The following is a 72,089-nucleotide window of genomic DNA, read 5'->3' as shown; positions in this document are numbered from 1 at the left end:
TCCCTTGTTCATCAATGAACTAAGTGATCTGGATCAACTGACATTGCCTCAGAAGAGACAGGATTCTGGAAAGTTCATAATACCTTGTACCATAGGCACCATGATCTTTAAGGCTCTGTGTGATCTTGGTTCAGGAATAAACCTCATGCTCCTCTCTGTAATAGAGAACCTGGGAATCTATGGGGTGCAAGCTGCTAAAATCTCATTAGAGATGGCAGACAATTCGAGAAAACAGGCTTATGGACAAGTAGAGGACGTGTTAGTAAAGGTTGAAGGCCTTTACATCCCTGCTGACTTCATAGTCCTGGATACTAGAAAGGAAGAGGATGAATCCATCAACCTAGGAAGACCTTTCCTAACCACAGCAAGAGCTGTGATTGATGTGGACAGAGGAGAATTGATCCTTCAATTGAATGAGGACAACCTTGTGTTTACAACTCAAGGATCTCTCTCTGCATCCATGGAGAGGAAGCAGAAGAAGCTTCTCTCAAAGCAGAGTCAAACAAAGCCCCCACAGTCAAACTCTAAGTTTGGTGTTGGGAGGCCACAACCAAAATCTAAGTTTGGTGTTGAACTCCCATATCCAAACTCTAAGTTTGGTGTTGGGGAGTTTCAACAATGCTCTGAACATCTGTGAGGCTCCATGAGAGCCCACTGTCAAGCTATTGATATTAAAGAAGCGCTTGTTGGGAGGCAACCCAATTTTTATTTATCTAACTATATTTTTCTTAGTTATATGTCTTTATAGGTTCATGATCATGTGGAGTCACAAAATAAACAAAAAAATTAAAAACGGAATCAAAAATAGCAGAAGAAAAATCACACCCTGGAGGAGCATCTGTCTGGCGTTCAACGCCAGAACAAAGCATGGTTCTGGCGCTGAACGCCCAAAATGGGCAGCATCTGGGCGCTGAACGCCAGAACAAGCATGGTTCTAGCGTTCAACACCAGAAATGGCCAACAAATGGGCGTTGAACGCCCAAAATGGGCACCAACCTGGCGCTGAACGCCCAGAGTTGTGTGCAAGGGCATTTTACATGCCTAATGTTGTGCAAGGTTGTAAATCCTTGAACACCTCAGGATCTGTGGACTCGACAGGATCATCTCAGGATCTGTGGACCCCACAGGATCATCTCAGGATCTGTGGACCCCACAGGATCCCCACCTACCTCCACTCACTTCTTCTCACCCCTCTTTCACACAATCTCATAAACACTCTTCCCCAAAACTCTTCACCAATCACCTCAATCTCTCTTCCCCATCACCTCTTCACCACTCAAATCCATCCACTCTTCCCCATAAACCTACCTCATAAACTCCACCTACCTTCAAAATTCAAAACCAATTTCCCACCCAAACCCACCCTAAATGGCCGAACCTTAACCCCCACTCCCTTCCCTATATAAAGCCCTCCATTCTTCTTCAAATTCACATAACACAACCCCCTATACCCTTCTTGGCCGAAACACAACACCTTCCCTCTTTCCTCTATATCTTCTTCTTCTTCCTCTATTCTTTCTTTTATTGCTCGAGGGCGAGCAATATTCTAAGTTTGGTGTGGTAAAAGCATAAGCTTTTTGTTTTTCCATTACCATTGATGGCACCTAAGACCGGAGAATCCTCTAAGAAAGGAAAAGGGAAGACAAAAGCTTCCACCTCCGAGTCATGGGAGATGGAAAGGTTCATCTCCAAAGCCCATCAAGACCACATCTATGATGTTGTAGCCAAGAAAAAGGTGATCCCCGAGGTCCCTTTCAAACTCAAAAGAAATGAGTATCCGGAGATCCGACATGAAATTCAAAGAAGAGGCTGGGAAGTTCTAACAAACCCCATCCAACAAGTCGGCATCCAAATGGTTCAAGAGTTCTATGCCAATGCATGGATCACCAAGAACCATGATCAAAGTAAGAACCCGGATCCAAAGAACTATGTTACAATGGTTCGGGGGAAATACTTAGATTTTAGTCCGGAAAATGTGAGGTTGGCGTTTAACTTGCCTATGATGCAAGGAGATGAACGCCCCTACACTAGAAGGGTCAAATTTAATCAAAGGTTGGACCAAGTCCTTATGGACATATGTGTGGAAGGAGCTCAATGGAAGAATGACACCAAAGGCAAGCCGGTTCAACTAAGAAGATTGGACCTCAAGCTTGTGGCTAGAGGATGGTTGGAGTTCATTCAATGCTCAATCATTCCCACTAGCAACCGATCTGAAGTTACTGTGGATCGGGCCATCATGATTCATAGCATCATGATTGGAGAGGAAATAGAAGTTCATGAAGTCATCTCTAATGAACTCTACAAAATAGCCGAAAAGTCATCCCCCATGGCAAGGCTAACTTTTCCTCATCTTATCTGCCATCTATGTTACTCAGCTGGAGCTTTCATAGAAGGAGACATTCCTATCAAGGAAGAGAAGCCCATTACTAAGAAAAAAATGGAGCAAGCAAGAGAGCCCATTCATGGAGCTCAAGAGGCGCAAGAAGCTCATCACCATGAGATCCCGGAGATGCCTCAAATGCAATTTCCTCCACAAAACTATTGGGAGCAAATCAACACCTCCCTAGGAGAATTAAGTGCCAACATGGGACAATTAAGGGTGAAACATCAAGAGCACTCCATCATGCTCCATGAAATAAGAGAAGATCAAAAAGCAATGAGGGAGGAGCAACAAAGACAAGGAAGAGACATAGAAGAGCTCAAGGACATCATTGGTTCCTCAAGAAGGAAACGCCACCATCACTAAGGTGGATTCATTCCTTGTTCTTATTTCTTCTGTTTTTTGTTTTCTATGTTATGTGCTTATCTATGTTTGTGTCTTCACTACATGATCATTAGTAGTTAGTAACTTTGTCTTAAAGTTATGAATGTCCTATGAATCCATCACCTCTCTTAAATGAAAAACTGTTTTAATTCAAAAGAACAAGAAGTACATGAGTTTCGAATTCATCCTTGAACTTAGCTTAATTATATTGATGTGGTGACAATGCTTCTTGTTTTCTGAATGAATGCTTGAACAGTGCATATATCTTTTGAAGTTGTTGTTTAAGAATGTTAAATATGTTGGCTCTTGAAAGAATGATGACTAGGAGACATGTTATTTGATAATCTGAAAAATCATAAAAATGATTCTTGAAGCAAGAAAAAGCAGCAAAGAACAAAGCTTGCAGAAAAGAAAAGGCGAAAAAAAATAGAAAAAAAAGAAAAAGCAAGCATAAAAAGCCAAAGCTCTTAAAACCAAGAGGCAAGAGCAAAAAGCCAATAACCCTTAAAACCAAAAGGCAATGGCAAATAAAAAGGATCCCAAGGCTTTGAGCATCAGTGGATAGGAGGGCCTAAAGGAAGAAAATCTTGGTCTAAGCGGCTAAACCAAGCTGTCCCTAACCATGTACTTGTGGCGTGTAGGTGTCAAGTGAAAACTTGAGACTGAGCGATTAAAGTCAAGGTCCAAAGCAAAAAGATAAAAGAGTGTGCTTAAGAAACCTAGACACCTCTAATTGGGGACTTTAGCAAAGCTGAGTCACAATCTGAAAAGGTTCACCCAATTATGTGTCTGTGGCATTTATGTATCCGGTGGTAATACTGGAAAACAAAGTGCTTAGAGCCACGGCCAAGAATCATAAAACAGCTGTGTTCAAGAATCATCATACTGAACTAGGAGAATCAATAACACTATCTAAACTCTGAGTTCCTATAGATGCCAATCATTCTGAACCTCAATGGATAAAGTGAGATGCCAAAACTATTCAAGAGGCAAAAAGCTATAAGTCCCGCTCATTTGATTGGAGCTATGTTTCATTGATAGTTTGGAATTTATAGTATATTCTCTTCTTTTTATCCTATTTGATTTTCAGTTGCTTGGGGACAAGCAACAATTTAAGTTTGGTGTTGTGATGAGCGGATAATTTATACACTTTTTGGCATTGTTTTTAGTATGTTTTTAGTAGAATCTAGTTACTTTTAGGTATGTTTTCATTAGTTTTTATGTTAAATTCACATTTCTGGACTTTACTATTAGTTTGTGTGTTTTTCTGTGATTTCAGATATTTTCTGGCTGAAATTGAGGGACTTGAGCAAAAATCAGATTCAGAGGTTGAAGAAGGACTGCTGATGCTGTTGGATTCTGACCTCCCTGCACTCAAAGTAGATTTTCTGGAGCTACAGAACTCAAAATGGCGCGCTTCTAATTGCGTTGGAAAGTAGACATCCAGGGCTTTCCAGAAATATATAATAGTCCATACTTTGGCCAAAAATAAATGACGCAAACTGGCGTTCAACTCCAGCTCTCTGCCCAATTCTGGCGTCCAGCGCCAGAAAAGGATCCAAAACCAGAGTTGAACGCCCAAACTGGCACAAATACTGGCGTTCAACTCCAAGAAGGACCTCTACACGTGCATCACTCAAGCTCAGCCCAAGCACACACCAAGTGGGCCCCGGAAGTGGATTTATGCATCAATTACTTATTTCTGTAAACCCTAGTGACTAGTTTATTATAAATAGGACCTTTTACTATTGTATTAGACATCTTTGGACGCCTAGTTCTTAGATCAGAGGGGCTGGCCATCTCGGCCATGCCTGGACTTTTCACTTATGTAATTTTAACGGTAGAGTTTCTACACTCCATAGATTAAGGTGTAGAGCTCTGCTGTTCCTCAAAGATTAATGCAAAGTACTACTGTTTTCTATTCAATTCATCTTATTTCGCTTCTAAGATATTCATTCGCACTCCAACCTGAATCTGATGAACGTGACAATCATCATCATTCCCTATGAACGCGTGCCTGACAACCACTTCCGTTCTACATTAGATTGAATGAGTATCTCTTAGATCTCTTAACCAGAATCTTCGTGGTGTAAGCTAGAATGATGGTGGCATTCAAGAGAATCCGGAAAGTCTAAACCTTGTCTGTGGTATTCCGAGTAGGATTCAATGATTGAATGACTGTGACGAGCTTCAAACTCGCGATTGCCGGGCGTAGTGACAGACGCAAAAGGATAGTAAATCCTATTCCAGCATAATCGAGAACCGACAGATGAATAGCCGTGCCGTGACAGGGTGCGTTGACCATTTTCACTGAGAGGATAAGGTGAAGCCATTGACAAGGGTGATGCCTCCAGATGATTAGCCGTGCCGTGACAGGGCATTTGGATCATTTTCCCGAGAGAAGACCGAAAGTAGCCATTGACAATGGTGATGTATCACATAAAGCCAGCCATGGAAAGGAGTAAGACTGATTGGATGAAGATAGCAGAAAAGCAGAGGTTCAGAGGAACGAAAGCATCTCTATTCGCTTATCTGAAATTCTCACCAATGATTTACATAAGTATTTCTATCCCTATTTTATTAATTATTTTCGAAAACCCCATTACTATTTTATATCTGCCTGACTGAGATTTACAAGGTGACCATAGCTTACTTCATACCAACAATCTCCGTGGGATTCGACCCTTCATCACGTAAGGTATTACTTGGACGACCCAGTGCACTTGCTGGTTAGTTGTGCGAAGTTGTGAACCATGGTATTGGCATCATGTTTTTTTTTTGCGCCATTACCAGGGAAAGAAAGAGCGATGAAATTTACATAATTAAAGTGTGATCACAATTTCTGCGCACCACTTACCTGCTCAGGAGCCTATCAAACACCTCATGGATTTTCAGACAGCCTATTCTACTGTTAGGCGTCATGGTGCAGATGAAACTTCTATTCTACTAACCGCCTTCCCGTTTTCTCTTGAGGGAAAGGCGAGGGAGTGGTACTACTCCCAACCTGAAGCGATTGTTACTAACTGGGACACGCTCAGGGGAGAATTCTTGGAAAAATACTTTCCAGCTGAAGTTACGGATAGACTAAGGAAGGAGATCCCTTGCATTATTCAAGGCGAATCAGAGACTCTTTATGAGTATTGGGAGCGCTTTAAGAATCTTATGGACGCATGCCCCCATCACATGATTGACAAGTTGGTATTGATCAGCTACTTCACTCAAGGCATGAAGCCTCGGGATAAAACCACATTGGATGGTGCAAGTAATGGTTCCCTGAAAAAGTACAAGACCGCAGATGAAGCGTGGCAACTGATCAGCGACCTAGTTGAGTCCACTCGGAATCACAGGCATAGGAACAACCACCCCAAGGCTGTTGCAGAGGTTTCCTCTAGTAGTGAGACTACTGCCTTCACACAGGCTATATGTGAGATGACCAACCTACTGAAGCAGATACAGCTAAATCAACAACAACCTCAGCCTCCCTCACCACAACAAAGTCAACAGTTGGTTCCTCAAAGAGTATGCAGAATATGTGCTGATTACACTCATTACACTGATGATTGTCCACAGCTCCAACAAGAAGACAACACCTTGGCAGCTACTCATAATTTCTATGACCACCCGAATCAAGGATACAATCAACAAGGCAGCAATTACAACCAAGGTGGAAATCACAATCAAGGTTGGCAAGACAACTCCAACCAGGGGTGGAGAGATAATTCCAACTAAGGATGGAGGGACAACTACAACAGAGGAGGCAGAGACAACAATGAAAATCAGAGGTGGAACAACAACAACAGACAGCAAAACCAAAACCAGCCTTACAGAGCACCTTACCAAAGGCAGTCCCAAGCGCCTCAGAACAACCAACAGCAGGTCCCTCAAATCACTTACCCATCTTCCTCTCCCAATGATGAGTTGCTTCACTCTCTTGCACAAAGACAAACGACCATGGAAAACCCACTTACTGGTCTGACTTCTGCTATACAAGCTCTCGTCTCTCATATGGGATCGTCAAGCACCTCCAACACTCAACCTTCAAGCTCCAGTACAATTCCTTCTCAACCTATATCCAACCCCAAAGGTGGCATCAATGCCATTACTTTGAGGTCCGGAACCACACTGCAAGAGAGGAATCATAAGGAGCTAAGCTCAAAGGAAAACATACAAGTTGAAGGCGTTGTGGAGGCAGAAGATGCTGAAGAAGAGGATGTAGTACAAGACTTGGTTGAAGAAGAAACAGCTCAACCAAGGAATGGAGCACCAAGAGACACAGGAGCTGCAAGTGGCACCATTCCTATCCCATTTCTACACCTTGCTAGGAAGTCCAGAAAGCAGATGGAACTAGACCCTAGAATGATAGAAATGTTCAAAAAGGTTGAGGTAACCATTCCACTTTTTTATGCCATTTAGCAGGTACCTAAATATGCTAAATTTCTAAAGGATTTGTACATGCATAAAGATAAATTACAGAATTTAGAAACTATTCCTCTAGGTAGTTCCATTTCTGCATTGGTGGGTGATATACCAGAAAAATGTAGTGACCTAGGTCCATGCATGGTTACTATTACTATAGATGGTGTGAAATTTCCTGACTGTATTTGTGATTTAGGAGCGTGTGTTAGTATAATCCCATTGTCTGTATATGATGCTTTGAGGCTCCCTCCCTTAAAAAGGTCGGCAGCTCGTTTTGTTTTAGCAGATAAAAGCATTATCTCTGTGGTTGGAATTGCTGAGGACGTGCTGGTGAGCATTAAGGGGCTCACATTTTCTATTGACTTCTATATTTTGGAAATTCCCCCTAATGACTCAGGAAGACCATCATCCATCCTGCTTGGAAGGCCATTCCTGAAGACTTCAAAATTCAAGCTGGATGCCTTCTCACGAACTTACTCTTTTGAGATAGATGGCAGAGCAGTGAGCTTCAATCTGGATGAAGCTATGAAGCATCCTCCTGAAGATCATTCCATCTTCCAGTGCGACATCATTGATGAGATGGTAGCTGCAGTTCACCGGGAGAAAGTAAAAGAGAGGCACATGGAGCATGATGCAAGTGTGGGGACACCCCCCTGGACAAGATGAAGACAAGTTACAACCATCACTGACTCTAGATGATCAAGTGCCTAGCCATGAGCAGAAATTAGAATTAAAGTCCCTTCCACCCCACCTCAAGTATGCTTACCTTGAGGATAATCAGAAGCTCCCAGTTATCATTGCAAAGGAACTCACATCCCAACAAGAAGAGCAGTTGCTTACTGTGCTGAGAAGACACAAGAAAGCAATTGGGTAGAGCTTGGTGGATATAGTAGGCATCAGCCCTCAAGTTTGCAAGCACAGAATATTTTAGAAGAGGGAGCAAGGCCTGTTCGCCAACCCCAAAGAAGACTGAATCCTACCATCTTAGAAGTTGTCAAGAAAGAAGTGACCAGGCTACTTGAAGCAGACATCATCTATCTCATCTCAGATAGTGAATGGGTCAGTCCAGTACAAGTGGTGCCCAAGAATTCTGGAGTCACAACAGTAAAGAATGAGCATGGAGAGCTCCTAACAACTAGAGTGCAGAACTCTTGGAGAGTTTGCATTGATTACAGGCGTCTCAACCAAGCTACTCGCAAGGATCATTACCCCTTGCTATTTGAGATTATGTGTGATGCTTCCAACCATGCAGTAGGAGCGGCGCTGGCTCAGCGCGAAGTTAAGGATCCTTTCGTAATTGCTTATGCCTCCAAAACCTTAGACGCTGCTCAGTCAAATTACACTACCACTGAAAAAGAGCTTCTGGCTATTTTTTTGCTCTGGATAAATTCCGAGCCTATTTAATTGGTACTAAAATGGTAGTGTACTTGGATCATGCAGCTCTAAAATATTTATTAGCTAAAAAAGAGTCCAAACCAAGGTTAATACGTTGGATACTGTTGCTACAAGAATTTAATTTAGAAATTAAGGATAGGAGTGGTAACCAGAATTTAGTGGCAGACCACTTGAGTCGCCTTGAGCACATTAAGACTGACTCCACTCCTATCAATGATGCTTTAACATTTGATAGCTTGCACATAGTATCTGAAGTAGTTCCTTGGAATGCACATGTAGCTAATTATCTAGTTAGACATACTTTCCCTCCTAATTTTACTAAGCATCAAAGAGACAAGCTGAAAAGCGAGTCTAAATATTATATATGAGATAACCCATATTTATGGAGGTGTGGTGCTGACCAGGTAATTAGAAGGTATGTGTCCCAATCAGAATTCCAGTCCATTTTAGAGGCCTACCACTCCTCTGAGAGTGGTGGACATTTTGGCCCTCAAATAACAGCTAGAAAAATTTTAGACTGTGGATTCTGGTGGCCCACTCTTTTTAAGGATACTGTTGCCTTCTGTAAATTTTGTCCTCCATGCCAGAGGTTTGATAATATATCCAAGAGGGATGAGATGCCCCAACAGATTATGCTATTCTGTAAAATTTTTTATGTTTGGGGCATTGACTTCATGGGTCCATTCTCAAACTCTGGTGGTTTCTTATATATACTGTTAGCTGTAGATTATGTTTCTAAATGTGTGGAAGCAATTCCTACCCGCACTGATGATGCTAACACTGTTGTCTTTTTTGTTAGAAATCATATTATATGTCATTTTGGATCACCACGAGCAATCGTGAGTGATCAAGGCACTCACTTTTGTAACAGAAGATTAGCAGGTTTACTGAAGAAACATGGGATTGTTCACAAAGTGGCAACAGCTTACCATTCCCAGACCAATGGGCAAGCAGAGGTGTCTAACAGAGAAATAAAGTACATTCTGAAGAAGATAGTAAAGCCTCATAGGAAGGACTGGAGCACCAGACTTGTTGATGCGCTCTGGGCGTATCGGACAGCGTACAAGACACCCATTGGGATGAGTCCCTTCCGCTTAGTGTATGGAAAGGCTTGCTACCTTCCAGTAGAGGTGGAACACAAGGCTTTCTGGGCTGTAAGGGAGTGCAACATGGGATTTGAGAAAGCTGGCGCTGAAAGGAAGCTGCAACTAGCAAAACTAGAGACCCTTCGACTCGAAGCATATGACAACTCCAGATTATACAAAGAGAAAGTGAAGGATGTGCATGACAAGCATATCAAGAGAAGAGAGTTCATACCTGGAGATCTGGTTCTCCTTTACAACTCCAGGCTGAGACTCATGCCAGGAAAGCTGAGATCCAGATGGGAAGATCCCTACAGAGTGGAGAAAGCAGAGCCATATGGAGTCTTCCACCTGCATCATCCTTCAAGTTTCAATTGCATCAAGGTCAATGGACATCTCTTAAAGCTTTATCATGATGAGAAGATAAAGGAACACAAAGAGCTAGAGGTCTTACTCTTGGAAGATCCACCAACAGAAGCAGATTGAGCTTGTGAACCGTCCAACTTAAGGACGTTAAAGCAAAGTGTTGGGTGGGAGACAATCCACCATGGTATGATCATTCTTTTCTCTCTTCTTAATTTCAGTTAGTGACTCTTTTCATGATTTCTACATATAGTCTGCATCTACATCTGTATTCTGCAAAAAAAAGGGGGGGGAGAATGTGGCAGAAAGTTGCGTGGAAGCCATGCAGCAAGTGTGCCAATCGCACAAGTATCACCACGCGCACGCGTGCGCGTCATTTGAATATTTGGCACCTCACGCGTACGCGTCAATGACACGCACGCGTGACCTTGGAAAATCGACATAAAAAGGTGTCAGGCCGAAAGATGTGATGGCCTGGGGCGGGAACTGTGCCCAAGGCACTAAGTCACTCATGCGTACGCGTCCCTGACGCATGCGCGTCATTTTCAAATTCTGCACACTCACGCGTACGCGTCAATGATGCGCATGCGTCGTATACCATTTTGGCACACACCCCAAGACGAACAGAGAGTTGTGCGCACGCAAGGCTGCCTTCACGCAAGTAGCACAAACACGGTCACACGTACGCGTGACCGACGCCTATGCGTCGCCTCCCCATTTGCACGACCCACGCGTACGCGTGGAGTACGCGTGCGCGTCACTCGCGCAACACCATCAGATCCCTGCGCCGCCACTTTTCTTATCTTTTCTTTTCCAATCCTAATTTCTTTCTTCTTTCTTCCTTCTTCTTTCTTTCTCTTCTTTCTTCTTTATTCTACATCCTTTTTCTCCTTCTTCTTTCTTTACACTTTTCTTCTTCTTTCCCCTTCCATCATATTTTCTTCACCTCACCTCCTCCATTACATCTCTTTGTCACCTTCTTCTCAAGGTTTTTTCTTTCTATTTTCTTTCTTCTCTTCTTGTTATTTATTTATTTTTGCATTATTTTACTTGGTGTTAGAAATCTAATTGGGTGATTATTTTCTTTCATAATTTCTTGTGGATTATTAAGGAGTTATTTGACAATTATCACTAATTATATTTGGGTTGCTTTCATGTTCAAATTTAATACTTTCAATAACATATTTACTATGCATACTAAGTGTTTGTGGAAAAGCCCGTATGACATTGTGCATTTTAATTATTCTATCCTTCTACTCTAATGCCTGTTTTTCACAAAATCCTTTCAATATATTATTAATTGAATGTAATTGTCAATACAAACGTGATTGTTAGTTTGTTACGAGTGATAATACATTTTAGCTATTGATGCTTGATCTATGCTACTCATGCCTTTGCCGGCATGCTAATAAACATCTTGCATCTACTTGCCATAATATGCACTTGCTATATTTCCATTGATGAACTGATCACATGTAGTCGAGACCATGTGTTAACGACATCCTTCTTTACCTTGGCATTAATTATCACTTGTAATGTCCTCCTCCTTGCTTTAACCCTTGGCTTTACATGTTACTTTCCTTTTCCCTTTTCAGGATGGCCACAAAGAAGGGTAAAGAAAAAGCTGCTCCCAAACTACAGGCAAGAAGAGGAACAAAAAGAGCACCAGCTGCGGAACCATCCTCAACATCAGTCAAGTCATCCACAAAGCGAGTCAAGAGGATCATCAAGGTCGATGAAACAGAGAAAGCCTTTCCAGCAAGGGACACTGCGCGGTTCACTAACCGCTACTGTGAGTAGATGTTCCCCATCCTGGCTAAGCGGAGCTGCAACAATGAGCACCTACTCATCCTCCCTACACACATTGTTGAGTTTGTTGAGCCCCGCATTGAGCGCAGACAATAGGGATTCTTACGGAGACAGCCATGGCAGGTTAACCTTTCATGAGTAGTTAAATTCTACTCCAATTTTCACATGCCAACCCTGCAGTTTGTCTATGTCTGTCAGAACCAAGTCCCTATTTTCGAAGAGGCTATTCAGCGAGCCTTAGATCTCCCCCCTGCCCCAAAAGGATTGGACGCATACCAAGAAGCCTCTTTCAAATGCCAGACATACCAATTTGACTGGGACGCCGTCCTCAGAGTTATAGCACAACCTGGCAGCAGATGGATCTATAGATACCATCGATCCCGACCTAAGGGCATATTGGTTTCAGTACTTACCCTGGAGGCTCGAGTGTGGGCACAGATTATGTCCCACTACGTCTTTTCGAGCACTCACGAGTCCTCCTTCACTGCAGATATGGTTGTGCTCCTCTGGTGTATCCTTATAGACTAGCCTCTCAACTTACCAAGACACCTCCGGCACGCCATGGGACACGTCTAGATTGCGGGCAACCTACCCTTTCCCGCCTTAGTTTCAGATCTAGTCTCGGTAGCCGGAGTCTCCTATAGAGCTGGGGACACCAAGACCACACTTCCGCGGGATGATCAGATTGTCCCCAACGGGAATTACATCAAACCTCCAGCAGCCACTATCAGTCGGACCGTAGACCCGGCCGGAGATACTCCTTCTCCTTCCGCATCACAAGCACCTTCAACAAATCAGCTTCTCCTACAGATACTTCAGAAGTTGGACCGGTTAGACCAGCAGGCAAAGCGAATGGAGCACCATAACAAGCACTGATTTACAAACCTCAAGGAGCTGATTGTTGGCAACCACCCACCTGATGAAGAACCAGACACCCCGGACTCCACCTCATCTACCATCACCGGGAGCCATGACGACCCCAACGCTGGAGATGCTGTTACAAGCCCCCCTTTGTTCCTAACTGATGGCACCAAGGACGGTGCCAAGCTTTAAGTGTGGGGAGGTCGGTTAATACCTGACTTCCGGAGGTAATCTCTCTCTCTCTCTCTTAACACAAACATTTTAGTTTTTCTTTTGTTAGATAGAATAGATTCCATGATAATAATTGTTTGCATGTATGTTTGCTTGGTTAAAGTTATAAAATTCTTTTCAAGACTTTATTTTATAATATTTCACTAATTTAAATTAAAACGTTTTTGTTAACCTTGTTTGAAGATTGTAAACTGGAAAATGAATTATAGCTAAGAACACACAACCCAGTGAGATTTTTTAGCCTAACTGTATGGTTACATAATCTAACCATGGTATTTTATTCTTGTGTGTTTTCTTCTCTATGACTGCAATCTATATTTTGTTCCATTCTATATGTCCAATGTTTAATGTATTTATATGCATGCATATGATTGAGGCCATCACTTGTCATTAACTCACTTATCCCAAATAGCCTACCCTTTCAATTACCTTTGTTAGCCACCTTGAGCTTTTTAATCCCCATTTGTTCTATATTTTACCACATCACTAGCCTTAAGCATAAAAACAAGTAATCACCCCAATTGAATCTTTGGTTAGCTTAAGATAGAGATTGCGTATCAACTAAGTGTGGGAAAACTGTAGGAACATGGGTTAATAGAGAATGTGTTATGATAAAATATTAGAAATTTGGGTACCTACTCATGTGAGACCAGAAAAATAAAAAAAAAATATGTTATGTCTATTAAAAAAAACCCCAAAAATATTCAATAAATAAATAAGGGGAAAAAATTACCCCAATGTTAAGTTAATGAAAGATCAATGCATATGTGATAAAATTAAAAAAAAAAGTTGATGCATGAGTATGAGATGCAAAAATAGAAATTTTGGGTAGCTAGGCATGATTTAAAAAAGTATATAGAGTGTATGTATAGGTGAGAGCTTAGGTTAGTCAAGGATTCAATTTATAGCTCACTTAGCCATATATATACCCTCACCTTTACCTTAGCCCCATTACAACCTTGAAAAGACCTCATGATGTTTGAATTGGTACATTAAATACTTGTTGATTAGTTAGGTGAAGAACAAAGTTTAGAAAGCATGACTAGAGAAGACTAGAGTGGACTACCCTATACACTTGAGATATTAGAGTGTACATACACTACCAGTGAGAGTTCAATGCTTAATTCTATGTTCCCTGCTTTCATGAGCTGTCTACTTACAAGTCTATTTTTCCTTACTGTATGATTTTAATTAGTGATATCTGATTTATGTTTGTCTTGAAGAACTTATTTACTTTTAACCAAGTAGACAGAATCATCTTAGCATATAGTTGCATTCATAGATTGCATTTCATGAGTCTTACTTTTCCCCATTTATTCTTTATATCTCCTTGAGCTTAGCATGAGGACATGCTAATGTTTAAGTGTGGGAAGTTTGATAAACCACTATTTTATGGTTTATCGTGTACTCAATTGAGTGGTTTCATCAAGTCTTTGCACACTTATTCATACGAATTACATGGTTTAACAATTCCTTCCTAGTTTTGTTTTATGGTCGAAAAACTTGCTTCCTAAGCCTTTAATTTGTGTATTTTAATCCTTCTTTATACCATTCGATGTCGTGATCTGTGTGTTCAGTGTTTTCAGGCCTTATAGGGCAGGAATGGCTTAGAGGATGGAGAAGGAGCTCGCAAAAATGGAAGGAGCACAAGAAATAAAGGAGATAACCAGTGAGCATCGACGTGCACGCATGGATCACGCGTGCGCATGATTTGAAAATCTGCACAGTGACACGCGCGCGTACCTGACACGTGTGCGTGGATTGGAGTTTTGCACGACGACGCTTGCACGTGCCTGATGCGCACGCGTGAAACGCGAAGATGATCAGCGACGCGTACATGTGACTGACGCGTACGCGTGACATGCGCGATCTGCAGAAATCACAGAAAATGCTGGGGTGATTTTGGGCCGAGTTTGGACCCAGTTTTCGGCCCAGAAACACATACTAGAGCCAGGGGACATGCAGAGACTCAACACACATTCTCATTAGCATAGTTTTAGTTTTAGATTTAGATCTTAGAGAAAAATTACTCTTCCTCTAGGTTTTCTACACATTCATAATTTTATAGTTTATGCTTTTGCTTTGGATATTGAGAAGAGTCATTACCTCCGTTGAAGTTGCTATTATTCTAGTTTGTTTTCTTATTCCCTTACTCTTCTATATCCTTAATCTTTTTTCAGAGTTACAATTGGATTATTTTTAGAATTTATTAATGCAAAGGATTACTTTTACTTTTAATTAATTTTCAGTTATTATTTATCATGTCTTCCTTTTATTCCCTTTTTAATTCTGTGCAAGTAATTTTTATGTCAATAGAGTAGACTCCCAACTTAATCTGGGGGTTGATTAAATGGAGACCCTAGAGTTGGAATGCTCAAGTGATTAGTTAAATTGGAAGTTGTTGGCTAATTCTCTATTTACTAACGATAGACCTTCCCAAAGGAGAGGACTAGGATTTGCAAATAAGAGTTAGCTCAATCACTTGACTTTCCTTTATTTAGTAAGTGTTAACTAAGTGAAAACAACACCCTCTCAATACTACACTTGAGAGAATTCCAACAAGGACAGAACTTCCAATTAATCATTCCCCCAGTCAAGGCTTTTTATTTTGAATATATAAATCTCTTCTAATTTTCATTGCGTTAATTTATAATTATTTATTTTCTGTTATTCAACTCTCAAAATTTCTCGAAAAACTCCTGATTAATAAGATAGCACCCTTTTGTCAACTCGTTGGGAGACGACTTGGGATTCATACTCCCAGTATTTTTATTCTAATTCTGTGATAACCTTTCTAAATTGATAAGCGGATTTTTTCTGGTTAAGAACTATACTCGCAATGTATTCCTTATATTGATTTCTTAATTGGCCGATTTCTATCTCCATCAATACTCTTACTCATTCCAGAGCCTAAAAACTAGTTTTCAGACCTTAAATAGGGGTTATAGAGGTGAAAAAGCAAATTGGATAGGAAAAAAAGTTAGAATCAATATTTTCTTGAAAAACATGACAGTCATGCGTATGCACAAGTCCCTTTTTGGCGCATACGTGCAAAACGCACACAAATGTCATTCAATTCTGTCATGCAAGTTGTGCGTACGCATGGGTCATGCGTACACATGATTTTTCTTTTGTGCATACACGTGGTATGCGCACACACCATTTCACTTCTGTAACACCCCTCATGTTTACGCATGGGTTGTGCGTACACATGACCCCAACTTTATGTAACTTTTGCAAAATTCAATTTTTTTTTTAACCTCTAAATTTAAACCTCTATAACTCTTTGTGAATTTATTCATTTTTCCTAAATTTTAGATGGTTTTAAAGGTCTTTTTATTACCTTTAATTTAAGGTAAATATCACTCAATTCCGAACTCTGAGCACCAAGTTATGGCCTATCGAAGTTGATTGAAAACCACAATTTACTAATTCTCTGCATAATGCTCATTTACCAATTTTCTCAATTTATTCCATCCTAATACAAAACTACCGATTTCAATTTATTCCCTAGCCATTTAAAATCTAATCAACCAACTGAATCCGTCAATGGCCTCACTTCGATTCAATTTATCATTTCCTAAATTTTTAATCCAAATCAATACCAACAATACACTTATTCAATCAAATCTCACCAATTTCACAAAAAATCACAACATGACAGTTGTGCAACTTACCATAGCTTACCTCATAAGGGATACCTCACCCTATCACGGCCTTCAGTCCAATTCCACACTAATCAATATAATAACAATAATATCACAACATTCATTTCCAATTCCACTCATACATTCATAAACTACTCACTAAGCACACAATTTACATAATCATGCTAAATCACATCTCATCATTAACACACAAGATTCAACACTAACCTAGGGCAATTAACCTAGATTTTCACATAGTGTTACACAGTGCTTATCCGAAATTAAGACACATACCTTAATGACGGTGGTTTTCTGACACTTGGATTTTTGCTCCGGATGGACCCAAGCCACAATCGACACTGCCGAGCCTCAATCGAGTGCTCTAAAAGCAATCCTAACTCCAAATTCTGTAACAACTCAAATCAGGCAATCCAACTTGCACCAAAATCATCGAGCAACTCTATCCAAATCTAATTAAACCAATGTTACATATTTTTCAAGCTAGGACTTCATACATAATTAGGGAAATAAAGGGATTAGGCTTTCTTACCATAGCCCACTGAATTTGGTGATAGAAATCACCAAGAATACAAGCTAGAGAACTCATATAACATCAAAATCACAAAAAATCCTCAATACCCAAACTCAAAATACGAAATAAGATTTGAATGAGAAACTGGAGCTGGAATTTTGAGTTACTTTACAAACTAATCAATAATTAAAAAGGAAGAGATAAACTTCACGTGGCCACAAATAGTGCGGCAATCGGAGCTCCGTAACAAAAGTTATGGTGATTTGAAGGTGATGAAGTTAGGGTTTGTTCCTCCCCTTTGTCTCTTCTCTTCTCCACAAGCTCTCTCTCAAAATGAGGGATTTTGGGTGCTGAAATGTTAAGTTATGAGTTTGTATATGTGTGGCCTTGGGCCTAACATGGACCTGTTTTGTGATTTTTGATCCGTTGGCCCTATCTTGGGCCAAAACCTTTAAGATAAGTGATCAGACTTTTGTTTTAAATATTTTTAATGCCAGTACACATTTTTTCCGCAATTAGTTATATTTTTGCACTCAATTTTATTTTCTGAATTAAATTTTCACTGGCATTTCTCCAAATTATAAATTTCTAATTTTCTAATAATCTTTGCTTATAATTAATTTATTAATTAATTATTCAGCATTTATCGGGGTTTTACATTTTTCACATCACTTACATGTCGGGTCTAGTTGGATCCGCTGAGGTTGTTTGCCAGCATTCTGCCTTAGCCTATTTCCATTCCCAATAGTAGAGCGTGCAGGATCATTCTTAGCTTGCTCTTTCCCATGAAAAGGTATCCTAGATGCCTTGAAATTCACCCTCTGGTGAGCCACATACCAATTAAAACTATTAAAGTCTCTCAGTGGTAAATTCTGACGAGTCGCCCCCAATACAGCCATCTGCTTCTCGCAATCCTCCATCAGCTAACTCTTACTGAAAAGTTCTGCGAAATTTCGTATCTCTAATGGTACCAATGAATGCATCAACTCATCATGGAGCCCTCCTTCGAACTTCAAACACTTCCATTCTTCGAAACCTTATGGATTCCTTAACAGATTTTAGAGAAACAACACAGATCTTCGAATCTTCAGGTATACTCAGCCACCGTCATACCCCCTGCTTCCATTGCATCAGTTCCATCTCCTTGTCATCACGAACTGATCTACAGAAATACTTCTTGTAGAACTCTTCTTTAGAAGCATCCCAAAGAATCTCTCTCACTTCTTGCCGTAGCAAATGTTGCACTCCATGACACCAGTGCTCAGCTTCTCCTTCCAGCATATAAGTTGCAAACTCTACATGTTGCGCTCGCAACGACTTCTCGATACCTCGAAACCAATTGTTACCATCAATCTCAACAAGCGTTCCCTTAAACTTAGACGGATTCATCTTCAGAAAAATGGCCAACGTCATCGGTTTATCGTGATTCACAGCATCTTCCTCATCGTTATGCTCGCCATTACGATTTTCATTACGGTCACTGTTACGTTCCCCAAAAGGGTCAATTGCTCGCGTCATAGTAGTTGCCGTTTCATGCACAACATCAGCCATGGTGTTTACCGTAGCTATAAACGCATTCGTATCTCTCATCAGAATATTCTCCAAATTCCCACCTTGCCTACTGCATCCTCGTCTCCGTGCAGCAATCAAGATCCTGTTTACACCTAACATTCAATATTAAGGTAATCAGTCTTAATATTTCAGGTAAAGTGTGAATAGATTCTAAGATGGATACACAGCAACTATCATGCAATGCATATCACAATGATATCTTAAATGCATGAGACACAACATAGAGTATACAATAAAGCATGATTCAGTCCATTCCTCAGGCTCTAACAGAAACAAACTACTGTGATACCAAATTGTAATTACCCAATTTCCAGTACGTCATGATCATACCGAAAATCGAGTGCTAACAATTTGCTTCCTAGATATAATTATTATTTAATAGTAAGCTTGTAACCTTGTTAGCGCATAATCAATTTTTCGAAAACATTTTTTTTCTTTCTTTATACAAAAGGATACGGAAAACAAAATCAACATACATGAATAATGGTACAGAAATTAAAATACAGGAATAAGCAAGGTAGTCATAATAATATACATCATGTATATATACACAAAAACATCATAAAAAAGAAGTCAGTTATTACATCTTTATACACTCTTTATCCAAAACATACATATATAAACACTTGAGACTCTGGGACATGGCCTATATAGGAAGCCCCTAGTCTAGCACCCGAACTAGCCAAGCAAGTCTAATAAAATACTAGTCTCTCTGTGAGTCTAACCAAAAGTAAGAGTTTAAACCCAAATGCCAGTGCTAAGCTGAAGTGCCATCAAAACGAGCTACCAAATCTTAATTTTCTGCAGTCAAACATCGCTATCAGAAGACAAAATCTCCACTACCTCCAGATACTCCTCAGGATCCTCCTCGTCATCATCATATATCTGCATGATCTCACATGAATCTCGGGTACCGTTGTCACTACACTGATCTACGTGTACAGGTCCACTAGCGAACACAGGTCTGTCCACTGGCATCTGCTCTAGTCCCTCTACTGAAGGACTCAGCTGATCTCCTAACTACGCCCTCGCAAAAGTGATGTAATTGGCTCGGAAGGAAGATCCCATCAAGCTGAAGTGCGGGAACATACGCCTCATCTAGTTCCGTTAAATGAATGAATGATGATGGTTAGATGAGTTTTAATTAAGTGAATGGTGAGTTGTCAAGTAAGTGGGGCATGTGTCATGTTTTGGAAGCTGCTGAATCAAAGATTCAAGTCATAAATATGTTAAATGGATAATTATAAAAGTAAATTTATTAGAACACAAGTAATAATACATATGGAGATAAATATATATAAGTTACTACTATAAATAACATTAGTAACATAATAATTATAAGAAATAAAAATATATGATGAAGCATTAGCAACTCTAAATTCATCAAGAATACCAATATTCACTTATATCGCGGATATCAAACCTGATAATAATATTATTGTCAAAACTCTATTTTAATTATAGCATGTAAAATAAAATAATAACATAATAATAATAATATTACATTATTATTTATTTTATTTTCGAAATCCATAACCGACTCGTCAAAATAAAACTAATAGTTGAAAAACCGAAATCTAGCAAAACATCTTCTAGTTGTAAAACCTTATGGCGTTATATTTTTTGCCTGAAGCTCGTTTCGTTGACTTTAAGTTCTTCCAGTTTTCCTGTTGCATGAAATTTTTCCTGCTTTTGGCACTTTCTTTCTGGAACTAAATGGGGAAAGATAGAATATTTAATTATGTTATTTTTAACTTGATTAATCTTAATGGTGCCTGTAAATGTATTTTCTGATGGAAGTTTGTGTTCCTCGGTATAATATTCTTATCCAATTCTAATTGTTTTTTAATTGATTGCTTTTAAATGAAGACATTGGTAAAATTTACGAGAAAGAAGTATTAAAGGAGTCGATGCATTCCCCTTTACATTCCTGATTTTAGATTTGTTTTTATGTAAACTTTATTGAGTGATAAATTTGTACTTTTAATTCATAATTTAAATTCTGTAGGTATTTTGATTTTCTAATAGAAACATTATTAAAGAGCAAAAATGATGAAAGTATTTTTTAGTTTGTATTTAGTTTGATATCTATTTTTCAATTTCGTTATTTTTTATATAAAAAAAATGATAAAGAGATAAAAGAAGCCAATGACTTTAATAGGTTTATTGAAAGTAACATAAAAGAAGAAAGATTTGGTGGCCCGTGGACTAATTCTAAAGTAAGACCACAAGACCACAGCCCTATAAGGCCAAACATATTGACACCACTAGATTTCATTAAAATATATTAATTTCAAGTTTATCGTTGGAGCAATTAATGAACCAATTTATCTTCTTTCCTTTAATATGAACTCGCACAGCAGCACAGGTACACCGTATATATGAAACACCACCATACATGGCAAGCGATCATTTTGTAGTCTACCAAAACAGCAATCATAGCTCAAAATGAAGGAAAATCAATAATAAAAAAGAAACTGAGAATCTTGCAAGTTTGCATCACCGATCTCTTACATTTTGCAATTAAATTTTCAATTAGGGGTGCTCCTGTGGTGACAGTCTAGCTTACAGCATTTGTCAATGATATTATAAATAACCTCCAAATGCCTCCTATTCATATAATAAGCAATGAAAACAGTGTACTTTACAAACGCAAGAACCTTGGAAATTTACTGTCTGCTGATAACTTCCAATGATATGCATTCTTCACAAGTGTCCATTCCAATTGAACATTACATTAACTGAACAGCAGCAGCACCTAAAACAAGATTACCATCAAAACTATCATTTTTGTTTCTGTTTTTAGGGCTATCAAAATATCAATGTGTTTTCAATCTTGTTCAAACAGAAACTACATCAGTTTTGCAATAAACTTGGCACTACAATAGTCAACTCAAGCAAAAAAAAAAAGGTTAGAAACCTGAAATTCGCACAAGATACCCAACGCCACAATTATACTGAAAATTTTGATACCCTGAAAGGAGCAAGATATGTCAACGTGCCACATGGTCATTTTAATTCAGCCTGGAATATTAAGAATGTTCTGAATTCAATTTTCTATGGGTAACCTAAATTATGGGAATTAATGCAAAAATCAATCTAACAAGAAGAGAATTGACATAAATTAGGCCAAAAGTTTGGGCAACGCCTCAACCTCAAGTTGCCCAAGATATCTTGGAGTAAGGGTTCACTAGACTTCCACGGAATGAAAATTAAAGTTTTAAACATATACCAAAATCTGTCCCCAAATGGCCAGCGGCAAACCCTTAAATGGAGCTCCGATCCGCGACGGATTAGTCCTTGGCCTGTCGGGCTGGGGGATACCGTGGGCAACCAAAAAATCTGTCCCCAAATGTCACTACTAGAATCTCTCTCCGACAACAATCCTGAAAAGACCTATGTGCCCGGCTCCACCCCTTGTAAATCTGATCACCTCCTCCCTCAATGAACCAACCATGAAAACTCCGAAGTTTGACTAAAGTTTTCAGAGTAGCTCATTCTTCAATTATTTGAACCTTATCCCTATCGACCTTGATCCTTCCATACTTCTTCAGAGAGCCATACGACTTATTCTTCTACATAACTGTCAGCACTTCCCACAAATGATGTATATGTTAACCCTATCAAGAACTCCTATAATTTTAATACAGAATAATCAGATAATTGGAGGTCAGCTTCATTCATTTTTGGAAAATCCTTAGTACCACAAAACCTATCAAAAAATATTATCTGGAAGACCCCTCATTGGTTTTGTCTTCCAGCTCACCTTGACCATTGGCATATTTATCAGGCACTACTGTCAACAGGGACCATTTCTTATCACCACCAGCTCTAACATCTAGTCACTGCCACAATCAGGATTCCTAGGCCTCTTCACAACACATTCTATACTGGAGTCTTTATCTCCAATAACAAGCCCAACCTTTTGGCCTGCATTAAGTATCACCTCTTCTAGAATGTCCATAAACTCAGAACCTGCCATCCTTGACAACGAAATTCAGAGACTCTTAAATACTTAAACAGCCACCAAATCGAAAAACGATCTGTTGGAATCCCAAGGATCATCACTAATCAGTCCTGCATTGGACAAAAACGGAATAATGCATAATTAGGACATAGGAATACTATCAAATTTTCTCTCTTAAGCCTCTTGGTCGAGACTGACACAACTTTAGGTTCTCTTCACCGCCTTGCCTGTGCTAATGTTTTTGAAAATGGTGGTTGGCTAGGATGAAAATTTGAAAATGTTCCCCACATTTATAGGAAGGATTCTGATGTTATCTTATAATTGAAAACTACAAGACTCATGTTCATTATCTTAAAATTGTGGGTCAACACAAAATCTCAAGCTCATTTTCCTAGTTTCTCTCTTAAATCTATTGATTAAAATTTCATTGAACTTCGGAGCTAATTCCACACTTAACTGAACATGTGATAGGCTCTACACCAAAATCCACTTCTAACTTGTCAATGCATAACTCATACAGTACAAGATAAGAATCATAACGGTGTTTGCATTCTACATCATCTCATCTTAAAGCACACGCCCAATCATCATCTAGGCCTCTTTGCGTTCAGGGTCAGAACAATGTTTTGAACAAGAAATCCATCAAAGCATCACCCCAAATGCAAACTTAAGATACAGTAATACCAAAGACTTTAAACAATTGAATCCCCACCACCCCCTCCCTTTTCCCCCTCTTTTATTGTTGTCTCTTGTCTTTCCTCTTCTCTTCTCTGCTGATCTGCTCCATGTGGTATCTTCATGTTCCAGTTAACAAATCAATCCATGAGAACCATTGCTCCCACATGACACTAGCCATACAACAACCTCTAAATCTCTAATGTTGATAGACCTACAGATTAGTGTAAAGCTGAAAAGAAAACACCACGTAGGTTGAAGAAATTTTGTATTTTAATTCAACCTCTAATCATGAGACAATCCAAATACAGCGTATTTAAGGGTGGCTAGCCTAATTTTTGATAAAAATTAAAACGACCAAATACAAAGACTGATGCCAAAAACATGGTTTAAGGGTGGCTAGCCTAATTATTGATAAAAATTAAAACGACCAAATACAAAGACAGATGCCAAAAACATGGAAATTTGATGCCATTAGTTATTTCTAACAATAACACGAATGAAGCAGAGTTCACAATTTGGGCAAATAATTTTGCCTTGTTGCAGTCCATGTCACTCATGTCCTAAATTATAGTAAATAAACTTCCAAGAATCTCTGACTCTACCCTAAAGAAGGCTAAACTAAAGCCTAAAGAAATCTTATCTTTTGTAAAACTATATTGCGTCACTGTAACTTTGGTTCATTTGATTGGAAAATTGGATTAATGCAAAAGCTATGCAAGCTTCCTACTCGACTTACTTTCCTAGCATTAGATTCATGTTATCCCATGGGGACAGTTACATTTTCCCTCAATCCACCCCTTACGTGCAATCCTAACAAGTCAAAACTTCTAACAGTGCAAGGATCAAGACATAGATAAGCACAAAGTCATACTCATGAAACTCTCTTTCCCCAATACAATAATAGAAAACCCCCAATAACTGCACAAATTCAAAACCTAAAGAGTGATACTGTATATTGCTAAAGATGAGATTTAACTATTTTTTTGGTTATACCAATATACCATGCAGGTAGCTCCTCAAGTTCAACCTATTTGAACAACTGTGAAACTAACCCCCATTTGACAATGAAAGTGCATTCTATGTCTATATCCCAGAGGTTCCACAGAATACAGAGATTGATGTATCAAATCTGCTATAAGAGTTGAAAACAAAAATGCAACTAGGACTTGAGAGGCACATTTCAACAAGTAGCATTTCACAAATGTTGTAGAACACAATTTACAAAATAATTTAACCTGTGAAAACACGAAGGTAGAAAGCACTCACATCCAAAACCAAAAAGATTATGTAAGCTACAGCCTATAGCTCACTATAATTGCGCCATACTGCACGAAATTCTTCTCGGAATGTGTTTAGACGTGCTTTCAAGTTAGGGGTTCTAAAGCTTGCATGCAGGATGGTAGCTGAAAAGAGTGAGGACAATAATCAACAAAAAAGTAAGAAGTTAAATAAGAAGTTAAATGCTAGCAATGAAAAATATTAAAATTTCTGAGCATGAAATTTACCAAGAAGACCAAATGCAAGTGCCCACAAAACAGTTAGAAGACCAGCAGAGACAAACCAAAGGATGAAACTTGCTGCATGAAAAGGGGAAGGACTATTAGCAAAGTTATCTAAACAACAAAGGTCTAAAGAATGACATTTGAAACAATAACACGAGCTATTATATTAGAAAGAAAGTAATCATTTACCAGAAGAAAATATCAAGACAAACACCCAACGTGGCCGACCACATATATAAATCGCTCTCTTAGATGATGGACGTCCCCGTATAACAGGCCTGAAGTTTCAATCGTTACCAAGGGTGCACTAGAGTCCAAAGATCTCCAATGACAATATAAATCAGAGATACTTACGTAAGGGGAGGTCTCATCTTGGCAGCTAAATGTGGTGAAAACTGCCTAACTGTTCTTGTCACTCTCTCACTAAAGGTACCTGCAAAGCTGCGAAAAACTACAAATCAGATATGAAAAGAATAATGTGTGTATATATATAACAGGAATTGGAAAGGATTTGGTTACACATTCTTTCCTAAATACCCTTCATCATATACAATTTATAAAAGAAGTTTTGTTAAATCCAAGAGTTGAACCCATGACCTTTTGATTTTAGTATAACATACTATCCTGGCTAAACTCAAATTTTTTATTATTGTTTACATTTAATCATTAATACTTATTAATACACTAGTATATATATATATATATATATATATATATATATATATATATATATATATATATATATAAAAGGAGGGGGGAAAAAAGTAGCAATCAGTTAAGCACTTTTACAAAGTAAAAATGTGACAGATAAGTTGAAGACTTCATAGTTTAAACTTTCGCAAACTGATAGATCCACTGATTTATGTATAACATCAGTTAAAATATTTTAGAAATTGTACAGAGGTAAATCTTATCAGGAACTTTACTCTTTTAAGCCCTTGCCATTTGAGAATAACCAAATATTAATATATCTCGTTTTTATCCATCTCTCCTTTCCTTCTTATCAATATCGCAGCCAAAGATAAACTATTTTATTTTTCCATGAATTTATAGAACTCTCTTTCCATGGATACAAATCCCTGATCTATTTTCCAAAAAGATCAAATGAAAAATGCCATGTTGAAGTTCTCAATAGTCAAAACTAAACAAATCATTAGCCCGTTACTAATTTTCTTGGACCACCCTCTACATCTAACCATAAGACCACCTCAACTCTAATGCAGTCTTTTCTAATCTTTTCTATTTGCTTCCCACTCATCCATCTAAGCATCCCCATTTCCCTATGCAACATTACTGCTCTAATGGTTGTACCATGAGATTTACGTTTAAGATTTACCCACTATAGCGACCTAACCATAATTTGTCAGTATAAAGGTACTATAACCATAATTTTCTTATTATCCTCAAAACAAATGCAAGGACGAAGAAGTCAAAAAATGGATTTAACATTATATTCATTATGATGCATGATGGGTACTGATCCTGTTGTAAGTTATGTAACAACAACAAATAACATAGCTTTATCTCACTAGGTAGGACCAGCTGGCCAGCTACAAAAAACCAGTCCATATTAAACTTTTTTCCTTAAGGTTTCTAAGAAGCATGTTTCTGTATGAAGTTACACTATGAAGATTACACAATAATATTGTAAATAAAAGATGCATAAACACATTAATTATATCATCATAGCTATACCCAGCAAAATATGGCATCTGCATTGCATAAACATAAAATATAAATTGGTGGATTCTTGATTGAACTGTATCGCTAAAGTATGATCTTGGGCTATTTGATCTAAAATTGAGGCATGTGTTACTATTTTTGCACAACTATAAAATCCAGTGTCTGGATACCAAGCCTAAAGTAGGCAAAAGAAACCAAAATGCAAAATGTTCAACAGATACAAAAGTTTTGCCCCCTAACTAGTCCAGCACCATTGGACTTACCTAATGTTTGTTAAAACAAGTGAACTCTGAAAACAATCGTATTTTGTTGTTTTATTTATGAAGAGTAACACAGCTAACCTGTCATTTAGGAAAGCGATGCTAAGGGCGGTAAGAAGCGCAGCTACTATAGCCAGTGGCCTCCGAAGAAAACCCAATACTGCAATTTGAACCTCAGATGTGAGACAGGAAGGATTTCATCAAAACCTTGAAAATGAACAAATGATATTTCATTATAACTACTTACTGAGAACAGAAACAATCAAAAGGAAGTAGTTGGTCCGATAGCTGCAAACACAAGCATAACAACATTATTGTCCAATCCAAAATACCTTCCCTTAGTGATAGTAAGCTATTTGCCACAAACACAAACACATCAAGAAATTATTATTGCTGGAAAAAAAAAAAAGAAAAGAAAAAGATATCCTATCATATCATATAAAGAAACTCATCAAGATGTGGAAAAAGGTTAAGGACACAAGATATGATTAAAATAACAAGATATGATTAAAATAACAAATAGATAAAATAAATTACATTTCGCATCCTAATAATTTTAGTTAAGCTATTAAAATCTGAAGCTTTTTCAGTGATTTCAATAACAAAATTTAGTTCCTTTGGGTGAATCATACAATAAAATTCCAGTTTCAAATTTTCGAAATTGTAATGATTGTTAAGATGACAACTGAATTATAAACAAGATTGTTTGTAAGGGAACAAGAAGTAAGGTACTAGTAGAGATTGCATTTGAAGCGGCTATCCCATTTGGAGGAGGATCTCGGCACCGTGAACCGCGAGAAGAACTCCGACAAGGGACGCGGCGGCGACGACCAGTCCACCTCCCGGAGAGCGTCCACCAGATCCTCCGCTGTAACATTTCCCCAATCCATGACTGCCTCTCTCTCTCTCTCTCTGTATGATTGATGCGAGAGAAAAAAAACCCTAGCTATGCGAGAATCAAATTGAATACAAGAAATCGAAGGAAGGGGAAGAAGGAAGTGTTCAAAGTTAATAAGAAAACTGAAGAGTGAAGAAAACAAGGGAAATGAAGGGGGGGCCAAAAAACAAAGCGAGATTGTTTTCTATTCTATTTTGTGTTGCTTGACTTGTATTCTTTGTTCATATTTTTAAGATTTTTAAAAATGTATCAGAAAAATTGATTTCATAGATGTTTGAGCCCGGATTCGAACCCGAAACCTCTAATGTATGAGACCAGCGGGATAAGTGTATACTATAGGATTTTCATTTTAAATAAATAAAAAAATATTTTATTTACTGAAATAAATAATTTATAAAATAATTACGAAAATAGGTCGCATCTCTTATCTCGTTTACAGTGTAAATTGATACGTGATAAATTATAATGTTTACAGTGTAAATGAAATACAGTAAGATATTTTTAACAGCTATAAAAGAATGTGCAACCCTTGATATTCTCCACATATATTTCATATCTTCTTCTCTTCCGTTTTTTTTTTCCAAAAAATAGACAAAAATGTCCAGTAGTAGTGGATATGTGGTTGTCTGTGTGTATCCCAATTATTGTATAAGAAACAGTGACAATGGGGTGATATTTGAGTGTGATAATCCATTGCTGTTACACACTCGGTGAGTAAGTTCCTTGTCTGAGTTGAATAGTCTAATATTGAGTAACTTTGGTGGTTTAGAGAGAAAAGAGATCGGAAGAGGTAGGGTATAGGTTGCTAGCACCGTTCAAAAATAGAGTTTTTCGGTTTCGTCTATGTCGCCTCCATGACGACGAGTATGTGCGCCTCATGTTTGACATCCATGGGAGAATCATGGCGGAACAAGTAATGGAGCTTTCTGCGGAGGTTAGTGATGTTGGTGGCAGTGGATCTGTCCACTCGACCTTTGTGATGGATGACCCACCTCTTGCACCACCATTAATTCATGTTGCTAGTCCAGTGAAAGACATGAATGTGGATTATGAAGACTCTGGCAAGGAGTATTTTGCGGATAGCAACGATAGTGGTTTTTCTGAAGATGAGGAGGAGGAGGAGTTTGTGCAAAAGACGTCAGCCGAGGCAGCAGTCCGCTATGTTTCGCCCTCCCCCTCCCACCCGATTTCGACGTTATCAAATGTACCAAGTCATTATCATGCATTGCATATTGACGCAATGCATGAGAAATCTTTGTTTTCTAACACTGGAGAAGATTATTACAACCTAAACAGTGGGGTGGAGTTTTGGGCCGGCTACAGATTCAAAAGTAGAGATGCAGTAATGTAGGGTGTAAAAAACTACAGCATTTGCAGAAGTCCTAAGTACCAAGTTGTCGAATCGGATCTATTAAAGTACCATGTGCATTGCCACCAATCTGTAGCTGGATGTCCTTGGAGTCTCCATGTAGCCCTCTAACAGAATCTCGAATATTGGTGAGGTCAAGTTTAATTGTGGCATATTTACTCATTTATGATTGTTATATCTGGTGTAGTTTCCAACCATAAATGTTTTATTTCGTTAGGGAGGTCCGGAGGATTGGTGGATCGCATACGTGTTTAGCACCCAATATGTCCCAAGACCACCGACAGTTGGACAACACCCTCATCTGCAATGTCATCTTATCGTTGATATAGTCCAACCCATCCATCAGCATTCCTGTCCTACAGGATGTAGTTCGGCAAAGCTATCACTTCAAACCCTCATATAGAAAGGTCTGGATGGCGAAGCAAAAGGCAACTGCACAAATATACAGGGACTGGGAGGAGTCATACAACAAAGTGCCGAAGCTGCTACACGTACCGCAGAGTTTTTGTTCTGGAACAATATGTGAGTTCAGGGTCTTACCTTACTATGATGGGCACCTTATGGTCCATGACTGTAGCATATTTGACAAAGTATTCTGGGCCTTCTCATTTTGTATTGGGCTTTCATGCATTGCAAACCGTTTGTTTCTGTCGATGAAAATCCCTGGTATATATCCAAGACATTAATAGCGGAGTGTAGCCAGCTATTCTATCGTGCCTCGATGTGCTGTAGAGCACAGAAAATGGTTGGTCTATGCAAGCACTGCCGAACCCCAAGACAGACCACAGCACGTCTGAAAGTCGGCAAGTAGTTGCAGCCACCAGAGATGGACCAAATTGTTCGACTTGTTAGTCATCAGGTAACCCCCATCAGTAACATGATGTAACACCTAACATGATGTAACACCTCGCATACTCTCAGAGGGTGTCTGGATTAACGGTATCGGGCATATGTCAGACTCGCTCCTGAAGTCATGTCAGCTTCAAGGAGAAAGACTCCTTCCTCTGCGCTTCCTGCTGCTGAATCACTGGAGGCCTGCCACCAAATAGTTTCTCCACCAACTCCCAGGTCTCAGTGCCGTACCATCTGTAGAAATCATGGAAGCACCCCACTGGCTCTCCATGCGCGCGTAGCTGATAAGGGAATTTTTGATGGTATAGAATTTCACAAATGAAATCTCGTTGCAAGTATAGTTCTAAACCAACAAACAATCCTCTCATGCAAAAATTTGTTTGTCACAAGTATAGACCCCAATAAAAATAATAACCGAAATATTCAAATCTCGGGTCGTCTCTCAAAGAAATTGCAGGAAAGTGTTCTTGTTATTGGTTATGGGACAAGTATTTTAGGGTTTTGAATAAGGGACATGAAAGATAAACTGCAAGAAAGTAAATGAAACTCAAATGATAAAAAGGTCTTGGCAAGGATTGATGGTTAAGGATCTTTATCCTTGTTACTAACCACAACATGATACTTGTAAGGATCAATCTCATTAAGTCATCCTCTAACAAGTGAAGGAAATTCAAATGAGTTACACAAATCCTAATCCATAAGTCCTAGCCACTCACTAATTAACTTAGTGAAAGCTAGAGTCAATGGACACCAATTGTCACGACTTAGACATTAGCAACTCAAGTTCACTTAAGTTACCATCCCAAGCCAAGAACACAAAAATCCACTCTAACATCCTTTCAAGCATTTAATCAAACACTTGGAAGGCATAAAAGGAAAGCAAGATAAGGTTGCAAGAAATTTAAATCTACAACTACCAATTGCAAGAAATTAACAACAACAACTCAAATCAACAATAAAGGAACATGAAACATAAATTGCATTAAAGAAAAATAAAAGGAACAAAGTGCATTAACAACAAAGTAAACAATTACAAGAAGCAAAATACTAAACAAGGAGAGTAAAAGTAAGGGAACAAGAAATTAGAAAGGAAAAGTAAATCAAAGCATGAATTAAACCTAGATCTAAGAAATCCTAATCTACATCTAACCTAATTCTAGAGAGAAGAGAGAGCTTCTCTCTCTAGAAACTAACTAAAGCATGATGAAAAACTAAACTATGTGCTCCCCCTCCCCCCTTGACTCCTCTTGATTTCTGCATGTAATAGGCTCAGAAAATGAGTTGGATCTGGGCCTGGGGAAGCTCCGAAATCGCCCCAAACGTTTTTACTTTAATGAAGTCACGTGCGAGCATCGATGCGTACGCATGGGTCACGCGTATGCGTCGATTGGCATTTTTACTTCCCACGCGTACGCGTCGCCATGCGACTCCATATTCACGCGTGCGCGTAACCCACGCGTGCGCATCGGTGAATGCACTCCCAATCCTTGATTTTCCATGATTTCTCCACTTTGCATGCTTTTCTCTTCATTCCTTTGATCCATTCCTAGCCTTTTGAACCTGAATTCACTAACAAACACATCAAGGCATCTAGTGGAATCAAAGATGAATTAAAATTAACCAATTAAGGGCCTAAAAAGTATGTTTTCACACTTAAGTACAAATTAGGAGAAAATCATGAAACCATGCTATTTCATTGAATAAATATGGGAAAAGTTGATAAAATCCACTCAATTAAGCATAAAATGTACCACGAAATAGTGGTGCATCAAATCTCCCCACACTTAAACCAAACATGTCCTCATGCTAAACCAAGAAAGAGACAAAGGATATCATCATTTATTCAATACAAATAAACTATATGCAATCTTCCTATATGCAACTACCTAAATGGATGCAATTACTTAGTCAAAATAAATCAGCTTCCAAGAAAGCATATATAAGCATATGGGCTAAAGGTATTAACAACCAAGCTAAACCCACAATTGAATTGAGTTATTAAAGATTTTACAAACTTACAAGAAAAGTGATGATTCTAGGTGAAAACATGTAATTGAGCGATCGAACCCTCACCGGATGTGTATCCGCTCTAATCACTCAAGTGTATGGTGTTGATCCACTCAATTCTCCCCTAATCATGCTTTCCAAGACTTGTTTTTCATCTAACAATCAACAATTATTTCATGCATGCATACAAATATCATGAGGTCTTTCCACAAGGTTGTAATGGGGCTAGGGTCAAGGTAGGGTGCATATGATCAAGTGAGCTTGAAATTTGAATCTTTGATTAACTTAAACTTTCCACCTAACCTATATAATAACCTATACAATTCTGAACAAACCTAACTACCCATTCTTCACTTTTTTCACACACTCATGCATTCTTTTCTTGATCACAACTCATATGCATTGATATTATTGAACTTTACTTTGGGGCATTTTGTCCCCTTTTTATTACTTTTCTTTTTCTTTTATTTTCTATTTTTTCTTTTTATATATATATATTTTTTTTTTCTTTTTTTTTTCTCATTTTTTTTCGTTTCGCAATAAAGTATATACAAAAGTATCAATGCATATGGTTTTACATTTAATTAGCACATGAGTATGTACCCATTTTCCAAGATCTTTAATGAAAATACCAAACACACCTTTTTTTCAACCAATGTCCCAAGTTTCCCCACACTTGAATGATACACACTCACTAACCTAAGCTATCAAAGATCCAAATAACGGATATTTATGATTTTTCGCTTCAAGGCTTGTAATGTGCTAATATTAAGAACAAGTGGGTTAATCGTAGGCTCAAAGTTGGTTAACAATGGAAGATAAAAAGTAAGGCTGTTTGGGTAAGTGAGCTAATTGAAACAATGGCATCAATCATATAAATACATGTCTACACAAAATAATGGACATAAAGAATCAAACAAATCAAAGATTACAATCAAAGAAAGAGAATAATCACACAAGAAGGAAAAATAGTGGTTATAAGATGTAACCACACAATTAGGCTCAAATCTCACAAGCTTGTGTTCTTAGCTCGAAACATGTTCCACAATGTATAGTTCAAGCAAGTTCGATGAAAAATTTTTACTCAAATCAATTAGGGTGCTCAATAGATAAAATTTTTGAAAAATTTCATTATTTTGACTAAGCTTATTATGTATATATATATATATATGCGAAATAAGAAAATGCAACAAAAAATCTTAAAAGACTAAAAATGAAATGCAAAAGTGTTGGGATTAGAAATTTGTCACCCAAAAGCGCCGACTGGTCGGACGACCTCTCCACACTTAAAAGTTTACACCGTCCTCGGTGCATTCAAAGATGAGCAAGGGGGTACGGCGACTTGCCGAGTTGCCACCTTCAGCTGGTGGATCAACCAGTTGCTGCATGTTCTTTGTCCCGCTTCCGTTTTAGCTTATAATGACTCATCCTGAAAATAGAAGATAGGATAGTAAGAAAAGTAAATGCAAAAGTAAGGAAGCATAAATTGTTGGAATGAGGTAATGATCACTAGAATGAAGTGAGTGACCCAAAGTGTGACATGGATAAAAGTAAGTGTGTGAATTCTAAGATGCATGCGGTCTAGAACACCCACTAGCATGGAAGCTATGTCACAATTACACAAAAAAGAACATGCACTTCAATCATTCTAGTGTGCTTGAGATGCTCTAAACTCGTAGATCAAAACAACCACACAAGCAATAAAGAAGCATGAAAGCATTCAAGCCAAAAACATGTGGATGCATATGATCAAGAAAAACAATGCATTAAAATAAATGCACAACATCCATCAAGAAATTGCCTGCTCAAATAAAAGAATTCAAATCACATGTTGGCCAAATCATGTAATTCAAAAGACTAAAAAAGCTTGAAGGCAATGTCATTCACTTGGTATTCACAGTTGTGCAACAAAGAGACTCAAAACCAAGTATCAAAATATAACCTCAACAATAAAATCCAACAATGAATATCCAAAATCATTAATGCTAAAATAGCATTCAGTTAGTAATAAGTAGCAATAAACAGCAAACAATATTAATAATCCAACACTTATTATGAAAAACAAAAAATTGATGAAAATTAAACTAACTAAACAACAAACTATCTAAAAGGAATGGTTGTAAATGGTGTTTGGTAGTGTTGGATGATGGGTAAGAGAAGAGAAGAAGAGAGAAGAAGGAAAGAAATGGAGAGAAGATGAGAAAAGAAGGTGATGAAGAAGTGCAATCCACGCGTGTGCGTGCAGCGACGCGTGCGCGTGGGATGGTGAAATGGGAGCGACGCGTACGTGTGTATCACACGTACACGTGTGTCACGCGTACGGCTTATTCAGAGAGACGACGCGTACGCGTGGGTAGGCTTGTGCCTCGCGCACAAAACGTGCACAAAGTAGGCATAAATCTCTGGATTTTATATGAAGGTGAGAATTTTGGATCCACACATACACGTGAATGATGCGTGCGCATGGATGGTCGAAAAGCTTGGGGGCACGCGTACGCGTGGGTGACGCGTACGCGTGGATGGTGCTCTGTTTTTTCAAAAAATTTCCAAGTTCTTGCACCAAACCAAGCATTCCAAACCTCCAAACAGCTACTAAAACACCATAAAACCTTATTTAACATACCAAACTACCAAATAAACTCAACAAACCAATCAAAACAAGAAATTAAACCAATTCTACCAATATTTACAAAAGAGAAAAATGAAAAGATGTTACCATGGTAGGGTGTCTCCCACCTAACATTTTTATTTATTGTCCTTAAGTTAGACTTATGGGGAGCTCCTCATCAAGGTGGCTTGTGCTTGAAGCCATCTGTGAACATCCACCAATGCTTGAGTCTCCAATAAGCTCCATTCTTCAAAATCAATAGCTCTAAGCTTTGATGGAGTTCTTCACAAACCATGAGCTCCCAAAATTGATTCTCCTTATGCGATCCGGGATCTCACACTTTGTTTTGACACTCGTCTTTAAATTGATCATCATTAGTCCATCCGGGTGCTAAGCAAGATGAATTCTCAATGAAGCAACCCTTGCTTTTTTAAGCCTTGAGCATGCAACTATCATGAACTTTGATTCACAATGCCAACCACTAACCATCTTTCTTTTGCTCTTAAAGCCACAAAGAGCTCTAAGTTGTCCATCTGTCTCAAGTAAATTATATTCAAGTGGGCTAATTAAGCTTAAAGATGAGAGATTTACCCACTTGAATGAAAGAATGGATGGTGATGGTTTGGGAAGAGGTGTTTCCAATGCCCTTACAAGCTCCACTCCCTTGTGTTCTTCCTTGATTACTTCCACCTCTAAGCAAGCTTCTTCAATTCCAACCTCTTCCTCTTGATAGCTTCCTTTCAACTCAATCTCTTCTTCATTGCTTACCAAGGACATGGGAGGTCGTACCAATTCTTCTTTAATCTCTATGTCAAGTCCAATGGGGGAGGATTCAATTGTAGATAAGAATTCACCAATGATTGAATCCATCTCTTGATTAACCTCTTCAAAATCTTCAACCATGATATGTTTTGGAGGTTGTACACCCTCCTTAACATCAATTTCAAGTTTCGTGGAAGAGGGCTCCATGATGCTGCATTCCCATGGATTTTTAACATCTCCTAAATCTTCTACCACTTCTTCCTCTTCTTCAACAATCATAACTTCCTCCAATTGTTCCAATACAAAATCTCACTCCTTATTCTCCACCGGAGTTTCTAATCTCTCCTTCATACTATGCTCTTCAAATGATTCTCCACATGTGGCCATGGGAGTTCCTTGAATGCTCAAGCATTGGGAGGCCAATCGACTTGCTACCTCATTTAAGGCGGTCGTGAACTCTAGTACCTCCATTTGCATCTCTTCTTGCCCTTAAAGGATAAGACTAAGGGTTTCATCTATTGGAGATTGGGGTGGATAGGAGGGTTCATTTTTTTGGATAAAGGGTTCATAATAGGAAGGTGGTTCTTCTTGGTAAAGGTATGGAGGTGGTGTATATGAAATTTGTGGTCCTTGGGAGTATTGATGTTGGAATTGTGGTGGCTCTAGGGATTTTCTTACATAATGGTCACAAGAATGAGGTAAGGGTGATTGGTTATATGATGGATGAGGGTCATAGGAAGGCATTTGGTAGAAAGGGGCTTGTGAGTATGGTTGAGGACTATGTTGAGGATGAGGCTCATAGGCATGTGGTGATGGTTGTTGACAAGTACAATGAAGATTACCACATCCACTAGATTGATATGCATAAGGAGTGGAAGTATACCTATACGAAATCGGAGGAGGTTGTTGCCAAGAAGATTGTCCATAAGCTTGAGGCTCCTCCCACCTTTGATTGTTCCATCCTTGGTGCATATTCTCATTGTAATCTCCACTTCCTACAACATAGTTGTAACCAAACTCATAGCCAAAAGGATGAGAATTCATGATAGCAAGAGCAAGTGAAAACAAAATCAAATAAGAAACAAGAAAACTAAATCCTAAAACTAGCAAAAACTAACAAAGAGACAAAAGGCAAACATACTCACATATACACATATATACAATAACCAATAACAAGCGCACATTTGCAATTCCCCAGCAACGGCGCCATTTTGATGAAGGGATTTTTGATGGTATAGAATTTCATAAATGAAATCTCATTGCAAGTATAGTTCTAAACCAACAAATAATCCTCTCATACAAAAATTTGTTTGTCACAAGTACAAACCCCAATAAAAATAATAATCGAAGTATTCAAATCTCGAGTCATCTCTCAAAGGAATTGCAGGGAAGTGTTCTTGTTATTGGTTATGGGACAAGTATTTTGGGATTTTGAATAAGGGACATGAAAGATAATTTGCAAGAAAGTAAATGAAACTCAAATGATAAAAAGGTCTTGGCAAGGGTTGATGGTTAAGGATCTTTATCCTTATTACTAACCACAACATGATAATTGTAAGGATCAATCTCATTAAGTCATCCTCTAACAAGTGAAGGAAAGTCAAATGAGCTACACCAATCTTAATCCATAAGTCCTAACCACTCACTAATTAACTTTGTGAAAGCTAGAGTCAATGGACACCAATTGTCAAGACTTGGACATTAGCAACTCAAGTTCACCTAAGTTACCATCCCAAGCCAAGAACACAAAAATCTACTCTAACATCCTTCCAAGCATGGGTCACGCATATGCGTCGCAATGCGACTTCAAATTCACACGTGCGCGTCGTTCCACGCATGTGCGTCGATGAATGCATCCCAAATCTTTGATTTTTCATAATTTCTCCACTTTGCATGCTTTTCTCTTCATTCATTTAATCCATTCCTATCCTTTTCAACCTGAATTCACTAACAAACGCATCAAGGCATCTAGTGGAATCAAATGTGAATTAAAATTAGTAAATTAAAGGCCTAAAAAGCATGTTTTCACACTTAAGCACAAATTAGGAGAAAATCATGAAACCATGCTATTTCATTGAATAAATGTGGAAAAAGTTGATAAAATCCACTTAATTAAGCATAAAATGTACCACGAAATAGAGATGCATCAGTAGCCCGAGGTAGTACACAACGTCCTGCAGGGTGATAGTCCACTCACCCAATGGCAGGTGGAACATGTGAGTCTCCAGACGCCAGCACTCCATAAATGTCATGATCAAGGAGTTGTCAAAGACGAAGTCCCTAAGTGGCACCGTGTCATCGAAGCCAACCTCCCTCAAATAAGGGACGATGGCGTTCGGTGGTGCAAGTGTGTGACTCACTCGCCGAGAAAGAAGTAGGTGAGGCCTCTGACAAAAAATAAATTAGAAAAATTAGAAAAATAAAATCCCAATAAGCATTAACATAACAAACTGATTTAACTATTATGTACATTTATTTAGCAAAAGTTTACAAATATGTACTAACTAAATTTATTTAAATAAAACTTTGTACGTTAATAATTACTAAGTTAATTAATAAACATCTTCTCAATACGTTAATTAAAATAAAAATATTTACTAAAGCAATTGATAATCTAATTAACAAACTTTCACTCAATAATTTAATTTAGATAAAAATAAAATTACATAATTGTTTACTTAACAAATTAACTTCATTAACGACTAACTTAATGTTACATCTAAATACATATATTTGCTTAGTCTCATAGTAAATTAAGTTAAAAAATAACTTTTATTTGGATAGTTAATAACTAAATTAATAAATTAACTTCAAGAAAATATCTACCACAACATTTAATATCTAAATTAATAATTATGTGCTTAATAACTTAATTACAAAAAAAATCAGAACCACATTCATTAACACGTACGTAACAAATGGAGTTTCAGTAATACCTAAAATCGTACCTTATCAGTGAACTGTTGCTAATGATACATTCAGCCACCTAAACCATAAATTGTATACTAATGATTGGCAAGTATCCTAACCATGGCTATACATATATGCGATAACATAAACGTGAAGATAACAAAATTAACCGCGAAGTCGGCTGCCCCGATGACGTGCTATGTCGCGTTCAGTCGATTGACGTCCGGATCACGTGCATCTGCGCACGCTATCTTAGAGTTACTCAATAATATGGTCGGAAAAGAATAGAAGAGAGAAAAAAGTGGTTGAGAGGTTGAAAATGGGCCGGAAACATCACTGTGAACGATATGTATATATAGGCCGCACCCACTCTTATCTCATTTACAGTGTAAACAAGATAAGTTTACACATATCTCGTTTATACTGTAAATGAGATATACACATGTCATTTGATCTATCTTATCTCGTTTACACTGATGCGACGTACTTTTGTAATTATTTTACAAATTATTTATTTCATTAAATAATTTTTTTTTATTTATTTAAAAAAATCATATACTATACACGTCTTAACTTCTAAACCCGTTGCAAACTCACCGTGAACTCCTGCTCTGGATGCGCAACCAACATTCTCAAGGTGGTCGCAAACGGCTTTTTATTTTGGGATTTTGGATTTGAAGTTTTACACATAAATAACAATGTCACGCAATTATGTAACTTTTAGAATTTACTACCTCATCCTTTATCACACATAAATTTATTGTTTGTATCTTTAAGATTATTTTGATTCAATGAATCTTTGGGATACCATTTTAAGGATGAACTCTAAAAAAAAAAAAAAAATCCTCACGTAAACTAGATATTATACTTTCAAGTTTAATGTTTTGGCTATCAAGAAAATAGTATCCAGTTGTCAATATCAAGTCTTTCAAAGAGACAACAGGCTTTTAACTTTTAACTATTCCCAAAGAATAGGGAGTAATACTACAAAAAAAAAAAATGTTGATCATGATTCAATCTAGTAAATCTACTATACCAATAGTGATTAATGCTTATTTGAATGTCATGTAGCTTCCGGAAAAAAAAAAAGAGTTATCAAAATTCCTTTTGTTATATGTTTATGTAATTTTCCGGTAAAAATAGAGAAATTCGTAGTCTACTAGAGAAATCCATGAAACATACAAGCACAAAAGGCATCAGTCATAAAATTTCTATAGCTTCATTAAGTTAATAAGAGCTTAACTGCTAGGATGATCATGAGGATATCTTCAACTTATTTGATCACTCAACAGTGTCTTCAGGTTCTTTGAATTTCTTCATTGATTTTTCCAAGACATCTAAAACAGCAGCACACTATTCGATGTCACCATAATAATGCAAAAACATGAGAAAAAATAGATCATCAGCTTTCTAATATCTGAAAATATATGATGCTTGGTAAATAAAACGGAAACAGTAGATGCTGAAATTTAAATTATGGACATGAATGCATGTAAGCAGGATAGGGATGCTAACTGACAGCAGCAACTATGAATAAATGCAAAACTATATGTAAATCTTGTCCTTGTGACCACATACTACCACCCACATTCTAAAATTACTCATCATAGGAATGACATAGATTTAAAAGAAAATAAAGTAAAGAAGAAAAACAAAAGCAAAATGGATGCGGTTGACTTTGAAGAGCATCAACTATAATTCAAACTAAAGGGAGGAGGAAGAATAATACATCTACAAGTAAAAAGTTGACAAAATTCTAAAAATAGCATAATACAATACAGCATGAGCAGATAAGTTCCCAAGCATAATAGCAATGACAATGCATTTTGTTTCAGCATATCTGCTTTTAGCTTTTTTCCGATGATTAGCATCATTAGAGCTAATGTCCAACTCCACATCACATGTAGATAACGTTGTTTTGCATCAACCAAACCCCCAATGAAAACAGAAAAAATTAAGCAAAAAGATTTCATTACCTTCCTCTAGTGATAGCTGAATTGATCTCTTCTCCAGCTCTATCGCATGTCTGCTAAGTTCCACAGAAGAAAGTGACCGAAGAACTCTCAAAGGACATTGTCAGCCATCTACAAATTCATTAATTTAATAACAAAGGAGTTAAGGGATTATTTCATGGTTTATGGACATACTTAGGATATATTCTTCTTGGTCAGAGTGGTCTAGTTTCCTTAAAAACATCTGCAATTGTTGGTATCGCTCCTCCCAATGCACACTTTTCAATCCCTTTAGATTACCACTGGCAAGGCCAGAAGAAGTTGTCATATAATTCGACTCAACCGGGGGTAGCCTCAGGGGAGATTTCCCAAGAGAAATAGGAACCAAAGGCTTTCTGGATGAGCTCATTGAGGAAGTCAATGGAAAAGGTGCAAATGCTGGAAAACATGAAACCTTTGGCGCCTTTATCAGAGGCTTTAGTTGAGCAGTCTCCTGTTCACAACAAAGCTGGCTCAAATGCTGACAATAAGCATTAATACTTGGATTTTCACAAGCAGTGCTCTTGCCCAATTCTGCCTCTGATTTTCTGCGGACATACACAAGATGTCCATTTGCAGCATTATTTCCGGTAGATTGTTGAATAAGGTGATTCACTGGGAAATCAGGCAAGAGTCTCTTGGAGCCAGAAACATTATTAGAATTAGGGCCAACACCTTTATCCTTCAACAATGAAGAGCTTACAAAGGTGGGCTTTGTCATTTTATCATCACTCTATAGATCTCTCAGAGATGTCTTCCTAACGGCAACATCCAGCTGGTTATCACAATTAGGCAAGTCCATTTTAGAATTGCTCAGACCATACTCACAAAATTGGAACATATACTTTGTTAAACCATCTCCTGTTGGGATTTTTTTAAATAAATAAAATAAATATTTTATTTACTAAAATATGTAATTTGTAGCAATTTTATGAAAATGCACATTTTTTCGTTTACAGTGTAAACAAAATAAGATTGCACGTATCACGATTACACTGTAAATAAGATAAGGCACGAAAGAGTGTGGCCATATCACATTTATATATGTGTTGTGTAAGGGCCTTATCTCGTTTATATTATAAACGAGATAAAAGTAAATGCGGCCTATATATACAATTCATTTACAGTGCCATTTGGAGTTGGTTTTCATCTATTTCTTCAAATTTTCTCCAACTTCTATCCTCTTCTGACCGTATTATCGACTCACTAAGCGTACATGGCGCACGCAGATGCACATAATCCAGACATCAACCGTCTGAACGCGACATGACACATCGCAGGGACAGCCGACTTCGAGGTTAGTGTTGTTGTCTTTGTGTTTATGTTAGAGCATGTATGAGTGAAGCCATAGTTATGGTACTTTTATAGAACTAGTGTACATGACATATGACATGTTAGTTGAATGAATGTATTATTAGGAAGGATTGATAGAGTTTGCTTTTGGTAATTTAAATTTATTTATTAATTTGATGTTTATTAATTTACTAAGTAAATGTTTCTACTCGTTTGTCGAATTTGTTTTTACTTATTTATTAATTTTTTTATTAATTCAATAGATGTGTAGTATTTTGGTTATTAATTATTTAGTATGATTTTTTTATTTAAATTAAGTATACATGTTTACTAATAAAGTTATTAATTAATTAAGTAAATATTTTTATTTAAGTTAATTTATTAAATAAATATTTCTACTCATTTGTCAAATTTATTTCTACTTATTTATTGATTTAGTTATTAATTAATTAGTTGTGTAGTATCTTGGTTATTAATTATTTATTATAATTTTTTATTTAATTTAAATTATTTATTAAGTACATGTGTACTAATAAAGTTATTAATTAATTAATTAAATATTTTTTAAGTTAATTTATTAAGTAAATATTTTTATTTAAGTTAATTTCTTATGTGAATGTTAATTAGAAGTATTTTTTGGTGTTAATTAATCTAGCTTTATAACTTTATAGATTTCTTATTCAACTTTTTATTTTTTATCAGAGGTCTTGGTTAATTTCACATCAGTTTTCTACATCAATATAATACCTCCCAACTATTCCAATTCACTCATTTATTATCAACCAAGTTCAAGCCTACTTAATTTACATGTTACTACTCTAAATCATCATTTTCATACCTCAATATCATGCATAAACATTCAATGCATTTCATCATCTTACTAAACTTACCTTTCACGGCCTCTAACCTAAAATTTATCAACTCAACTCATAATTCATAAACACACAATCACCAACCAAAATCAAATCTAACAATGTATCAATTTCAACATATCAATTACGTCCAATTACACAATTCAAGCTTATTTCTAGAGGCATCTAACCTAGGATTTCATATCACATTACATGGTAGTTTAATGAAACTTAAACCGTTCCTCTAGAAAGCCAAGATCAAATTCTCAATTCTTGAATTTCACCAAATTAAAGCTCTAAATTCACCTTCACCAAACTCAAGCACCACCAATGATCAACTTAATGCCTCTATACCAATCTACACTATTTTCATATAACACAATACTCAATCTCTAGGACTTCATAAAACTTTATGAACACATGGAAATAGTAGCGAATCTTTACCCACTAAAATTGGTAATGAAACCTAACTAGAACTCAAACTAGAGCTCCCTTAAATACAAGAATTACCAAGTTTCATGAACACACAAGCCAAAAATATGATTCTCATGGAAAAATGAAACTACAGTTTGGTGAGGGAGATGCTTACCAAAATTTTGGTCACAAACGGTACGGCAATCGAAACCCTGGATCAAAATTTATGGAAGATTGAAGTTTGTGGAGTTAGGGCTTTGTGTTTTCTTCTCTCTTCTTTAACCGTGTATCTCTCAAAGAAATGGGGGAGAATGGTTTATTTTGTGCGCCCGTTGTGGTTTTTACCATTGGCCCTATCTCGGGTCAAAATCATTAAAATAATAGTTTGGATTTTTATTCTAAATATACAAACTTAAGCCAATACTGCCGACTAAAATACCAGTATGCATTTTTACGCATTTTTTCACAGAAAATTATATTTTTTCACTTGAAAAAATTCTCCAAATTCAAATATCATCGTTACAATTTTAAATTTCTAAGTTTTAATTTTTGACCCATCCGAGCGCGTTTAACTATTTTAATTTAATGATTAATTATCCAATTAATCCTTTTATAATTTTTATGGGTCTTACAATGGCAGTAGTGGCTTTCCGCTTCGCCTCTTCCTTCCCTCTCCTCTTTCCATTTTTCTCTTTCATCCGAGTGAATGATTGAAAAACAAATTGGGGTAAAATGTTTTAGCTACGAGTAAGTTGTGACACAGGAAAAGAGCTATAGATGAAGAATTGAAGAGGATGAGACTCACCAATGGTAGTTTAGAAATTTTATTTAATTATTTAGAGTTTGAATAATTTTACTTGCAAAATCTAATTTTTTATGCGTATAAATGATAATTTCCATCTTTTACAGATAGATATGTCAATGTTTTCAACTTTCATGAGTATAGATGATAATTAGTCTAATAATAATAATAAATAGTTAAATCTAATACGAAATTATTAATAATGAAAATCTCACGTGTCTTAAAAGAGAAAGCTTGAGAGTTACATTGATTATGGTGCTCTCTGTGCAGAATTGTATCATATATGGATTATGGTGCTCTCTTCTGCATCAATATTGGATTATGAGGAAGTAATATTAGTTTCAATGTTTGTAATGTCTTCGCACAACTCCTCCACTTATTCTCTTTCATTACCAATAATGTGTTGTATTCTCTTCCTTATTTTAATTAATGTCCTTTTTATTTATTTTTCAATTTTTTTTATTAATTTTCAAATTTTAAATTTAACTATCATGCATCATATGTATTACTCTTACTTATTTATAATTACTTAATTTTATTGTTCACCGAAGCTTTTTAGTTGTTCATCCCGTTTCTTAATTTTTTCAATCCGTCGTCGTGATGGTGGTGCAGGGCATTGTGGCGCACCCTACAATTAAAATTTACTTTGTGATTATGCAATTTAGTGTCGATTGTTTAATTTGGACTTTGGAGTATTTGATTACCCCAACTCTTAGAAAGTATTGGAGTAACACGGTGTAGCTCACAGGGAGAGAGCACGCAATGGATTCTCAGCTATATTAGTGTTTGGTATATTCGAAAAGTTTCCCTTATACTCCTATAAATTTCTGAGTACATTCTTCTCTCTCAAATTCATGATTTTTTTTCTATTTTTGTAATTGGATTTATTTCATATTTAGAACTCTTTTTTGTTTATTTTGTTTTTGTTTTTGTCTCATGTTATATGAATTCATGTTTATAATTTTGAAGAAAAGTTGAGTTTTTAAGTTCTCAAATATGTCATTAAATTGTTTTTGAGAAGGAAAATAGGTGGGTGGATGAGAGTGTCTTTTCCAAGCATAACAATAAAAAAGTTTGTTGGCTTTATCATTTTACAAACTTTCTTCTTCAGCTATATCTTTTTAATATATTTTATTTTTAAATAATTTTGGCTAAATTTGATCAGATCAGTGAACTATTATTATTGATTTTTTGAATTTCGAATTTCTGATCAATTATGCTATTCATAATTTTTCAGGATCTTGAGAAAAGGATTCCGAAGGAAGTAAAAAGGAGACTGTGCTTAATGTCCAAAGTTACTATTTATAGCTGACATCTTCAGCTCTTTGGATGAGGTTTGGGTTACTATTTTGCTTAGTAATTTAGAGAGAATAATTAGTATTGATCTTGTATTATAAGGATAGTCGCTATTTGTGAATTAGCTCTCTTCTGGAGATATTTTAAATTCGCTTATTTATATTTTAAATTATTTCTGTTATAAGAGAAGTTAGTCTTAAATCTTTAAATTTAATTCTTGGTTTTGATTTTACAGAAAGCAATGAATGAATAGATTAACTTTTTATTAAAATACTATGAATTTGATATATGTGCATATTAGCATATTTATGTAGTAAATGTTGAAAAAATCACTTTATGATAATTGTAGACAAACACTCATTGAATGTTTCATAATTTTAGTCATGTATTCATTACAATAGGTATGTGTTCATGTATTATTTGTTGCAATTTGTTTATGTAAATCATCAATTAATCATACATTCCAGCTATATTTTTTGATGAGTTACAATGTATTATTATACAGTGGAATGTTTGAATTTTCATTTTTGCCGTCTTTTTTTCTTTTTTACGTTTGATATTCAAATCTATTGTATTATTTTGGAAATTGATTTGTCCAACTCGTACACATAAATACTTAAAGACTACGTGTACGACTTAGGGTCAATTTGGATTAGCTTTTGAAAAAAAGTACTTAATTTTTTTCTTTTAAAAAAAATTATCAGACAAAAATTATTTCATATTTAGATAGGCTTTTAAAAAATGGTATTTAATTTTTTATCTTTTAAAAAAAATTTAATAGACAAAAATTATTTTACATTTAGATAGGCTTTTTAAAAAAATTTAAAGTATCAAAAATGTCTTTTACTTCTGCTTTTTTAAAAGCAAGGTATTGTTAATTTTTAGAAAAAATAAATAAGTCACTTTTTTTAATAAAAGTATTTTTTTTTAAAAAACGTATCCAAATATGTTTTAAATTAAATAAAAATAATTTATTTTTTAAGAAAAGTACTTTTTTACTCAAAAAAGTCAATCCAAATATTATCCAATAAAAATAAATGTTGAAGACTGTTTTATGTATTTTAAAACCTGAATGACTAAAGTGTTCAATTTTAAAAATTTTAAGAAACTAATTTGGTGAATTACTCTAAAATAATACGATACTATAAAATAACTATTTAAATTCATATCATTTTCAGTAATTTATTCAAAAATAATTTTGAACAATATAATCCAAATAACGAACTTATTTGAGTATTATTAACGGCTAGAAAAAGATATTTTTTCAAAGAAAAATATTTTATTTTTATTTTTTAGTATGTTTAACAAAATTTTAGTAATAAAAATTAAAAAAACGTTTTTAAAGCTACAATTTATATTTTTTATTTAAAAAATATTTTTAACAAATAAATAAGAAAAAATATATTTTTATATTATTGTATTCAAATATAATTATTAAATAAAAAAATATTTTTTTATGAGATATCCAAACATAAAATTACTTTTATTTTTCTAAAAGATCTCTTTAAAAAATCACTTGAAAAAATTTTTTTCATAGAAACTCATCCAAATAAGCACAATATTTAGTTTACTACAATTCATTTTAATATAAAAATTTTTAAACATAAATTATGTTAATACCAACTTACTTTTAATCAAAATAAAATTTGCAAAATCAATTTTATGTATCAATCCAAACACATACTATATCATAAGTTATTACGTTTCCAAGTTCTTGGGGGAGAGAGGGCGGGGGACGCATTTGCAATTGATGATATACTAAAACCAAACATTTACTTAAAAAAAAAAACAGGGGGGAAGGGATAAAACAGGAATAGAAGATAATGACTTTTGTTATTAACAATAACACAACTGGAGCAGGTATACCTTAATGTGGTATTTTCACGAGTGATTCACATGTTAGAAATTACATTCTCTCCCGGTATTTTCATTACATCAAGCTCCTTATCATATCCCATCCCATGGGTTTCATGAAGGAACTCCCAATAATGGTTTAACATGTGATCAGTGGGCGTTACTCGATCCCACTTTCCCGTACAAAATATAGCATAAGCATCAGCTGCGTACCTGATTGAAAGAGAACCAATATCAACAAAAGGGAAGAATAATGGGATGCACTACCTGAATAAACAAGATGTGCCCACTTACTTTCCAACCCCATGCAATTGAGTTACATGAGTCCAATTTCCATTCAAGTACTCCTCAGAAAAGCGCTGTAACATTCTTGACCTTTTCTTTTGGAGACCTAGGCTCTTTATTATTTCTTCTATTTTCTCTTGCTCAACTTGAGTGCAAGATTTTGCATCCGGACATAAATTGAACAGGTCCAATATAACCGGTCCTGCCTGCAATGTGCAAAATAATACATGATTACATCAACTTTTTACATGGTCCAATATGATTAAATGTAATTCTATATGGCAGTAAACATAATTTAGGAAAACAATTTTCAAAGACACCAGAACCACATCTAATACGCATCAGCTAAAGATTAAGCAGGCCTTATGAATGAAATGTTTGGACAAAGATACAAAGTGCATTACTTATTATAAATTATAGCTCTGGTGTACAGGAAATCAAGGATATTTGCTAAACAGAGTATTTAAAGCTTTAGCACATTATTACTAAGAAGATTTCGCCAAACTTTGAAACAAACTGAAGCCATATAATAAATTTGAGGAATAAGTACCGTTTTAGTCCCTAAGGTTTGGGGTTTGTTGTTTTTTTAATTCAAAATCGTCCTCAATGTTAAAATTATTTTTAAAATCATCCTTTTGACTATTTTACCATTACCTCACTAACCCTATCACCATCTCCATCACCCATTCTTTCTTCTTCTAATGTTCTTCTCACTCACATACATTCAGAAATCAGAAGAAAAGAAAAGAAGAGAGAAGAAGAGAGCGTGAATGAGAAGAGGAGGAGGAGGAGGAGGAGGAGGAGGATGAGGAGGAGGAGGAGGAAGAAGAAGAGTGGAGGAGAAGGGACGGTGCCGGTGGAATTGATTGTCGCCGTTGCCATTGACGCAGCAATCAGAGAGAGAGAGCAAGAGCAGCGGCGGCTGTGGTTCTAGATTTCCTCTTCTTCCCTTTTCAACAGTAATTTTGGAGAACCAGAGCAACGACCATGATGATTTCAGCAGCAGTGGTTTCCTCTTCTTCCCTTTTTCGACAGCGATTTCGGAGAACCAGCAACGACCACGACGATTTCAGCAGCAGTGGTAACGGCGATTTCAGCAGCTCTTTCTAGTGACCCAACCAGTGGCAGTGGCAGCGGATTCCATCACCGCCACTGCCCAACTCTCCATTTCTCCTTCTTCTTCTTCTTCTTCGTCCTCCGTCACTCTCTCTCTCTTGTCTCTCTCTCTACTAATTTTTTCTTTCTTTCTTTCTTTCAAAAAAAAATGACTGCTGTGTTGTTGTTGTTGTTGTTAAATTTAAAAGATTAGGTTGCAATAGATTATGTTGTTCTTGAATTTGGATGTTGTGCTGTTGTTGATAATGGATGAAATAGATAGATGTTTGAATTTGAATGCTATATTGTTGCTGTGTTCTTGAATTTGAGTGCTGGTATGTGGTGGAGTAAAGGGGCGTTGGTATTGGTGATGGTAAGGGTGGTAGTAGATGATCAGATTGGAGTTAGAACAAAGAAGAGGGCATTTTTGTCTGAAAATTGTTAAAAGGATGATTTTAATTCGAAATGCAACATTGAAGACGATTTTGAATTAGAATTTGAATTAGAAAAAAGATTAAAGACGATTTTGATTTTGACCCCAAACTTTAGGGACCAAAACAATACATATCCCTAAATTTGATATATTTACAATAATATATCATGGAGACAAAGTATTTCTCTTGTAATAGGCATAAGATTCCAAAGCTGGAGCATATCACTAATGTTGACAAAAAAGGAGAAAGAACTAAGAGTACAATTAATTACATCAGCATTAATAAGAACTAAAACCATTAAGTCATCCTTAGATGTCCATTGGAAGAGACAATTCTACCACTTAGCACAAGAACTGGAGAGAATAAAACAGCAACTGGTTATATCTCATTTCAATCTCATATTGAATACAGCATTCTTTTCCAAGAATTAATGGGTAATATACCTAAATAAACAGTTTGGAAAGCCAAAAACAAAAACTATTCCATCTATTTTCTAGAACCCACACATTAACCGAGTGCATGAACAAAAAGGACAAATGAATAAATATGCCAGTAATGTTCGTAGTTATTATTTAAAAACTTCTTTTGGTGATCTATGCTCACTAGTTTATGATTTAATCTCATCTGTGTGATAAGAACCTAGTATCAGATGAAGAAGAAAATGGAAGCATCTGTGTGTTTGTATTACTCTAGAATAAAAAGTTGCTAGGTATTAAAGAGTTCCAATTCGAAATCTAAGATATTCCCCCTCAATATCTCTCCCCTTACCTATACAGTCATCCACCTTCCCTTGAAAGCTAAACATTCTCTCTCCAGTTAGTTACAATACCCATCCCAACTTACACTTAATTACAATTAAGGCCCCTTTGACACCAGTCCACTTACTTCTCTTTCTAACAGGTTCCTAACAGTAAAATACTCTCAAATGGGAGAACATTAGTTGCAACTTGCAAATGGGAATTACTACCAATACTAATATTTGGGGTCCGAACATGATGCCAACACTTTGGTGGACACATCAGATTAAAAGATAGACACATACAAAGTCCTCTCCCTTCCAAATTGAGTGATAGACACATACAAAGATAGTCCTCTCTTTTCCAAATTGAGTGACATATTTAAGTTTCTCTTTTACGGACTAAAGAGAGAACTTCCATCATGATGAATGTCTGCATTAAACACCCAAATGAAGACAGAGTTAATTTGGAAGAAAAGAGAGTTGTGGGCGAAAACAGAGAGGAACCAGCTGTTGCGACAAATAGGACAGCTGTAAAAGTTAATGGGAAGAGCATGGATGAGGGGTGAATTTGGTTATAGGGGAGAGAATCGACAATGTATTTAAGAGAGGACTCTAAGAGAGTGGAAGCCATTCTAATGCTACCTTGTTCTCTATTTGTCTGCATTTCTTACTTACATTAATACACTCACATAAAATGGAATGGTACCGCCATGAAACCTTCCAGCTCCTCTGTTCCTTCATTCTCTCTTCTACTCTCTTCTCTAATACTTAAATCTTATACACTCTGATTCTCATGTTCTGCTACTTCTATCTAGTCTGTTTGCTGTGGTATCAGGTTCTTACAGTCTGAAAGAAGAGAGAGGGAGAGAAACCACTTTGAAATCCACCTCTACTCAAGAACTCAAGACAATCGCACCTTATGTTCTTCCCATCTGGGTATAGATATTGCAACTTTCAAGCTCCTGTATTTAATGTTTTCACTTAAGACTGTTTACATGTTTATAAACATACTTTTTAGTATCTCTCAAAAGAATATCTACTTCTCTTAGCTCTAATAGTTAGGCCCAAATTTATACCGCCCTTAAAGCATAGCAACAAATGGCATGGCTAAAAACCACTGCAAGGAGTATGTGATTGAAAAACAGACTTCTTCCTACATATATATTCTTGCTATTATGAAAAAGCGCAATAGCTCGATTTATGCCAAGGAATCTTTTTTTTTTTTTTTTTTTTGTGTAAAGAATATTCATTAGGATGAGGAGAAGGATGATACAAAATTGGGAATAAGAGTTTCCCTATACAAAAGCCAAGCAAAGCAACCAAAAAAATATCTCAACATGTTTGAGAGGGAAGTTCCCCTATGAAGATCATAAGCTTCACACCAAATATATGCCAAGGAAAATATTTATACATTCACAAACAATAGGGACTAATTAGGGAAGTAATAATGCAAAGAATCAGAGCCTCCACCTGGTATTATATAAGTAGAAAATTATAAGAATGTACCTGTCCACCAGTAGTACGGTTCAAAAGCATGCATATAACCAACACCCTCCAAGGATCATAAGCATGAGGTTCTTGAAGGAGATTGAAGGGCGAACGTGGTGGTTTCCATGTATTATCAGGAGTTCTTTTTTTGTATGCCTCATCCTTCTTCTCTTCAGCTGAAAGTTGCTTATTAATTATGTTACACTTTTTCCGCCCTTTCTTAGCCTTGTCAACTTGTTCACATCCTACTAACCACTGGTTCTGAAAGTAAGGGGAAACCTTTATATCTGCATCTTGCAATGCTTTTGGTCTTTTACTTTTTCTCTTCTTGGGGAGAATTTTAACTGTTCCAACTTCATTTTTACTTTCTTGTAGTCCAGCCTCAAATAAGTTTCCAGAAGCAGCAGTTAAGGCAACAGAACCCAGATGGCTTTCATGTTTGCCCCGTTGTTTATGCTTCCTCATGTTATGAGTTTCCTGCGATATATCATCCATTATGTTTTGAGAGGTATGTAAAGCAATAACTTCAGACTTGCCTTCATCATTCAAGGTTTTAACATTATTCTTCTTCCCACTAGCATTATGAAAATATGGGGAGACATATCTAACAGCACCATTGACTAAAATTTTCCTAACCTTGGGTACTTTCTTCTTATAATTGATATTACTAATTTCGATCTTATTTCCATTCTCTTGCAGCTTATCTGCAATGGTTTTCTTCTTCTCTTTGGATTTAATCTTTCCATTTAGATCCTCCAGCAGCATATCTTTGGGGAAGCTTCCACCAGAACCTGACAAAGCAATAAATCCAATCTCACCACTATAACATGATTCATCATCAGCCTTCCACTCATTGCCACTTTGAAAGAAAGGGGAAACCTTTCTAGTATGAGCATGCTGAAACATAGTGTGCTTCTTAGAAGGTTTCTTCACTTTGGGTTTGATCCTTTTTGCAATATGTTCATTGTCTTCTATAATGACTCCACAAGCACCTGAAGCAACAGAATCAAATTTACCTTCGTGGTCAAGTGATTCTACACTAACAGTCTTCTTCTCATTGTATTTAAGAAAGTAAGGAGAAACCTTCCGGATCTCATCCTGTTCAACATCAGTTCGCTGATTCACAGCCTTTCTCCTCTTCCTAGATTTAATTGCAACCCCATCTTTATTTGAACAAGGGAAAACAGGTATAACAGCATCATGGGCTATAATTTCCTGATCAAACATTTTCGTCTTTGGTGAAACACCACTTGTTTCAGCAGCGCTTCTGTTCTCATGCAGCTTATCTGCGGTGCCTGTTTGCTTCTTTTTGGATTTAATCTTTCCATTCTGAGTCAAATTAGCTTCAAGGAAGCACCCATTGGTGTATATTAAAGAAACAGATCTAGTCTCACAGTCATGCCAATGTGATTTGGAATCAAGCTTCTCACTGTTAATTTGAAAGAAAGGGGACACCCTTTGAATTTGATGCTCCTCCACAGGCTCATGCTTCTTCGATTTGATCATGCTATTTACAAGTATATCTTCATTATCACCCAAATTGTCTTGTAAGATGTCTCCATGGGTACCCACTGAAGGGACAAGCTGAAAATCATGTTTCTTGTCAGCCACTTCCTCATAAACTGTTTTCTTCATATTATTATTCTGAAAGTATGGAGAAACCCTTCGAACCTCAGAATGCTCCTTGGAAATTTCTTCATACTTGGGCTTTCTCCTCCCTTTGGGCCTAACTGCAATGTTTGCAACATCTTTTCCACTTTCTCGCTGTTCATTTTCAGGGAAGTCTCTAGAAGTTGCAGTCAGAGCAACAGAATCATCACAACTTTCAAATCCCAGTTGTTTAATCTTCTTCCCACCATCATTATGAAAGTATGGGGAGACGTATCTAAAAGTAGCAAGTGGTCTTGCTTTCTTAGCATCGGCCTCTTCAGCATCATTCCCACTATCTTGCATCTTCCCGTCACCAGCTCTCTTCCTTTTTTTCTTCTCAAATTTAACATTTCCAGCTTCAAATTCACTTCCAATCTCCTGTAGCGGCTTATCCTTAAGGAAGCTTATACCCGAATCTGGCAATGCAATGGATCCAACCTCAGTGTCATAATCTATTAAATCAGCATCAACATTCTCATTATTGCTTTGAAAGAGAGGAAGAACCATGCTATCTTCCACCAACGCATTCTTCTTAGTGGATCTCTTCCGGTTGGCTTTTCTGCTTCCTGTTGCAACTTCCTCTCCATACTTTGGAATTGCACTTATCCATGTGGCTGATTCAAACTCTCTTTTGGGTTTGGTCTCTCCAGTTCCAATTTCATTGCCACTCCTTTGGATGTAATCTTCAACTGGTGTCGTCACCTTGGAATCCACTACTCTCTTCTTCCAATTGGACTTCACCTCACTAATCACATCTTCTTTCTGTTTCGGGGCAGGCAATGCAAGAATGTATCCATGCTCCATTCTCTAGCAATGAAAAAAGCAATTATTATTATTTAATGAGCTATGCCACATGGCCAGCAAATATTATCATTTTTTGCCAGTACTTAACCAGTAATAATTTGCACCTATATTGACAGGAGTTTCGCACACAAAAAGCATAAAATTTGCACTATATTTATCAGAGTTTGCCTACATGAACTAATACCGTTTGCACCCACATTTTTCTGAGGTTGAACACATGAATTAGTAAAATTTATTTGTTAAAAATAATTTAATGTTTGTGGTGGTCAAGTGATAGCCAAAATTCTAAAAATTGCTGCCTCCAAGAATTTTTCTTTTTCAATATGTTTTTGTCATTACTTAAAAAAAAAAAAGCCAAATCTTCGTGTATTTTTTTATCATTACTAAACTCGCCCGGACACGGCGTTTGCGAACCCCAGTAATTCTTATTAAACTAATTAAGTCCCTATTTGTAATCAATGTAAGTCAAGGAATTGAAATCAGAGTTGGTAATGGAACTGAGCTCTAACCTCAAAATTGTAATACATACCTTCATCAACAACGACAAGCCCTACACTCAAGTGGTCGCTTCCCTCCCTTTACGCTGCAGGCACGTGACAGAATAAGCGGCGAGTGTGACGCATGTTGAAAAAGAGGGGAAGAGGCAGATATGAAGAAGGAGAACAAAAACGATGATCAAAGCCAGAAAGCCAGAAAGCAGTTCTTGACTATACCAAGCTCTTTCTTTTCTTTTAGGAGAAAGCTAAATCGCTTTAATTTTTTTTGAGAAAAAACCTAAAGGCTTAATTTTATTTTTATGAAATTGATTAATTATTTTATTAATATTTTTATATTAATAAAATAAGTCTACATAATATGTTAAATTATTAATTTATTTACTAAAAATTAATTAAGATTGGTAAAATTTTTTTGTTGGATATCTCGTTATTTTTAAAAGATAATTGTCAATATCGTTTATTTTTTATATTTTTTTACTTTTTTTAAATAGATTAACTAAATTTATGATGTAAAACTAAAAAATATTAGTAATTTTTAAATTATTTTTACCTACAAAAATTAAATAGAGGATATATTAATAATTAACGTGTCACATAAATATGTTTTAAAAAGAGATTATTAACATAAGGATTAATCAATCCCACGAAATTAAATATCAAGGGCGAAAAAGAATATTTTTTTGTCGAAGGCTTCGAAATCATTCGAAAAAATGATCATGGACCAGAATAGGTATTCATCCTAATTTTTTCATCAGCACCAAATAAAATATTTCAACGTGAAAGAATTTTAGGATTTTTTATCTATAACAATATAGAATAGCAAAATAATTTTGATGTCCAAAATTTTTCCAATTTTGTCTTTCGTAATAATTTTTTTCACTATATCTCACTTATTCTACGTTAAGAAACTTTCACTGTATCTTCTTTTTTATCACATACATTCATTTTCAACGAACTTTTATACTTCCACTCCCTCATCTTCTCTCTTACGTCATACATTCTCGTTCATGAAACTTCTATAATTATATCTTTTCTACTTTAGTATCTCTCATCTCACATTACTGTTACTACAGCATAAAAAAACTTTCTTATTCTTTTATTCATCTTCTCTTCTTCTCATTTCACATAAATATAATGTAAAACCTATTTTTATTTGCTTTCCGTTGTTAAACAAAAATATAAAACTATGCTTATATGAATGTTTTGGTTAATTACAGTGACAAGTATATCAATGAAAGATTCACACAGAAGTCGCCAACTGATTTCGCAAGACTATGCTAGGCGACAAAGACAAAACATGAGCGAAGAATAGAGGCAGCAACCTGGCCACAAGACGTGCAAGTTACCGAGAGAGTATTAGACTAAAAAAGTAAGTTGATACATCAAGTGGTCTAACTAATATGACAATCTCATTAGAAAATGTCACAAATATACCCAGAACGCCGATCATCAACATTTTGTGTCAAGTACTCTGATTAACTTAATGTACTTAGTACCTATCATTTATTTATCTATAATAATTTATCTAATTTAATGTACTCTTAATTTTTCAAAATACATCATTTTTATGCCAAGAATAAATTTTAGGTTAAGTACAATTTTGGTCTCTAAGGTATAGGCCGAAATTTTTTTGTTTCCAACTTTTTTTTTAAACGTTTCTAAGGTTTAACTTAGTTTTAAAATCATCTATTTTACCAAAATTTTAATTTTTATTACCAAATTATCTCTAACCAAACAAATTATAAATAAAAAAATGGAAAAAAGAAAAAAAAGAGAAAGGAGAGGAGAAAGGGGATCGCGAGGGGAGGGAAGAAGAAGGAGGAGGGAAAGGGAAGAAAAAGGAAGAAAAGGAAGACAGGGAAAGGGGGGACGGCGCCAGTGAGGTTTGGAGCCACTGTCACCATCGGAAATTAAAACCAAAGGAAGAAAGAGCTCGCGAGAAAGAGAGGAGACGCGAACTTTGCCGGCACACCTTGCCGTCGTCGAAGAACTCGTAAAGAAAGAGAAAAAATGCACGGCCATTCGTTTGGTACTGCAAGCCTGAACCAAACAGTGTTTGGGCCAAAGCAGTTGATAGCACCTTTGGTTTCTATACGTCATGTGCAATCAATACTCTAGTAATTTCAACCTCCAATTTCGTTTTTATGGGACTTTGCTTCTATAGAATTTGGCTTATTGCTACAAAACACAAAGGCTCAAAGGTTTTCCTTGCGTTCTAATTGGTATAATTATGTTCTCGCATTGTTGGTTTATTATTGTGATATTCCGTCTCTGTTGAGATTGTTGACTGAAATTTCAGCATTTAACTTAAATGGTGAAACTGAATTTCCTCCTTTTGAGGTGGGTTTCTTGTTAATATATGCTCTAGGTTGCTTTGCTTCAAATTTTCAAAATTTATGAGTGAAAAAGGGAAAGATATTTTTTTTATTTTTGAATTTTCAATGATGAAAGAGAAAAACATGAAAAAGACTCAATGCATGAAAGTTATGGATCAAAACAATGAATGCATGCAAGAATGCTATGAATGTCAAGATGAATACCAAGAACACTTTGAAGATCATGATGAACATCAAGAACATATTTTTGAAAAATTTTCAATGCAAAGAAAACATGCAAGACACCAAACTTAGAAATCTTTCATGTTCAGACACTATGAATGCAAAAATGCACATGAAAAACAAGAAAAGACACAAAACAAGAAAACATCAAGATCAAACAAGAAGACTGGTCAGGAACAACTTGAAGATCATGAAGAACACTATGAATGCATGAATTTTTCGAAAAATGCATAAAATTTTTAGAAAAAAATGCAATTGACACCAAACTTAAAAATTGACTCAAGACTCAAACAAGAAACACAAAATATTTTTTATTTTTATGATTTTATAAATTTTTTTGGATTTTTCAAAAATTAATTTGAAAAAGAAAAATAAGGATTCGAAAAATTTTAAGAAGAATTCCAGGAATCTTTCAATATTAGCCCAAAGCTCCAATCAAAGGGTTGGACATGGCTTAATAACCAGTCAGCTTTAGGATATAAATCAGGCATGCAACAGCTGATATTCAAATTAACTTGCCTCTATGCTGATGGTTGGAAGCCCCTATCCAAAAGAATTAGACATGGCTTTGCAGCCAGCTAGGCTTCACATGCTTCATGAAACTCTAGAATTCATTCTTAAAAATTCTGAAGAAAATATATATATATATATATATATATATATATATATATATATATATATATATATTTTGAAAATATTTTTTTTGGGAAAAACGAAAAAGAGGAAAGTATTTTTGAAAAAATTTTGAACACTTTTTGAAAATAAAATAAGAAGAAAATTACCCAATCTGAGCAACAAGATGAACCGTCAGTTGTCCAAACTCGAACAATCCCGGCAACGGCGCCAAAAACTTGGTAATGCGAAATTGTTACTCTGAGGTTGTAAAATTTGTTGTTCGTTCTCTCCCTGGCAATGGCGCCAATAACTGGTGCACAATACCATGGTCCAAGCATAACTTCACAACTTCGCACAACTAACCAGCAAGTGCACTGGGTCGTCCAAGTAATAAAACCTTACGTGAGTAAGGGTCGATCCCACGGAGATTGTTGGTATGAAGCAAGCTATGGTCACCTTGTAAATCTCAGTCAGGCGGATATCAAATGGTTATGGAGTTTTCGAATTATAATAAATAAATAGAAAATAAAGATAGAAATACTTATGTAATTCATTGGTGAGAATTTCAGATAAGCGTATAGAGATGCCTTCGTTCTTCTGAACTTCTGCTTTCCTGCTGTCTTCATCCAATCAGTCCAACTCCTTTCCATGGCAAGCTTTCTGTAAGGGCATCACCGTTGTCAATGGCTACATCCCATTCTCTCTGTGAAAATGGTCCAAATGCTCTGTCACGGCATGGCTAATCATCTGGAGGTTCTCGATCATACAGGAATAGGATTTACTATCCTTTTGCGTCTGTCACTACGCCCAGCACTCGCGAGCTTGAAGTTCGTCACAGCCATCCCTTCCCAGATCCTACTCGGAATACCACAGACAAGGTTTAGACTTTCCGGATCTCAGGAATGGCCATCCATGGGTTCTAACTTATACCACGAAGATACTAATAACTCGGACTCGGTCCCCTGTATTAGATATCTAAGAGATACTCATTCTAGCTTGGTTGCATGTAGAACGGAAGTGTTTCTCAAGCACGCGTTCATAAGTGAGAATGATGATGAGCGTCACATAATCATCACCTTCATCATGTTCTTGGGTGCAAATGGATATCTTAGAAGTAGAATAAGTTGAATTGAATAGAAAACAGTAGTACTTTGCATTAATTCATGAGGAACAGCAGAGCTCCACACCTTAATCTATGGAGTGTAGAAACTCTACCGTTGAAAATACATAAGTGAAAGGTTCAGGCATGGCCGAATGGCCAGCCCCCAAAACGTGATCACAGGATCAAAAATACAATCCAGGATGTCTAATACAATAGTAAAAAGTCCTATTTATACTAAACTAGCTACTAGGGTTTACAGAAGTAAGTAATTGATGCATAAATCCACTTCCGGGGCCCACTTGGTGTGTGCTTGGGCTGAGCTTTAGCTTTCCACGTGCAGAGGCTACTTTTGGAGTTGAATGCCAAGTTGTAACGTATTTTTGGCGTTCAACTCTGGTTCGTAACGTGTTTCTGGCGTTTAACTCCAGACTGCAGCGTAGAACTGGCGTTCAACGCCCTTTTGCGTCATCTAAACTCGGCCAAAGTATGAACTATTATATATTTCTGGAAAGCCCTGGATGTCTACTTTTCAAAACAATTAGAAGCGCGCCATTTTGAGTTCTGTAGCTCCAGAAAATTCACTTTGAGTGCAGGGAGGTCAGAATCCAACAGCATCAGCAGTCCTTCTTCAATCTCTGAATCTGATTTTTGCTCAAGTCCCTCAATTTCAGCCAGAAAATACCTGAAATCACAGAAAAACACACAAACTCATAGTAAAGTCCAGAAATGTGAATTTAACATAAAAACTAATGAAAACATCCCTAAAAGTAACTAGATTCTACTAAAAACATACTAAAAATAATGCCAAAAAGCGTATAAATTATCCGCTCATCACCTTCCTGGTTTAACTCTGAAAATTGGAGGGATGATGGTATCACATTGTATCTTTGGCCACATGTTTTCTCCATTGATTAGTGATATTGACTGCCCATATGTAGCAAGGTATGCTGCCTTGCTGTAATAGTTACTACAATAATCTTCCGGGTTGTCACCCTTCTCAAAGATAGCACAGCAAGCATGTGGACAGGGCATACCACATAAGCCCCATAACCTACAACTACACCTTCCAGCCATCAAATCGATCACAAACCTTTTCATGATCATCCTATTCTTATGGTGGACTTCAAACTTGAGGTCTCCTGCCCATTTAGCTTGCCACTCCATGGCTCTAACCGCAATGATATCTAGCCGTTTCTTGGGTTTTGACAAAACAGAGCCCTTATACTTCTCTGCCTTCTTCTTTTTCTCTACAAACATTGTCATCAAGTAGCACCTAATCCATTCAAATATAGTCAGAATTGGCTTGTTTCTTGCCTCTAGGATTCTTCCATTGAATGCCTCTGAGATGTTATTCATCAGCATGTCACTCTTGGCCAGAAATGTGAAGTGACTCTTTGTCCACAATTTTGGATCCAAAGTAAACAACTTGTCATAACAGTCTCTGTTGATCTCCTTTAGGTGATTCATCCTTCTTTCCCATTCTTCCACATAGGTAGCTTTGGCAATAGATAGAATGAGATCCCTTAGTACAGTACCACCCCCATATACTTTTTTACAGTTGGGATATAAATACCTCAAACAAAGCCTATGCTCTAGTGTTGGTGATGCCTCTTGAAACACTTACATCAGCCCCTGATTTATAGTTTCAGTGCAGAAGACAATATACCCATGTAACATATTAATGTAGCATCTAAACATAGCAGATTAATGTTCACAAACATAGCAAATTTTGAAGCAGATTAATATTTACAAACAATTCAATTGCATATACGATCATATATATATCAGATTAATATTCACAAGCCTCCAATGCATATATGATCATATACATATCAGATTTATATTCACAAACAAAGCAATTGCATATATGATCATATATACATCAGATTAATATTCACAAGCCTCCAGTTGCATATATGATCATATACATAGTAGATTTATATTCAAATCAAATTAATTGGAAAAAAATTAAGTGCAAACAACTTAATTAATCCATTTGTGATACCTTTTGTTGGTCACTCATGAAAACCCATTTTCTTGATTCTCCAATGTCATTTAACAGCATCTCCAGGAACCACCCCCAGTTGTCCTTAGTCTCTGCCTCTACTGCAGCTACGACAATCAGAAAGTAATTGTTATTCGGATCTCTGCCAATAGCAACTAGCAGCTGCTGTCCATGGTTGCCCTTCAAGTGACAACCATCCACGCCAATAATAGGTCTGTGGTATGCGAAATTGTTACTCTAAGGTTGTAAAATTTGTTGTTCGTTCTCTCCCTGGCAATGACGCCAATAACTGGTGCACAATACCATGGTCCACACATAACTTCACAACTTCGCACAACTAACCAGCAAGTGCACTGGGTCGTCCAAGTAATAAAACCTTACATGAGTAAGGGTCGATCCCACGGAGATTGTTGGTATGAAGCAAGCAATGGTCATCTTGTAAATCTCAGTCAGGAGGATAATAATTGATTATAGAGTTTTCGAAAATAAATAATAAATAAATAGAAAATAAAGATAAAAATACTTATGTAATTCATTGGTGGGAATTTCAGATAAGCGTATGGAGATGCTTTCGTTCTTCTGAACTTCTGCTTTCCTGCTGTCTTCATCCAATCAGTCCTACTCCTTTCCATGGCAAGCTTTATGTAAGGGCATCACCGTTGTCAATGGCTACATCCCATCCTCTTGTGAAAAAGGTCCAAATGCTCTGTCACGGCACGGCTAATCATCTAAAGTTCTCGATCATACTGGAATAGGATTCACCCTCCTTTTGCGTCTGTCACTATGCCCAGCACTCGCGAGTTTGAAGTTCGTCACAGCCATCCCTTCCCAAATCCTACTCGGAATACCACAGACAAGGTTTAGACTTTCTGGATCTCAGGAATGGCCATCCATGGGTTCTAACTTATACCACGAAGATACTAATAACTCGGACTCGGTCCCCTGTATTAGATATCTAAGAGATATTCCTTCTAGCTTGTTTGCATGTAGAACGGAAGTGTTTGTCAGGCACGCGTTCATGAGTGAGAATGATGATGAGCGTCACATAATCATCACATTCATCATGTTCTTGGGAACGAATGGATATCTTAGAAGTGGAATAAGTTGAATTGAATAGAAAAACAGTAGTACTTTGCATTAAATCATGAGGAACAACAGAGCTCTACACCTTAATCTATGGAGTGCAGAAACTCTACCGTTGAAAATACATAAGTGAAAGGTCCAGGCATGGCTGAGAGGCCAGCCTCCAAAACGTGATCACAGGATCAAAAATACAATCCAGGATCCAAGATGTAAATACAATAGTAAAAAGTCCTATTTATACTAAACTAGTTACTAGGGTTTACAGAAGTAAGTAATTGATGCATAAATCCACTTCCGGGGCCCACTTGGTGTGTGCTTGGGCTGAGCTTGAAGTTTACACGTGTAGAGGTCATTCTTGGAGTTGAACGCCAGTTTGTAACGTGTTTCTGGCGTTCAACTCTGGTTCGTGACGTGTTTCTGGCGTTTAACTCCAGACTGCAGCGTAGAACTGGCATTCAACGTCCTTTTGCGTTGTCTAAACTCGACCAAAGTATAGACTATTATATATTGCTAGAAAGCCCTGGATGTCTACTTTTCAACGCAATTGGAAGCGCGCCATTTTGAGTTCTGTAGCTCCAGAAAATCCACTTTGAGTGCAGGGAGGTCAGAATCCAACAGCATCAGCAGTCCTTCTTCAACCTCTGAATCTGATTTTTGCTCAAGTCCCTCAATTTCAGCCAGAAAATACCTGAAATCACACAAAAACACACAAACTCATAGTAAAGTCCAAAAATGTGAATTTAACATAAAAACTAATAAAAACATCCATAAAAGTAACAAGATCCTACTAAAAACAATGCCAAAAAGCGTATAAATTATCCGCTCATCACAACACCAAACTTAAATTGTTGCTTGTTCCCAAGCAAATAAAAATCAAATAGGATAAAAAGAAGAGAATATACTATAAATTCCAAACTATCAATGAAACATAGCTCCAATCAGATGAGCGGGACTTGTAGCTTTTTGCCTCTTGAATAGTTTTGGCATCTCACTTTATCCATTGAAGTTCAGAATGATTGGCATCTATAGGAACTTAGAGTTCAGATAGTGTTATTGATTCTCCTAGTTCAGTATGTTGATTCTTGAACACAGCTACTTTATGAGTCTTGGCCGTGGCCCTAAGCACTTTGTTTCCCAGTATTACCACCGGATACATAAATGCCACAGACACATAATTGGGTGAACCTTTTCAGATTGTGACTCAGTTTTGCTAAAGTCCCCAATTAGAGGTGTCCAGGGTTCTTAAGCACACTCTGTCTTTGCTTTGGACCTTAACTTTAACCGCTCAGTCTCAAGTTTTCACTTGACACCTTCACGCCACAAGCACATGGTTAGGGACAGCTTGGTTTAGCCGCTTAGGCCAGGATTTTATTCCTTTAGGCCCTCCTATCCACTGATGCTCAAAGCCTTGGGATCCTTTTTATTACCCTTGCCTTTTGGTTTTAAGGGTTATTGGCTTTTTGCTCTTGCCTTTTGGTTTTAAGAGCTTTTGGCTTTTTCTGCTTGCTTTCACTTTTTTTTTCTTTTTTTTTCCTGCAAGCTTTTGTATTCACTGCTTTTTCCTGCTTCAAGAATCATTTTTATGATTTTTCAGATTATCAAATAACATGTCTCATTGTCATCATTCTTTCAAGAGCCAACATATTTAACATTCTAAAACAACAACTTCAAAAGACATATGCACTGTTCAAGCATTCATTCAGAAAACAAAAAGTATTGTCACCACATCAATATACTTAAACTAAGTTCAAGGATAAATTCGAAACTTATGTACTTCTTGTTCTTTTGAATTAAAACAGTTTTCATTTAAGAGAGGTGATGGATTCATAGGACATTCATAACTTTAAGACATGGTTACTAAATACTAATGATCATGTAATGAAGACACAAACATAGATAAGCACTTAACATAAAGAAAACGAAAAACAGAAAATTTAAGAACAAGGAATGAGTCCACCTTAGTGATGGTGGCGTTTCCTTCTTGAGGAACCAATGATGTCCTTGAGCTCTTCTATGTCTCTTCCTTGTCTTTGTTGCTCCTCCCTCATTGCTTTTTGATCTTCTCTAATTTCATGGAGGATGATGGAGTGCTCTTGATGTTCCACCCTTAGTTGCTCCCAATAATTGTGTGGGGGAAAATGTATCCCCTGAGGTATCTCAGGGATCTCTTGATTTGCAGTCAAATGTTATACCACTGAGTTATAGACCCTTGATGGAAGCTTTTGTCTTCCCTTAAAAAAAAGCTATGCTTTTACCACACCAAACTTAGAATGTTGCTCGCCCTCGAGCAAAAGAAGAAAGAATAGATGAAGAAGAAGATGTGGAAAAAACTAGGATTATGAGGAGGGAAGGTGGGGATTGATGAGCGGATAATTTATACGCTTTTTGGCATTGTTTTTAGTATGTTTTTAGCATGTTTTAGTTAGTTTTTATTATATTTTTATTAGTTTTTATTTAAAATTCACTTTTCTAGACTTTACTATGATTTTGTGTATTTTTTTGTGATTTCAGGTATTTTCTGGATGAAATTGAGGGACCTGAGCAAAAATCTGATTCAGAGACTGAAAAGGACTGCAGATGCTGTTGGATTCTGACCTCCCTGCACTCGAAGTGGATTTTCTGAAGCTACAGAAGCCCAATTGGTGCGCTCTCAATTGCGTTGGAAAGTAGACATCCAGGGCTTTCCAGAAATATATAATAGTCCATACTTTGCCTAAGATTTGATGGCCCAAACCGGCATTCAAAGTCAGCATCAGAATTCCCAGCGTTAAACGCCGGAACTGGCACCAAAGTGGGAGTTAAACGCCCAAACTGGCACAAAAGCTGGCGTTTAACTCCGGAAAAGTCTCTACACGAAAATGCTTCAATGCTCAGCCCAAGCACACACCAAGTGGACCCAGAAGTGGATATTTACGTCATTTACTCATTTTTGTAAACCCTAAGCTACTAGTTCTCTATAAATAGGACCTTTTGCTATTGTATTTGGAGTCTAATCTTTGAGTAGTTCTATGCTACCTTAGATCACGTTTTGGGGCTGGCCTCATGGCCATGCCTAGACCATGTTCTTATGTATTTTCAACGGTGGAGTTTCTACACACCATAGATTAAGGTGTGGAGCTCTGTTGTACCTCGAGTATCAATGCAATTACTATTGTTCTTCTATTCAATTCAGCTTGTTCTTGTTCTAAGATATCACTTGTTCTTCAACTTGATGAATGTGATGATCTGTGACACTCATCATCATTCTCACCTATGAACGTATGCCTGACAACCACCTCCGTTCTACCTTCGATTGAGTGTTTATCTCTTGGATTCCTTAATCAGAATCTTCGTGGTATAAGCTAGAATTGATGGCGGCATTCTTGAGAATCTGGAAGGTCTAAACCTTGTCTGTGATATTCTGAGTAGGATTCAAGGATTGAATGACTGTGACGAGCTTCAAACTTGTGATTGTGGGGCGTTAGTGACAGACGCAAAAGAATCACTGGATTCTATTCCGACATGATCAAGAACCGACAGATGAATAGCCGTGTTGTGACAGAGTGCGTTGAACATTTTCACTGAGAGGACGGGATTGTAGCCACTGACAACGGTGATGCCCAACATACAGCTTGCCATGGAAAGGAGTATGAAGGATTGGATGAAGACAGTAGGAAAGCAGAGAGACGGGAGGGACAAAGCATCTTCATACGCTTATCTGAAATTCTCACCAATGAATTACATAAGTATCTCTATCTTTATTTTATGTTTTATTTATCTTTTAATCATTCATCATCCATAATCATTTGAATCCGCCTGACTGAGATTTACAAGATGACCATAGCTTGCTTCATACCAACAATCTCCGTGGGATCGACCCTTACTCACGTAAGGTTTATTACTTGGACGACCCAGTGCACTTGCTGGTTAGTTGTGCGAAGTTGTGATAAAGAGTTGAGATTACAATTGTGCGTACCATGTTGATGGCGCCATTGATGATCACAATTTTGTGCACCAAGTTTTTGGCGCCGTTGCCGGGGATTGTTCGAGTTTGGACAACTGACGGTTCATCTTGTTACTTAGATTAGGTACTTTTCCTTTTTATTTTTCGAAAAAAAATTTCAAAAATACAAAAAGATTTTCTATTTTGTTCCTCAGAGTTTTTAAGAATGAATTCTAGAGTTTCATGATGATTTGTTGAAGTCTGGCTGGCTGAGAAGCCATGTCTAATCTTTTGGACCGAGGTTTCAACTTATCATCACAAGAGCTTGTTGATTTCTATCAATTTTGCTGTTGAAAGCAATGATCTGCTAAAGTTTGGCTGGCCATTGGCCATGTCTAGTGTTTTGGACCGGAGCTTTCATTGAAAGCTTGGCTGGCTAGTAAGCCATGTCTAATTCCTGGACCGGAGTCTTAGACTAGCATTGCAATCATTCCTGGAATTCTTATTAAAAGTTTTGATTCTCTTTATTTTCTTCTCTATATAATTCTCGAAAATCACAAAAAATTTATAAAACCAAAAAAAAACCAAAAATATTTTATGTTTCTTGTTTGAGTCTAGTATTAATTTTTAAATTTGGTGTCAATTGCATGTTTCTATTTTTCTTGCATTTTTCGAAAATTACATGCTTGTGTCTTCATTTATCTTCAAGTTGTTCTTGATGATTTCCTTGCTCTGATCTTTAAATTCTCTTGTTTAGTGTATTTTGTTGTTTCTCATATGCATTCTCAATTTGTTAGTGTCTCCTATATGAAAATTTTTAAGTTTGGTGTCCTGCATGCATTGTTTATTTGATCTTAGTTGCATTTTTATTGTTTCTCATCATCAAAAAATTCAAAAATATTTTTCAAAACTATGTCTTTTCAAGTCAATAATACAGAGAATTGAAGATTCAGAACATTCAGTAGAGGAATCAAACAGAAAAAGCTGGGCGTTCAAAACGCCCAGTGAAGAAGGAAAACTGGCGTTTAAACGCCAGCCAGGGTACCTAGCTGGGTGTTTAACGCCCAAAAAGGTAGAGATTTGGGCGTTAAACGCCAGAATGGGCACCATTCTGGGCGTTTAACACCAGGATGACACTAGAGGAAAGATTTTGTTTTTAATTCACATTTTTTTTCAAGTTTTCATTTTTTTTCAAAATCAAATCTTTTTCAAATCATATCTTTTCAATCATATCTCTTTCAAAATTAATTTCTTTCCATTTTATATTTATTTTTACCATTTTCAAAAATCCTTCCTTCAATTCAAGATTTACTTCAAAAATTTTCAAGTTGTTACTTGCCTATTAAGAAAGGATCAAATTTTAAATTTTAGAATCATATCTTTTAATTTCTTGATAGTCAAGTAATCAACTTTAATTTTAAAAAATTTCTTTTTCTAAATTGATTTTCAATCATATCTTTTCAAACATATCTTTTCAATCACATCTTTTTCAAAATTAATTTTTTCAATCATATTTTTTTCTAATTTCAAAATCTTTTTCAAAAATCACTTTATTTCTTTCCCAATCTTAGTTTTCGAAAATCTGAATCAAATTTTCAAATTTCTTTTTAAAATCTTTTAATTAATTTTCGAAAATTCTTCCCCTCTTTTCACATCCTTCTATTTAAAGGACTAAGACTCCTCATCAAGGTGCAATTCGAACTCTATCCCTCTTGATAAGTTCGAATTCCCTCTTCTCCACCTCCTCCTTCTATTCTTCTTTTCCTCTGACACCTCAAGGAATCTCTATACTGTGACATAGAGGATTCCCTACTTTCTTGTTCTCTTCTCTTTCATATGAGCAGGAACAAAGATAAAGGCATACTTGTTCAAGCTGATCCTGAACCTGAAAGGACCTTGAAGAGAAAGCTAAGAGAAGCTGAAGAAGAATTCTCTTTAGAGGGCCTAACAGAGCTCTTCAAGGAAGAAGAAACCATGGCAGCCGAAAACAACAATGCCAACAATGCAAGAAAGGTGCTTGGTGACTTTACTGCACCTACTCCTGATTTCTACGGGAGAAGCATCTCAATCCCTGCCATTGGAGCAAACAACTTTGAGCTTAAGCCTCAATTAGTTTCTCTAATGCAACAGAATTGCAAGTTTCATGGACTTCCATTGGAAGATCCTCATCAGTTCTTAGTTGAATTCTTGCAAATCTGTGACACTGTCAAGACTAATGGGGTTGACCCTGAGGTCTATAGACTTATGCTATTCCCTTTTGCTGTAAGAGACAGAGCTAGGATATGGTTGGATTCACAACCTAAGGAAAGCCTGAACTCTTGGGAAAAGCTAGTCAATGCCTTCTTGGCAAAGTTCTTTCCACCTTAAAAATTGAGTAAGCTTAGAGTGGAAGTCCAAACCTTCAGACAGAAGGAAGGTGAATCCCTCTATGAAGCTTGGGAAAGATACAAACAATTGATCAGATAGTGTCCTTCTGACATGCTTTCTGAATGGAGCATCATAGGTATCTTCTATGATGGTCTGTCTGAACTGTCCAAGATGTCATTGGACAGCTCTGCTGGAGGATCTCTTCATCTGAAGAAGACGCCTGCAGAAGCTCAGGAACTCATTGAAATGGTTGCAAATAACCAATTCATGTACACTTCTGAGAGGAATCCTGTGAATAATGGGACAAGTCAGAAGAAAGGAGTTCTTTAGATTGATACTCTGAATGCCATATTGGCTCAGAACAAAATATTGATTCAGCAAGTCAATATGATTTCTCAAAGTCTGTCTGGAATGCAAGCTGCACCAGGCAGTACTAAGGACGCTTCATCTGAAGAAGAAGCCTATGATCCTGAGAACCCATCAATGGAAGAGGTGAATTACATGGGTGAACCCTATGGAAACACCTACAATCCTTCATGGAGAAACCATCCAAATCTCTCATGGAAGGACCAACAGAGGCCTCAACAAGGCTTCAACAACAACAATGGTGGAAGAAACAGGTTTAGCAATGGCAAGCCTTTTCCATCATCTTCTCAACAGCAGACAGAGAATTCTAAGCAGAACCACGCTGACTTAGCAACCATGGTCTCTGATCTAATTAAAACCACTCAGAGTTTCATGACTGAAACAAGGTCCTCCATTAAAAATTTGGAAGCACAAGTGGGTCAGCTGAGCAAGAAAGTTACTGAACTCCCTCCTAGTACTCTTCCAAGCAATACAGAAGAGAACCCAAAAGGAGAGTGCAAGGCCATAAATACAATCAACATGGCCGAATTTAGAGAGGAGGAAGAGGCAGTGATCGCCACTGAGGAAGACCTCAATGGACGTCCACTGGCCTCCAATGAGTTCCCTAATGAGGAACCATGGGAATCTGAGGCTCACACTGAGACCATAGAGATTCCATTGGATTTACTTCTGCCATTCATGAGCTTTGATGAGTATTCCTCCTCTGAAGAAGATGAAGATGTCACTGAAGAGCAAGTTTCTAAGTACCTTGGAGCAATCATGAAGCTAAATGACAAGTTATTTGGTAATGAGACTTGGGAGGATGAACCCCCTTTGCTCACCAAAGAACTGGATGACTTGACTAGGCAGAGATTACCTCAAAAGAGACAGGATCCGGGGAAGTTCTCAATACCTTGTACCATAGACACCATGACCTTTGAGAAGGCTCTGTGTGACCTAGGGTCAAGTGTAAACCTCATGCCTCTCTCTGTAATGGAGAAGCTAGGGATCCTTGAGGTACAAGCTGCAAGAATCTCACTAGAGATGGCAGACAATTCAAGAAAACAAGCTTATAGACTTGTAGAGGATGTCTTGGTAAAGGTTGGAGACCACTACATCCCTGCTGATTTCATAGTCCTAGAGACTGGGAAGTGCATGGATGAATCCATCATCCTTGGCAGACCCTTCCTAGCCACAGCAAAGGCTGTGATTGATGTTGACAGAGGAGAATTGATCATTCAAGTGAATGAAGAATCCCTTGTGTTTAAGGCTCAAGGATATCCCTCTGTAACCATGGAGAGAAAGCATGAAGAGCTTCTCTCAAAACAGAGTCAAACAGAGCCCCCACAGTCAAACTCTAAGTTTGGTGTTGAACCCCCACATTCAAACTCTAAGTTTGGTGTTGGGAGGTTCCAACATTGCTCTGAACATCTGTGAGGCTCCATAAGAGCCCACTGTCAAGCTACTGACATTAAAGAAGCGCTTGTTGGGAGGCAACCCAATGTTATATCTATCTATTTTTCATTGTTATTTTATGTTTTCTGTAGGTTGATGATCATGTGAAGTCACAAAAATAATTGAAAAAGCAAAAACAGAATGAAAAACAGAGAAAAAAACAGCACACCCTATAGAAAAAGCTTGCTGGCATTTAAACGCCAGTAAGGGCAGTAAATGGGCGTTTAACGCCCAGTCTGGCACCATTCTGGGCGTTTAACGCCAGAAAGGGGCACCAGATTGGCGTTTAATGCCAGGAATGGGCAGCAGCCCGGCGTTTAACGCCAGAATTGGCAGAAAGGGCATTTTTGCACGCCACTCGGTGCAGAGATGAGCTATCCTTGACACCTCAGGATCTGTGGACCCCACAGGATCCCCACCTACCCCACCACTCTCTCTCTTCTTCACCCATTCACCAATCACCTCAATACCTCTTCCCCAAAAACCCCTCACCTATCAAATCCCACCATTCTCTTCATCACTCACATCCATCCTTCATAAAACCCCACCTACCTCACCATCCAAATTCAAACCACTTTCTCCCACAAAACTATTGGGAGCAAATCAACACCTCCCTAGGAGAATTGAGTTCCAACATGGGACAACTAAGGGTGGAGCACCAAGAACATTCCATCCTCCTCCATGAAATTAGAGAAGATCAAAGAATCATGAGAGAGGAGCAACAAAGGCAAGGAAGAGACATTGAGGAGCTCAAGAACTCCATAAGATCTTCAAGAGGAAGAACAAGCCGCCATCACTAAGGTGGACCCGTTCTTTAATCTCCTTGTTCTTTACTTTCCTGTTTTTCGAATTTTTTATGCTTATGTTTATCTATGTTTGTGTCTTATAATCATTAGTGTCTTAGTATCTATGCCTTAAAGCTATGAGTGTCCTATGAATCCATCACCTTTCTTAAATGAAAAATGTTTTTAATTGAAAAAGAAAAAAAAGTGCATGAATTTCAAATTTTAAAATAGTTTAATTATCTTGATGTGGTGGCAATGCTATTATTTTTCTGAATGAATGCTTGAACAGTGCATATTTTTGAATTTGATTGTTTATGAATGTTAAAATTGTTGGCTCTTGAAAGAATGAAAGGAAAAGGAGAAATGTTATCTGATGATCTGAAAAATCATAAAATTGATTCTTGAAGCAAGAAAAAGCAGTGAAAAGCTTGCAGAAAAAAAAGATATATGCAAAAAAAAAGAGAGAAAAAGCCAATACCCCTTTAAACCAAAAGGCAAGGGTGATAAAAAGGATCCAAGGCTTTGAGCATCAGTGGATAGGAGGGCCCACAGGAATAAAATCCTGGCCTAAGCGGCTAAAACAAGCTGTCCCTAACCATGTGCTTGTGGCGTGAAGGTGTCAAGTGAAAACTTGAGACTGAGCGGTTAAAGTCGAGGTCCAAAGCAAAAAGAAGAGTGTGCTTAAGAACCCTGGACACCTCTAATTAGGGACTTTAGCAAAGCTGAGTCACAATCTAAAAAGGTTCACCCAGTTATGTGTCTGTGGCATTTATGTATCCGGTGGTAATACTGGAAAACAAAGTGCTTAGGGCCACGGCCAAGACTCATAAAGTAGCTGTGTTCAAGAATCAACACACTTAACTAGGAGAGTCAGTAACACTATCTGGATTCTGAGTTCCTATAGATGCCAATCATTCTGAACTTCAAAGGATAAAGTGAGATGCCAAAACTGTTCAGAAGCAAAAAGCTAAAAGCCCTGCTCATCTAATTAATACTGATCTTCATAGATGTTTTTGGAATTCATTGTATATTCTCTTCTTTTTATCCTATTTTATTTCCAGTTGCTTGGGGACAAGCAACAATTTAAGTTTGGTGTTGTGATGAGCGGATAATTTATACGCTTTTTGGCATTATTTTTAGTATGTTTTTAGCATGTTTTAGTTAGTTTTTATTATATTTTTATTAGTTTTTATTTAAAATTCACTTTTCTGGACTTTACTATGAGTTTGTGTGTTTTTCTGTGATTTCAGGTATTTTCTGGCTGAAATTGAGGGACCTGAGCAAAAATCTGATTCAGAGTCTGAAAAGGACTGCAGATGCTGTTGGATTCTGACCTCCCTGCACTCGAAGTTGAATTTCTGGAGCTACAGAAGCCCAATTGGTGCGCTCTTAATTGCGTTAGAAAGTAGACATCCAGAGCTTTCCAGCAATATATAATAGTCCATACTTTGCCCAAGATTTGATGGCCCAAACTGGTGTTCAAAGTCAGCATCAGAATTCCCAGCGTTAAACGCCGGAACTAGCACCAAAGTGGGAGTTAAACGCCCAAACTGGCACAAAAGCTGGCGTTTAACTCCAGAAAAAGTCTCTACACGAAAATGCTTCAATGCTCAGCCCAAGCACACACCAAGTGGACCCGGAAGTGGATATTTACGTCATTTACTCATTTTTGTAAACCCTAAGCTACTAGTTCTCTATAAATAGGACCTTTTGCTATTGTATTTGGAGTCTAATCTTTGAGTAGTTCTATGCTACCTTAGATCACGTTTTGGGGCTGGCCTCATGGCCATGCCTAGACCATGTTCTTATGTATTTTCAACGGTGGAGTTTCTACACACCATAGATTAAGGTGTGGAGCTCTGCTGTACCTCGAGTATCAATGCAATTACTATTGTTCTTCTATTCAACTCAGCTTGTTCTTGTTCTAAGATATTACTTGTTCTTCAACTTGATGAATGTGATGATCCGTGACACTCATCATCATTCTCACCTATGAACGTGTGCCTGACAACCACCTCCGTTCTACCTTCGATTGAGTGTTTATCTCTTGGATTCCTTAATCAGAATCTTCGTGGTATAAGCTAGAATTGATGGCGGCATTCTTGAGAATCTGGAAGGTCTAAACCTTATCTGTGGTATTCTGAGTAGGATTTAAGGATTGAATGGCTGTGACGAGCTTCAAACTCGTGAT

General features: G+C 36.9%; 3 protein-coding genes, 1 non-coding gene and 1 pseudogene across 5 annotated transcripts; all 5 read right to left on the bottom strand.

Moving 5' to 3' along the window:
- Positions 1 to 21,111: 21,111 nt before the first annotated feature.
- On the bottom strand, positions 21,112 to 27,968 carry LOC107639421 (PRA1 family protein A1). Of its 2 annotated transcripts, XR_015880908.1 has the most exons (9): positions 27,495 to 27,870; positions 27,010 to 27,050; positions 26,844 to 26,922; positions 25,174 to 25,260; positions 25,009 to 25,097; positions 24,823 to 24,894; positions 24,584 to 24,720; positions 21,593 to 21,646; positions 21,112 to 21,430 (listed from the first exon to the last, which is right to left on the bottom strand). XR_015880908.1 is itself a non-coding variant. In XM_016342915.3 (8 exons), the coding sequence occupies exons 1-7, from the start codon at positions 27,650 to 27,652 to the stop codon at positions 24,617 to 24,619; spliced, it is 630 nt and encodes a 209-aa protein (XP_016198401.1). In that variant the 5' UTR covers positions 27,653 to 27,968; the 3' UTR covers positions 21,112 to 21,430; positions 24,584 to 24,616. The 2 variants fall into 2 exon arrangements, 1 of the variants encoding a protein (XP_016198401.1); XM_016342915.3 differs by lacking the exon at positions 21,593 to 21,646 and having other exon boundaries at positions 27,495 to 27,968.
- Positions 27,969 to 39,422: 11,454 nt separating this feature from the next.
- Positions 39,423 to 40,985, bottom strand: LOC107636603 (uncharacterized; annotated as a pseudogene).
- A 5,644-nt stretch (positions 40,986 to 46,629) lies between these two features.
- LOC107639420 (DNA glycosylase superfamily protein) lies at positions 46,630 to 53,915 on the bottom strand. The gene is made up of 4 exons (XM_016342914.2): positions 53,694 to 53,915; positions 50,729 to 53,167; positions 46,964 to 47,160; positions 46,630 to 46,882 (listed from the first exon to the last, which is right to left on the bottom strand). Exons 1-4 carry the CDS (start codon positions 53,697 to 53,699, stop codon positions 46,708 to 46,710), a joined length of 2,817 nt encoding a protein of 938 aa, XP_016198400.1. The 5' UTR covers positions 53,700 to 53,915; the 3' UTR covers positions 46,630 to 46,707.
- A 4,852-nt stretch (positions 53,916 to 58,767) lies between these two features.
- On the bottom strand, positions 58,768 to 59,403 carry LOC148568520 (uncharacterized). Its single transcript, XM_088484716.1, has one exon. It carries the CDS (start codon positions 59,401 to 59,403, stop codon positions 58,768 to 58,770), a length of 636 nt encoding a protein of 211 aa, XP_088340842.1.
- A 7,919-nt stretch (positions 59,404 to 67,322) lies between these two features.
- On the bottom strand, positions 67,323 to 67,430 carry LOC148568519 (small nucleolar RNA R71). Its single transcript, XR_015882148.1, has one exon. It is a non-coding gene; the product is annotated as a small nucleolar RNA R71 (small nucleolar RNA).
- Between the last annotated feature and the right edge of the window lie 4,659 nt (positions 67,431 to 72,089).

Source organism: Arachis ipaensis, chromosome B4, assembly GCF_059453495.1.
Source record: "Arachis ipaensis isolate K30076 ecotype BB chromosome B4, ASM5945349v1, whole genome shotgun sequence".
In the NCBI taxonomy this organism is placed as follows: Eukaryota; Viridiplantae; Streptophyta; class Magnoliopsida; order Fabales; family Fabaceae; genus Arachis; species Arachis ipaensis.
This window is presented reverse-complemented; position numbering and strand designations above follow the sequence as displayed.

Excerpts from the sequence above, each read along its gene's own strand:
- LOC148568520 (XM_088484716.1), bottom strand. The coding sequence starts at position 59,403 with ATGAATCACCTAAAGGAGATCAACAGAGACTGTTATGACAAGTTGTTT.
- LOC107639420 (XM_016342914.2), bottom strand. Across the intron at positions 47,161-50,728 it reads ACCGTACTACTGGTGGACAG|GCAGGACCGGTTATATTGGA; the intron begins GTACATTCTTAT and ends TGCACATTGCAG. Across the intron at positions 46,883-46,963 it reads CAATTGCATGGGGTTGGAAA|GTACGCAGCTGATGCTTATG; the intron begins GTAAGTGGGCAC and ends TCTTTCAATCAG.
- LOC107639421 (XM_016342915.3), bottom strand. The coding sequence starts at position 27,652 with ATGGATTGGGGAAATGTTACAGCGGAGGATCTGGTGGACGCTCTCCGG. Across the intron at positions 26,923-27,009 it reads TTTGATTGTTTCTGTTCTCA|TATTGGGTTTTCTTCGGAGG; the intron begins GTAAGTAGTTAT and ends TTCAAATTGCAG. Across the intron at positions 25,098-25,173 it reads AAGATGAGACCTCCCCTTAC|GCCTGTTATACGGGGACGTC; the intron begins GTAAGTATCTCT and ends TTGAAACTTCAG.